Here is a 71,392-nt window from a genome sequence, read left to right on the forward strand (position 1 = left end):
ACAGCGGTAATTAACTGCCCTAACCAAAGCAGCTTCCTCAAAGGTGCCCACATTCCTGTGAGAGCTGTAGGTTGCCGTACCCACACACGCAGGCAGCATCCTTTCATCATTCTGCACACAAACTGAGTACTTCCTCTGCTGATCTTTACAGCTGTTCTCTGAATGCCATCCACAATTAATGAAATATTCCTGTGGCTTCACCCCATCCTACAAAAAACGTTGTCCAACCTTTTTATATGCTAGGAGGTTAATAATATTTATTGTACCTTGATGAATTTTGGCTCAGTCCTTCTTCCTGCTACAGGAAAGAAAATAGTCTTGAACATTGTTGATTTTCCCTTGAAGACAGAGGTGGAACCTCAGAAGTGAAAGTTACCCTGCGCATCCCTATGTCTTCTCTTCTGCTTTCACAGAGCTCAAGATGACATTTATAATCCCACCGATTTCCATTTAAAAATTGATTGCTCTGTTAGGCTATTTTATGGCAGATACCAGGGCTCTGCTCCAGAATCATTCCTCCCTGGTGCTTCAGGAGGAAGGAATAATGGGGTGGGTTCAGCAGAAGCCGCCCCCACCCTCTACTGAGATGCACCAGCACATCTCCCTGTGTGCTCCTGCACTGATGTTGGCCTGGAGCAGCTGCACTGAGCTGCTCTAACACATGGGAAATCAATAGCAGTTGGGGTGGGAGGAATTAAAGCACGATCCTGGTAATTGTGCAAATGCAAATTTATTACTCCAGAGTCTTCTCTAATATAAATCCAGAGAGGTCAATGGAGTTAAAGCAAAACTGGCCATTCTGCTTTTTCTGTTCTGCTACTCTACATCTAATGATGGATTGTAGCTATTGAGAGAAAGGAAATTTCAATGCCTGGAATTACACTAACGGGGGAAATGAACTGCAAGGATGCCAGGAATCATTCTTTGTGCAGATGGGTGTTCTACCTGACAACAGAGCTGGACAATGCCAGAACTTCCACCAGTACGAACTGCTGCAACTCCGTTAGTACAGGAGCAGAGTCCTGCCCCTTGGTTACAATATGCCAGCTTGTTATGGAGGAATTCCCAGTCTAGGGAAGCAGAGCAATTTCTGTACATCCATAGCCTTGCTAACCTGCAGGTACCCCATCCATACACAGCGTAGGGTTTTCTGCGGATTTTGAGCTTGCTGTTGCTTGTGTAACCTTTCTTGGTGTTACACACAAGTGTTGTTTTCCTTAAGAAATCCTTTATTTATGCACAGATAAACTGAAAGTCTAAAGGTTAATGTTGCTTCATCGCTGTTAAAGTGAAATCAAAGATTTGAAAGGCAATTCTGCAGAATGATGTTGCGTTTCTAGGGGAAAAAAATAAACTGTTATTGATTATAATAATATGCTTTTGGAATGTGCTAATGGATTTTTTCATTCCCCATATGATGTTCTCTTTTTTTTTTTTCCATAAGCATTGCAGTTCATTATGGGAAAGCTACTCAGAAAAGCTGGGTTTTGTTCAGAGAGAAAAAAAAAGGTTACTGAAAGAACTAATAGAACATCAAAACACCTATATAAGCATATGTGAAAACAGGAAGAGGTTTTGCAACTAAAACGTGATGTCTGAAGGCTTTTCCTTCTTTCGTATGTTCTTTGAAATTGACTCAGGGAAAATATTGCATTACTTCAGTGTCTTTTCCCTTTGTGTTGGTCCAGAGCAGCTCTGTCAGTGAGCCATCAGACAGAGGAGCGTGGTGTCTGGAAACAACTCCAGAGACCACTCAGTGTAGAAATATCCAGTGATAGGAAACTGGCCAGACAGCCAAGACTGTACTCAGACTATCTGGCTTTATTAATCTGCTGGCAGCCCACTGCTTCCTGCTGGTACCTGTGAGCAAGCAAGGTGAGCTGCAGCTAATTAATGGCAGGGCTAGGGACTTTTCAAAGGCTGATTGAGACAGATGCTGCTCTGTGAAATACCCACCAAGCCTGCTGAAGGGTCCCTACAAATGCCATGGTTTGACAATTTATGCCAATGGGGGGTGTTTGAATGTGCTGCGTGGATGGATGTTCATGCATCCTAAACCCAAACTGTGTCCTGGTGTGTAGGCATGGGTCAGATACCTGCCAAACACATTGAAACCTTTGGCAGGATGAGGAGATAATCTCCATTGCTGATTTGAAGTTCTTTAGTTTGTATGAAACACAGACTCACAGGAGTGGAAAATCTCTCTGGCCTTAGGCAGTATCAAAACATTTGTGACAGAAATTTGAATGGACTTAGGTGCAAGTCATGTAAGGTCAAGTTTCCTTTTGTGAACTGTTTGCGTTAGCAGTGCTCCCACCGTGGCAACACGGGGGAAGAGATGCTAATGACATTTAGCACATGAGCATGGACAACAGCTATTTGCTACATCCCCAGGAATAAATGGAGATGAACTCACAACGAAGCCGTGCTTCCAACCCCTCCTCACTCTTCAAGGCTATTGCAGAGGCTCACACAGTGTGCTTCGCTGGGAAGCAAGGCAGTTTGAGATCTGGTTTGGACACGGCCAACATGGCAAATAACACATGGGATGTGTTAGTGAAGGCAATCTGACTCAAACAGTTGCAGCTTGTTGCGCATTTCAGCAAGGGAGAAGCACTCACCTGTCTGAAAGCCACGTGTGTCTGCATGACCAGCACAGGCTCCTCATTGGAAAATGCTCCCAGCACAATATATGCATCCCTTGCACGTGTGTGCGGGTGAACTCCGCTTCCTCGACGGAAGCAGATGGGCAGCCCATGTGCTGCTATGCTAGCAGTGTCTGTCATTCTCTGGTTCTTCTCTGTCCTGTATCTCAGGTTATCAGGCGTGCTCTTCTCAACGCCATTTAAAATGTAGGTGTAAAACACAGAAGGCACGTTCATTTATAACTACACAGACTATAATTATATGTAGTCTAGGGCTTGTTTCCTGAACTGGGAAGGAGGAAAAATGGGTTAGGTGGGTGTGAGTAAAGTAGCAAGCGCGAACATGTCTTTTAGAGGTTATGAAACTGCCTTGGTCTCCCAGTATCAGAAATGCTGGCTAAGAACAAACGAATCAGAAAGCTTTATGCAGGCTGGGAGTTGGGGCAAACATGAGAGAACTGGGAGCTGACAGGAGAATAGTAACAAGTTTCTGGTCTAGCCGGGGAACTTATCGCTGGAAGCACGAATGGAGGAGAAATAAGAGGCCACTTCCACAGTTTAGTTAGGGAAAGATAAATGCAATCTTAGGATGAACAGGTGGGAAATTTCAGTGAGAAATGGGGAATTCAATGTCATTGTATAAAGGCATCAGTGAGACCTCCTCCTGCTTAATGCTGTAACTGCTTCAGGTCATCCATATGCACTTCAAGATTAATTTAAACCAGACCAGATTCAGAAAAGAGGTCCAAGGTGAATGGAGAGTCATTTAGGAAAGAAGATTGAAAAACCAGTCCTGAGGAGCTTGGAGAAAAAGGAGCCAAGAATGGTATCTATAAAAATCCTGGAGCGAGGAGCCGTGAGCGGAACAGCTTCTGAAATGGGAGCCAGTGCTTGTGCCAGAACACAAGGGAACAAACCAGTGATGGAAACGATGAGAAGGCTTCTGACCACCAGGGACACGGGCAGGACAAGCAACAGGCAGAAAACACAACCTGTTTTTAAGTTAGAGCATGGTCCTTCCCTCAAAGGGACTGCATGCCACTGTGTCTGATGTGACAGAGAAATAGGCTGCGTGATCCAGGCTTCTTGTGTGTTTCTAGCTCTAAATTGGCTAACAGGAATAGCAGCAAACAGAACAGCAGCAAACCATAGCCAATTTTGGCCAATTGCCACTGAAGTTCTGTGGAATATTTTCCCTGCAGTTGCAATGCCAGCAGTTTCAATGTCTTGGCTCAACACAACACATCCAGCACATCCTCTGCTATTTAAGCCCCCTGCTGTGGTTTCACCTAATAATGCTACTCTTTGCTCCCTGCCCCAAAATTGTAGCACAATGCTGCTTTATTTTTGTGCTCAAAAATGTTTTCTATTTACTGAATTGCTCTTCAGACTGTAGTATAGTTCACTCTGGGGTGTAACTGTGTTGCATTTTAACCTGCACAGAAATAGCATGCACAAACATAGAGAAATGCTGGGAGAAAAACAGCAATACAAAAATAATCCTTATGACAGCACTGAGCCCAAGTGAGCAATATTACCCTCAATCTACAGTAGGGAATTGCTATATATATATATATTTTAAATCTATATGGAATAAGAGTCTGAACCATTTCTTATGAAAACACAATAAGCAGGTGTGATTTGGGGCTTTGCTATCAGATGTAGCCTTAAAATAATATCTGGAAATTTGGCTTTGAACTCATGATCTGTTCAAGGGTATCTGATGTTGAATTCTAGCTTTCCATCAGCATCCAGGGAAATTGATGACATTGAGGTAAAAACCCTATTTGCATTGATGGAGCGAGGCTAGGATTTTGGAGTGGTGTGAATTTCTTAGGGTGTATGTGCAAGTGGCTGCTAACCTGCATTACTAGTATTGCAACAGTGCTTGGATCTTCCCAAATGAGAGTAATAACATGTCCTATCCCAGATCTGTATCTACGGATGGAATATGTTGCACTGAAGAAGGTAGCATTATTATTATTATTATTATTTAATTCTTCCAGAAACCACCAGAGCAGCTGAGTTACTCCCACATCTGCATTAAAAATCACGACTAAAATATGCAATCCTTTTGTTATTTCATCTTCTGTGAGAAAAGTGGACTGTCTTGTTTCAACAAAAGATTTTAGGCATGTATTTCTCTGGAAGAACACTGGAAAATGTGGCTCAAAAAATGTGCCTGGCTATTCCAGTTTTGTCTAAATTCAGTAATGCAGCTGAGTGTATGGATACTTAAAGTAGCTGTGGGGAGGATAGCATGGATTCTGGAGCTGTGCAGGTAGCATGGAGAAAAACATGGGCTGATCTGCTGAAAGTGGGGTACATCAGTCTGCACAGAGCTCTGCCTTGTGATCTTGGGATGGCTTTGGGTGAGAGATGGCTTGAGTAGAGCTGACTCTAAGCAAAAGCCAAGTAGGCAGTTTTTCAAGGGCGTTCACCACTGGGACAAGCAAGCTGCTGAGACAAGAAACATTCTGCCTAATCTTGCTGTGCCAGAGGCCTGGAAAGCAAAGGGTAGAAAGGTGCAGGAGGAAGAACCGCTTCTTCACACACAGCCACTGATCCTCAGGGTGTGGAAAATAAGGGTGGTAAGTGGGGTGGGCTGAGGATCAGTCCCCTCTTTCACAGAGGCAGTGTGCATGCAGTGATCCCTCTTTGGCCTCAACACAGGGAACACAGGGATGTCCATGCCACGCTGCAAGAGGTGGCCAAACCCTGCTCCCCAGCACAGGATTCTGCAGGGAAGCTTCTATGGGTAGAATGAAATGTGGTCTTCTGGATATTCTGGAGCCATGTCCTGGGGATAATGACCGAAGTCTTGAATTCAGTCTTACCTGGAAGCAATGCTACAGCGAAGAGTGCTAAAAGTGCTGCAGCTTTTTGATGGGATTGAAGTTTCCCCAGCACCAAAGGCTTCGTGTCCAGACATACTGTTCTACTGTCAGGCTGCCAAGAGGTGACAGAAGCATGAACACAGCCAGGTCACCCCCTGGCAGGATGGGAGAGTGTCCTGGCGAGCCAGAGAGGAAGGAGATCTCTCCTCCCTGCACTACCACTGAAAGATGTGACAATGAACGCACACCCAAATACCTTCTGGAACAGAAGGCTGATGCTGCTTTAGTGGTTAATGATAAAAATTATCTACCCTGAAGACACCTTGTGACAAATACTTTGTTCCACATTTTCCAGGCCAAGCACCTGGCCCAGCATCACCAGCTGCTCTGCTCTGCATTATGCAGCCTTGCCTCAAGCACCGGGTGCAGTGTTGGGCACTGCAGTGTAAGGAGGACATAAAACTAGTAGAGAACACCAAAGGAAGGCTGTGACACTGGGGAATGGTCTGGAAGGAAAGGTAGAAGAGGAGTGGTTGAGGTCCCTTGGTTTGTCTAGCCCAGAGAAGTGCAGACTGAGGGGTGACATCATGGCAGCCTGCAGCTCCTCACAGGGAACCCTGCTGTCTGGTGACGGTGACAAACGCGGGGCCAGAGGGAATGGCATGGAGCTGAGTGAGGGGAAGGTTGGGGGATGTTAAGGAAAGGTTCTTTTCCAGAGGGCGGTGGGTACGGAATGTGCAGCACAGGGCAGTGACACAGCCCCGAACTGCTAGAGTTCATTTGCACAATGCTCTCAGATCCATGGCTTGGATTTTGAATGGAGCTGCGTGGAGACTGCGGTTGGACTCGATGGTCTGCGTGAATCCCTTACAGCTCGGGATGTCCCGCGATTCTGCGATTACCGCACCGTCCAGCAAAACGCGCCGCGTGTCGGCGGGGGGGCTGCACATCACCCCACGGCAGCCCCTTATCCTCACCGCGCCCGGCCCGCGCGCCCCTCTCTGCCTCCCGCTGAGCGGAACTGCGAGCAGCTCGGGCCAGGAGAGGGAGCCATGCCCAAAGCGCGACCGCGTCCCCCGCCTCCTCCTCCCGGCAGCGGGACCCCGCGAGCGGCGAGAGGGACGGGGCGGGGCCGGGCCGTGGGGCCGGGGGCCGCGGGGGAGGACGAAGGGGAGAGCGCGACGCGCGGAACGTGGCGGTGCGAGCCCTCCGCGTGCCCAGGTGAGACGCGGTGCTCGCATGGGGGGGGAACAGCGGGTGGGGAAGAGTGGCCCGGTCCGGCTCGACCCAACTTGCCCCACTCGAAGGGAAAGTTTTGGGGCTGAGGAGGCGGCTGTCGCTGCACGGCGTTGGGCATGAGATCGCGGTCGTTGCTATCCATCCGCTGCCAGCTTAGCAGGGTAATAACAAAATATGAAAATAAGAAAGGATAAGAAAAAAAAAAAAAAAAAGCGGAAATATTCGGCTGCGGTGGGGAAGCCGAGGTGCTGCTTCGCTGAGAGCCGTCCCCGCGCGGTGAGAGCTGCGGAAGGGGAGGAGAGGAGAGGGGAGGGAAGGGGGTCTCGGTGCGCGCTGCCCCCGGCTAAGCGCGGCCGGAGCTGAGGCTGCGGGAGCGCCGCGGTGCCCCGGCGGCTGCTGCTGCTGCGGCCGCTGCCCGGAGCGGTGCTGAAGTGGCCGCCTTTGGAACCGGGGAGATTTGGGCATTCCGACCGCTACGCGCGCTGATGGGTGCAACTTTAATTTTCGTCTGCATTTCAAATGCGTGAACCTGATGCTAGAATACAAGTAGGGAGAGGAAAGGGCACGGATTGAAGCCGTAGCGGGGGAAATAAAGTGCAAGAGACGCTTCCAGGAGAGCGGTGTGAGAGTGCCGGCAGCAGGCGTGCTTGCGGTCAGCTGTGCCCTGAGCGAGGCGTTCTGCGAGGCTGTGGAAACGGCTCAGAAAGGATCCACGAGGGCTCCAGCGTGTGCTGTGTCGGTGCCACGTCCCTCGGTACGTTGCTGGGCTCATTGCTTGGGCTGTGTGCAGTGCTCAGCACCACAGGATCCTGAGCACAGGGCCTTGTGCTGAAAACCGGATAATAAATGCGCGCATCGTTCTGTCTCACCCTCTGCTTTGTGAATAGCTGGTTATAATGCACAGATAAAAAAAAAAAATGCTCTGCTTTCTTTTGTGGATCTTCTTATTAAGTGCATTTAGTTTTGTTGTCATAGGAAGGGCTTTTTATTTCTCGATTTGGGAGATTGCAGCAACCTCCTTATCTTTATTATTATTATTACTATGATTATTATTTAATATTTGCTATATCATTTAAAAGTTTTTTTTTTTTTTTTTTTTTTTTTTTTTTCCTGGCAGTCCATCTTTTGACTGTGCCCTCTCTTGGATAAGCAGAACTGTCACTGAACTTACAATTCCATACACAGAGATCAGAGTATTATTTATTAACCGTGCTGTGGAGAGTCCATATCTCACAATGTAGAAGGCCATTTATTACAGGTTGCTTTTGGCAGCTCCAGAAGATTTACGTGCTAAATTGTGTTCTGTGCAGGAGACGCTTTTCCTGCTTGCATGGGGAGAGCATCACTGCAGCCCAAAGACTTTGGTGCTGGGATGTGCCCTGATTTCTGCTCCCATTGTCTGGTGAGCAGGGAAGGGGAGCTGAGGGTAAGATTGAGACCCAAATGTTCTGCTCACCTGGAAACAGATGTGGAGTTGTTCCTGTTGCTCGCAGCTCGTTCTCCATAAGAGCCTTCACTCTGTTTCTGAAGGGTGGTAGGGTGCAGGATAATGGTGGGCTTGGAGAATGGGGCTGTGAGGACTTGGGGTGATGGAAGCATTAAGTGTGAAGATGGGAGCTGCTGCATGAAGGTAGAGCAGATTATGTTGCTGACACAGTGCCGCTGTGCAAGCAGAGAGCAGGTGTCTATGCATGCAGCCCTGTGAATTTCTGTCAGTGTTACTGGATGTAGCTTGTTCTCCAAGTGTCTGCATCTCAAGTGGGAAGAGCAGTGCTTACTCAGGTCTGTCATGCCTAATCCCTCCAAGAGCCTGTGCAAGAAAGCTTGTGTCTGAACACCTCTGGGCTCTCTCCTTGCAGATCTCAGTGCAGGTGCCCTGCATGTGAGCACTGCCCAGTGTGCAGTGGGGATGATCCCTAAGCAGGGCTGGGTTGGAGCAGTGCCTTGGGTCAGGTCAACCTGCTCTGAAGTGCCTGAAGGAATGTGTAGTTAAGAGAGGCTTAGGAGGTGGAATGGAGCCTAGAAATGTGGAGGGATGGAGAATGCCTCCATGGTGCAGTAGTGAGCTCTGAAATCTTTGTGTAGGAAGGAGGAGGCAGAGGGAGCTTTTCCCAGCCCTGTACCTTCAGAGCCAGCATGTGCCAGATGCCAGCAACAGGGATGAAGCGTTTTGCTCCTTCAGAACAAGAGACAAGACCGTGTTCTTTTATGCCTTCCTCTCGCTTATTTTGTTTGGATTTTATATTGGCTATTTTGGCAGGCACTTGTTTCATATGTCTTCTCCCATCTGTCTCGGGTTCCCCACTGTTGTTGAATGTCCTCCCTGTACAGCAGGACTCTGACTTGCTAAAACTTGTGTCAGAGATGGCTGCTGCAGCTGGCAGCATGGCTGAGGGGTTCCCAGCTTGGCTCTCCTGCATCAGCAAGGTAGGCAGAAGATTGTAACCAGCGTGTGAGTGCACTCAGACCGTTCACAGCATCCTTGCTGTCTGTCCCATCTTTCTTTTCATCATACAGCAACAGGGAATAAAAATAGAGGTACAGAAAAGCCGATATAAGCTGAAATCTGTGAGCAGCACTGCGTTATCTTGGAACTGAAACACTTTCTGCAGTGGAGCTCACAGTTCAGACATTGCTCTCCTTCCTCACACCACAGCCCCTGGATGGTTGGCATACCCAGGAGCAGCACTCTGTACCCAGTGGGTGAGGCCTGGTGCTCCTCCAGCTGCAGGGCAGGAGGGAAGCAGAGCTTAGAGCTGTTTTCTACACTTGTGGGTGGGGGGTTTCCTTTTTTCTGCAGTTTGTGATGCTGTGTTCTGCTCTGCTGTCAGTAGAACGGATGGCTGAGATTGGGTCACTGCAAGACTGAGATTGGGTCACTGCAAAGCTTGAACAGAACTACTTCTTGTTTGGGAGGTATTTCAGGATTTCTCCTCCCTCCCTCTCTGATGCATTTGCAAAGCAGAAGGCTCATCTCACGTTTCTCAGCCATCGTTTTGGGATGTGAAATGTACAAGCATTTTATAGAATCATAGAAACAGAATATCCCAAGTTGGAAGGGGCCCATAAAGATCACTGAGGAGTCCAACTCATTGTAGGGTTCCTTAAAAATAGTTGCTGGTAAAATAAGATTTCTACTATGAGCAAAGAATCACATCTGTAGTCAGCCCCTTGTTAATTCAGCAGCTCTCAACTTCATCAAATAGGGGCTATCTCCCCAGGAATTCCTCTTGACAAAGGGTTTCCCTGGAGCCTGCAGGATTATCCAATTACAGTTTTAAGAAAATTGCAGCATGGATAGCTGGCTAAAGATAGAAGTCTGAGAGAGAGTGAGAGAAAGAGAAGGGATGTGTGAGAGAGCCTGAGCTTCACTTTCTTCTCATACCACTGAAGTGGGAAAAATCATGTCTGTCCTTAACGTCTGATGTGGAAATATGTATGAAGGTAAGGTGTGCAATTGAATTCCCCCATGTGGAAAAAATGGCACTCATTGACATTCATCAGCACTTGCTGAACGTGTATGGAGACCAACCAGTGAAAGTTTGACCCAGTGGGCAACATTTTCCTAGCAACTATGCTGACATAGCAGCCGGGGCACAGTGGGTCACCTCCACTGAAGCAGATTTTCACTAGTGCACACGCAGGCTCATGTTCAGGGCTGGCAAAAATGCCCAGCTCTCGGTGGTAACTGTGTTGCAAAACAGTTTTGTAGCTGAGCATGTGCTCTATCTAACAGGGTTCTTTGTAGCTGTTGAAGTTTCCACTGAAATAAGTGGGAGGCATTACTTTCGGGGCAAAATTTGTACTTTTCAGACTCCTCATTTGTATGAAAATCAGCACAGCCATACGCTTGCACCAGCACTCCAGAAGTCTCTTCAGCTTGAATAAGCAGAGGTGTTAGAAGAATTAGAAGAGGACTTAGGAAGTTTTAATACTCATCTCTAACCAGGAAAGCTGCTGTGTGGGTTGCTTGCTTCTCTTTGTTTTTCCTTCCTCCCGGTTTTGCTTAATCCCTTGCATTACTGGCATACAATTGTAATGGAATACCTCACCTCTCTTAGGCCTGATCCTGTCTCCTCCTGTGATATTTTCAGCTGTTCAGAGAATGATTCTCATCTGCTCAGCTAACGTTTGTGTAAGAGCTTGCAAAGCTGTGACCCAAATGTTTATCCTTAGAGCTGACAGGATGCTGCAGAGCCATTTAGCTATATATTGATAACAATTATGTCGCTTGCTGAGAAAGACATGATGTTTTCTTCTTGGAAGGAGTTTTTACTTTTTTTTTTTTTTTACTTTTTCTGCCTATTGTTTGTGGTTGCAATTGCCTTCCTTTCTCATTTTACCTTTTGTCCTATGTGTAAATAATGAGCTATTTACAGTTAATCTGAGCGCAGGGGGATGAGACTTCTGGAGGGTGAAGAAGCTCCCATCTGTTTGATCTGCAGTAGCATTTTGGGGTTTGCCTTCCACTTGGAGAGAAGCCAGAACTTATCTCGCTCAATTTCATCTTTTCCTTGCAATATTTAAACTGGATTTTTTAATCATTTAAAAACAAACAGAAATGGAAATGGCTTTTCAAATGCCGCTTTGCCCTGTTCTTATCACAGCGTTTGATAAACCTGAACAGCTCTGTTGTGTTCCTACGAAATGAGTTGAAATCTCACTACCAAATTCTATAAAAACAGGTGGGGCTTTATTCTGTAAAGGGATCTATTTTCCATGGTGGTATATTGCGTTTCTGTATATTCTGCCTGTGGGGCTCCCAGCCAAAGATGAGTTCTTCGAAGGGAACTGCTGCTTAACTACTTATTATTTAAGACAGACTCAAACTCAAGATTTCTGTGGTGGGTACTTGGTACATTTATCCCTATCAGCTCCGGTGGCTTCTGAGCTTGGGGAGTTAATCATTACTTTGCACTCAAGTCATCTTTCATCTCAGCATCTCTAAGCTTTTTAGGGACATTAAGATGCACAACTGTGGCGCAGGCAGGGGAGAAGCTGTTATAAATGTGGCTGGGGAAACGGAGGCACGGATTTCGGGAGCCTCTGCTAATGTGTTTGGTTCAGGGGACAGTCATTTGTATGCTGTCTGTGCCTGGTTATCAGGGAGGCTCTGCAGTTTTTCACATACTTCAGCTGGTGATGGATGCCTCTGTAGGTTCCGTGTAGATTAACCAGAAACTCATATTGGTGCACTAAACTAATAGACTGCTTAAAACACTTAAGCCATGGGGACAAAGAGGAGCACAGTTCCTGGGTCAGGAACCCCAAATTCTGGTTATATTTTTTCTCCGCAGCAAGCTGTTACAAAAAGCAAACCTAACCAAAAAACAGAAGGAAAATAACCTCACCTCCATCCCAGCACAGTAACATCCAGGGCCCCACTGCACAAACTTGTTGATTCAAACTCTGGTAATCTGTACAAAATATTTACTCTGAAAGAGAGAGCTGTACAAATGCACTAATACAAATAGATGTACCGGTTGTGTTGAGAAATAACTTTTCCTCCCCCTTCTCTGAGCACAGCCACCTCCCAGCCCTTACTAACCAGGAGGATCCAGATAATGGGAGGAAGAGCCTCCCTGGCAAGTTGGTTCCATTGAGTGGACCAGGTTGTGGATACTTCTGGGGTTGTTTGCCCCTTTGTAAGCCTTTTTTTCCTTACCTACCAGGTGCGCCCAGGGAGGTGGTGGAGTCACCATCTCTGGAGGCATTCAAGAAATGTGGAGGTGTGGCACTGAGGGACACGGTTAGTGGGCATGGTGTGATGGTTGGGCTACATGATCTTAGTGGTCTTTTCCAACCTCAGTGACTCTAATGATTTTATGACTGTAATGTCAACAAGTGTCAAAGAGTGAGAGGAAAACCCAACCCAGCTTTCCAAGGGCACTCAGCAATCACTTCCTTGCAGAGATGATCCAGCCCAGGACGGGTCAGTACAGCTCTGAGACTTTCAGGGCACCAAGAATATGTTGGAAAATTCTCAGATTCTTGTCCCTTTGCAGCAGAGTTCTAACATATAGAGGTATTTCCTCTTGTTGCTGCTCCTTTGTAGCCTTTAGAAATGTCAGCAGTGCATATATTGCCTTTTGTTTGTCACACAGCTGGAATTTGCTGCCCCTCATGAGATCCATCACACTCTCCACAAATAATTAATACTGATGACACCTGCAGCTTCCTGCTGCCCTCAGATCCCTTGCAGCCTTCCTGCTGTGTGGGCGCTGTGGGTCACAGAGCACACCTCGGAGGAGGCTTGTGGATGTGGAAATGCACCATGCTGTTGTTTGAAGGTTGAACAGAGAACTGTGTCCAAGGGAATCTGTGCAGGCAGAACCCAAGCAAGACTCCTGCAGAGGAGCACGTTCTTGTTTGTAGAAACTGCAGTTAGAGGCCTAAGCTGCAAACGTGATACATGGGAAATGAGGAGGGTTGTCCCATTCTGTTTCTCTTCTGCTCCTTTGTTTCTGCCTGTATGAGGTTTGTTTCATTGCTTTGCAGAACGCAGCAATGCAGGAATGGAGAAGCAAGCTGCTCTGCTCATTGCCAGGAGGACAAGTGGGTGGTGGGAAGGCGGAGGCCTGGGGGGGGGCTGTAAGTGGGGTGCTACCAAGTTTTCAGTTCCTTTGCTGTTCATTTTTCTGTTGCTTTAAGGTCTGCTGCAGACTGATGTATCAAGCACACTCCTGACCAGCCTGTATGAGCTGGGGAGGGAATTAAGGATCTTCATTCTTCTTGTTTGTGGCTTTGTTTTGTTTTGTTTTTTTTTTTTCCCTTATAAGGCTAAATGTGATTAAATTAACCTGATTAATAGAAATGCCAGGTGTGGAAATAATGCGTGGCCTCAATTTGTAAAAGAAAAGCTCAGCTGGCTTGCTTTTACCCTTGAACATCTTGCTCATCCCTAGATAACTGGGGTCACCTGAGGAAAGCCTTTCCTAGTGCTGTAGGTAGAGATCAGATCTTTTTTCTGGCAGCAGCATGGGTAAGCCTGCCTGCAGTGTTGAGGCATTGCAAACTGCAAGGGAGTTATGCAGTGATTGCCCAATAAAAGGGCACTTGGGAAGGGAAGTGAGGCAGTGTGATGCTGTGCTGTAAGGTGCTGGGGCCTTTGTTTGCTGTGTGTGGCAATGAGATGCAAAGGAGGCTGGAGCAGAACAGCCATCCCAGATTAATGAGCGATATAGGAGAATAAGACAAAGTGAAAGCCAATACGTGTTTAGCAGTAAGTGCTTGAACTTAGGGAGAGAGCATTTTTTTTTTATATTGAGAGTTTGATGCAGTAAGTGCTCAGTAGAGTCTGTGCAGTGCCTGTTGTGGAGGGGCTGTGTGGAAGCACTTACTGTGCTTAGGACATGGTCTGCCTGGGAAAGCTGCTTTGAGTCCAGGAGACCTAGCCTGTTCCTATGGCAGGCAGTCAGTCCAGATGCTGACCCTGCCCAAGTCTGGGCTGTGCTCTGGGTTTTGAACTGGATGAGCTTGGGATTCTTATAGTGCACTCTGTTACGTGATGTGGTTGTGCTGCTGTATCTATGTGGAGAGAGGGATATCCTCTTAGGAAAGGCAGTGGAGCTGCCTACATCTAAAAGCCATTAAAAAAGTGAAAGGGAAGAATGTATAAACTTAACGTTAATTCTCAGATTTCTCCAGATCCTATTTGAGAGCCTGTGAGGGCCTTTCCAGTGAGGGATGAAATTCACTCTGGATTCCATAAGCTCCTTCAGGTCTGTAAGCCATGTTGGTTGAAGTTTACTGTTTTTATTCTATACAAAGACTTTTTTGCTGGTTTATTTTCTGCTGGGGCAGTCCAAGGGTATTTCTCAGCACTCTTCTTTCACAGTAATACTGCCATCCAAAATAGAAGCATTGTGTCTGGCTTCATGGAAGGTCTCAGCTCTCTTTGAAGCTCTGTTGGAAGCTTTTTCATTCCCTGGCTTTTTAGACTTTAAAAAATAGAATATCTTGGCTGGATACCTCTTGCTCGAGCACAGAAGTGCTCTTGTATGTTGGTGTTTGAACTGTTCCATTGCCTGCATGCGTGCACTAGTAATGTGTGCTGTTTGATTTCATAGCCATGGCTCTGCTTGTCCATCTTCGGCTTCCTGCACGTATTTCTGGGTGACAGTCACAGCTGTTTGCCTTGTCCAGGTGTGCATGTATTTCAGAGAGGTGACGGGTTGTTGAGCTGGTTTATTTTAAATGTATGAGGTATGGTGTGCTCTGCCTGCTAAGCAGCTGCCAGAGTCTGATTGGTAGCAGCCTGAGCTCCAGCAGAGCAGCGTGCAGAATCTGCAACATTTCTGCTTTACTGAGCCCTGAGAGGACTCTGTGAGGACTGAAAAGAGGGCTCACTGCCTTTCCTCAGATGGACCTTCAAGCCCCTTCCGCTCCACTTCTGTAGGTCGCTTTCTTTTCCCTTTTTTCTCTTAAGGGAGGAAAAATAGCCACTTCCTCAGAATTGTGCCTGTTGACTTTAACTCTCTTGAGCCAAAAGGACTCCAGGTAGCTATATGTCAATAAGAGTTCACAGGTTCTCTGGTCATTCTCCATCCTTCTGTGACCCTTAGAGTCATGCACCCCTGTTTTCCATTTAATCCCTAGGCAAGTGTGTTTATCGTCAGTAAAAGCAGAAGCTTTCTTCTCTTTAGACACTTCCTGAGGCTACATCTTTCTTCAAGGGTTATACTTAAAAGCAAGCTGAAACTCTGAAAGGTCTGTGTCTCCTCAGACAGAAGGGCATGAGGATGATGTGCAGGAGAAAACAAAACCTGACCTTCCCCTTGGATGCCTCCCACTTGGCTTTTGGCAGGAAGCTCCAGCTTAGAACTGCGGAATCCTAAGATTCTCTAAGACCATTCTCTAAGATCTCTAAGACCATCTAGTCCAATTGCCAACCCATGCTCACCATACCCACTGACCACATCCCTCAGTGCCACATCTCCACACTTCTTGAACGCCTCCAGGCACAGTGACTCCACCACCTCCCTGGGCAGCCTGTGCTTGACCATTCTTTCTGGGAAGAAATTCTTCCTAGTGTCTCTAATAATTCACCATTGTGCTGGCTGCCCTGCACTGCAGCCCCACGACGTCACTGGAGGAAGTCACATGAGGCTCCTGTGAGTAACAGCACAGCATGATTTATGAGGATGTGGCTATGTGGAATCCCAGGTGGGATATCAGCAGCAGGTGTCTGACAGACCTGCTGGTCATCACCTTGATGTAGTGTTCCCAGCTGGGGCTGGAAGCTGGCTGAAGTTCAGTGCCATGTTGCATTCTTGGGAGGAATTTCCACAAGGATTGGCAGACCCACAGCAGGGGAAGCTTTGCTCTGGGCAGGGACAGAGGTGCAGCAAAAGTGATGCTCAGTGCCCCAGTAGCCCCAGGAGGAGTGCTGGGGGCAGCGGGAGCTGTGTGAGTCTCAGCTAAGTGGCACCAAGATTTATGCTACAGTAATTCCTCCTATTATTTGACTTGGTTCTGCATGGTCTGAAAAGCAAGAGTGTTTCCTGGAAGGCTGAAGGGCCTTTTCCCACTTAGTGGTTGTTTCTTTTTTTTTTTCCCTCATTGCTTTTCTCTGACTGCCCTTTGTCTGCCTTTGGGATTCTTTAAATATGCTTTGGCGATGCATTATCTCCCTCAGCAAGTGTGTCAAGCTGCCTTTTCCAGCACAGTGTGGGGATGCAGCGACCGAGAGCACATGGTACCAAGGAACAGAGGAGCTGTGCCTCTCACCTGTGTACTGCCTGGTTTTGCAGCAAATCACTGCACACTCAACTTGCCTGCTAGCAGAGTAAGCAGAGCTCTTGCTGTGCATGCTTTGAAGCCCTGGTAGCATCTGACCAGAATCTTTCCTGTCCCTTGCGTATGTAGTTCAGAAGCAAAGCGTCTCCAAAGTCAGTGTCAGCCAGTGTCTTCCTGTGTCAGCATCTGTTTTCTTAGAGCCAGCCCTGTGCTCTCGAATCCCTCTGACTTAGAGGGGCTTAACAAAAAATTTCCTGCAGAAAATAATATATAACCCCATTCAAATAGCCAGAGCAGGCTTTATGCTTTCCTCTTCCTGCGACTGCTTTATTTTAAATGCCCTTTCAGCCAGAGCACTTAGTGACGACGTTTTGAAGGGCGCCTTTGTTCTGCATGCAGAAATGTGACTCTGGTGAGCAGCGGAAAACCTGTCAGAGCTCTCCAGGTGCCCGTGGTTTGAAGGGACAAAGGCAGTTTCTTGTGAATTGTGACATTGTTCTGTAGGATTAGTACGGTTGTCTTTGAGAATGGGTGTACAGTGGCTGCTTTGAGAGCAGCTCTCTTAATTAATTGTTTGATACCGATCTTGTTTCTTTTGTAATTTCTTGGAAAGCACTGAGGTTTTACCGAGTCCATGCTGCTAAGGGTAATAGGAAGGTTATTTGAACCAAAGATTCCTTGTATGGAAATAGCCATGTTTTCTGCGTCAGCAGGCCTGTTCTTAGCCAGTATCTAAAGCAATCTAAATCTTTCCACCACCTCAACCATTGGGAACAGGAGACCTTGCCATGTCTGCGTTCCACTCACTCCTTTCTTTGCTCTCTGGTAAATGCGAGGTGAAAGTTGGATGAAGAAAGTGATCAGAGACAAAAAGAAAACAAACCCAAAACAAAATGAAAACATCAAGTAAGTTCCTTAAGAGCTCTATTAATGGCAGTGATGACTTGTTTTCCCTAATTGCTCTATGAATTATTATTAAAATGTTAATTTATGGAGGCATTAAGAACACTTCAGAGTGTATTGGTCTCCTGAGAAACTCCTGGATCGCTGGCGATGTATCTGAGCTCTCCAGCCTTCTCCTGGCAGCTCTGATTACCTGCTGTCTGCTTGTGTGTGATCTCTGAGCCATGTGCTCCTCTGCTCACTGAATTTTTCCTGGCTGTGTTTGGCATTTGCTTTGTGTGTGGTTTCTCTGCTGACTGGGGGAGAGTCTGTGGCCTCGATAGGTAGATGTGGGGAGCCCTTCCTATGCAGGTTGGGCTTTGCTCTCTCCAGCCTCTGACTCCTCCGATTGCAGCCAGAGATGACGATGTTGCAGCCAGTTAACTGGGCAGCGATTGTGTCATGTACTGGCAGAACTACAACATGTTCTCTGGTGTCATGAAACAAAAAAGCAGGTTGCTGGAAAAGGCAGAGAAAAGTCTCTTCTGTTCCCGGTAAGAGCGGGTGAGTTATTGTGCTGTGGCATCATGTTCTTCCAGTGTTACAAAACCCACCTCCATCTGCAACAGAATGGCTGCAATGTTCTTTTTTCTGGTGATGCTGACGGAGTCGCATCCTTCTGGGGAAATGTGACCACAGGACTGTCCTGGGAACACGTTTTTGGGGCAAATCACAGATTTTTGGCCTATCTGTATTGCAGCATCACAGTGCTGGTGGTATTGAGGGATCTCAGCCCCTTCTGCTGCCCTTCCCACCCTTGAGAGCTGTCAGAGAAGCCAAGGAGCCCCTTCCACTAATAGGGGAACCACTGTGATCTGACAGGCTCTATATTTCTCCTCACTGAGACGATCTGCTCTGGAGAGGCTGGACTGAACCAGAAGTAAATCCTGATGTTTATAGCTGGATAGAGCGAGAACCAAGAATTGCCCCCACAACGTGGGGATTTTAGGTATCTTGCCTGGGGGAATGAAGCCCCAGTGGTTCTGAGACTGCTGAAAGGAGTGTACTCTTTGGAGCAGTTAATGGAGGTAAATATTAGCTCACCACAGAGCTTGGGTATCACTGAGTGAAATGGAGTTTATTTTGGCCTCAGGCCACGTGAATGGCCTTGATGTAAATGAGAGGAACTCCAAAGCCAGGGCTGAGTTCAGACACATTTGTACAAAAAGAAGGATGGAAAAAGTGGGAAAGAAGGTTAAGTTAGGACACACTGTTCATTAATCTAATGGCAAATGGAGAATGAACCATGAGATATCTATTAAGGAAATGATTTCCCCTCCCCTCCCAGTCTTTACTGCCTCTGTTTCAGCATCTCAATTCCCAAAAGTTACTGAAATACCACCAAAGGTGCAGCACACTGGTTCTTTCTCCCCAGTCTGACGACAGAAAGATGTTTTATCTTTTCTAGAGTCTTCCAAAGGATGGATGCCCTTCATCTTCATTCCTCCCTATGGATGCTTCCTATGTGTTGGTGGTTATAGGTGGCAGCAGTGAAGGCCACTTGAGTTTGAATGAAGGAAGAAGAGGATGACCAGCTCCCAGCTGCTTCCATCCCTGCTACCTATAGAGTTCAAGTGCAGCCTGCTGAGTGGGGAAATGTAGGCTTGCTTCAGATTCCCTTTGTCTCTTAGAGATGAGCCCAACCCAGGGGAAAATTGTACAAATGATTTTTTTAATTCGTTGGAAAGGAAGGATGAAATAACTGCTGCTGAGCTTTGAGTGGTCTACACACTCCATTCTTGTTAGTACGAGCAATCTGTGCGATCTTAGCTGCTCTCTGCCTCTGCTTGAGGTCCTTCTCCATAATGTGTGTGGTATACAGAGGCTTGTGAGGAACGTGTTTAAGGGTGGCTTCACACCTTGCAGCTGGTTCCCTGTCAGGAGCATGATTCTGTCAGTGGTACTGTGCTCATTACTGCACTGCCTGACTGAGCTTAGCTGTTTCAGGTTCATCCTTTTAACCATGTACTGTCCCTTTGTAATCCAATGGTACTTTGCTCCACTAATGAGAGCATCTAGTACGTCAACTTTCATGAGTAGCAGCTTAAGTTGCATCTCTAGAAACGCAGGGAAGCTTTAATTCTAATGAGTGAGCAGCTCCGAGAGCTGAATGCCAAATTCCAGAGCACGTGGCAAGTGAAATTGGCAGCGTACGTTTATCTCAAATTACAGGGAACTGTTCTCTGCAGCAGGAGCTGGAAAGCTGGGGATTTTCTGCTTGCCTTTGGGTGCTGCACTACAAGCACAAATGTTGGTTCAGATCACTGCTGAACCGCATGTTGAGTCTGGGACTCATTGCTCGTACCCAGGAAGCATTGGATGGGGAATGATGTGCAGCCTCATCCTGGGGGCTCCCTGCAGGGCTGGGGCCGTGCAGCTGGTATGGTGTAGGCGTTGGTTGCATAGAGCTGTGTTTGGTGCAAACGTACTTCAGCACTTCCTGTGCTTTCTCTGAACAGTGAGCATGTGCACTGGCAGAATGAGGTCTCAGCATAGGACCTCTGTTTTTGGAGTCAAAGCTTAAGATTTATACCCTGCTGTGTGTATCAGGCAACAGCAAACTTACGGCTCGTGCTCTGTTCCAGTGACTTGAATTAGTGAGCTTGGAGTCCTCTTCTGAACTGTCACCTCCTGGGCTGCCTGCAGGCAGGACAACACTGCTATGAATTTCTTAACGAAATATAGAAAAACAAACATGAACAACAAAAAGTACAAGAACTAAAAGATCTATGAGTGGGTGGAAGAATAAACACACATGCTCAGATTTTTTTTTTTTTTTTTTTTTTTTTAAATGCCTGCAGAGTTGAAATGTTGTGAAATAACCAGAGCCCTTGGTGTGCTTTGCAGGATGAAGATGGTCGGTGCTGTGCTGCTGGTGACGCTGTGGCTGTGTGCGGTGCCCCTGGGCAGCGGCTCCGGTGAGTGCTCACATGGCTTGTGTGCAGGGCTGAGGGTGGTGTAGGAAAGCTGGCTGCAGCCCTTTGGAGTGTTTGTGTGGTTCCTAGGTGAAATGGCTGTGTGTAGAGTGCTTTGGCAAAGTGCACATACACATGGGTTGGCTGCAGGGGTTGTGTAAGGCTCACACGCAGTGGCTGTGAGTGCAGCATAAATGGGTACGTAAGCAAACAGCAGCCAGCCCAGCCTCCGAGTAACGGTGCTTTGCAAATCTGAGCCCTCTGCTTGGTCAGCATTGTCATTCCCAGTCTGGAAGGGACAAAACCAGGCATGTGACAGCACTTTGTCACCGAGATACAGGCAGGACCTGGGTTCGAACCTAAAATTCGCTGTTCCTGCGTGGCTCTGGAGGGGGCTGAAGTTCTGGCTCTCAGCTTCTGACTCATGCCTCAGCAACGTGAGGGGAAAGGGGAACTTCTTGGGTAAGAGGAGCTCTTGCAGCCGTCTCACTGAGTCACTTTCCTGACAGGAAATATGCTGTCATGCTCGCGGCTCCCCTGGCACGCAGTCAGCCGGGCGCTGGTGAAGAGGCAGATTGTGTGTGCCTCAGCTCTGGGCTTCCTCCTCGGGGGAGGAAGGAGACAGCACGATCTGCAGAAGGCAAGGGGGAGGAAGGGGAGAAGGAACAAGCCGTGGCTTTGAGGGAACAAGGTTCAGAAAGAACCCTGGGGTTTTAACGGGTCTCCTGGGAGCGCTTGTCCCACTGCAGCACTGGCAAAGGAGCAGATAAAACACCCCGAGCTGATAAACAGTTATTGGATGATTATAATCTTGTACATTCCTGAATGATTAGGGATGATTTCATAGTAGGTACTGCCGTGCAGAGGCTGAAGGCTTTTCTCTCTGGCTTGCCTTAGGACTACAGGCCTGGGTCAGCTGCAGTCATCAGTAGGGTTAGAGCCCTTGTAGAGTGTTACAAGGACGTAAGCATCAAAGGGTGATGCATGGGACATGTCCAGTTAAAGCACATTCCTTCAGCAAATCCACCATAGTGTTCATGTTTAATTTTCTGGAGGTCTGTGAATGGTGCAGAGTCCCCTTCTTCTTTGCATGTGTCTTAAAGCACTTTGGGCTGTCAAAATGTGCACTGCTTCTGCTATTGGGCTTGCAGGACTCACTGTTTGGATGGAGGGCAGCCCTCTGTTATGCTGTGTGGCTTGAGGCTGAAGCCCATTTCACCCTTGCAAAGCCACAAATAGTCTGTGGGAAGCTGGATGTACTCTGATAACAGTACAGCATTTGAGCTGTTTTATTCTTGGGGCCAGAGTAGTAGAATTTCAAGAGGGAACATGAGCTGGTATCCAAGCACTGCATAGCTGCAGGTGGGGCACTCATCCCATGGCACTGCCTTCCTGGAATACTTAAGGTACATTCTGCTGAAGCTTTTCAGGTACTGTGGTGCCCATCTTCAGGATGCTGTAGTGAATAGGAGCTGTCTCTGTGTGTATGGGTATGAACCATGCCTTGGCACCTCTGCAGGCTCAATTAGCATGGAGCTGAGCCCCAGCTAATGATGTGGATTAGGTTTGTTCCAGGGCGTGATCTGCTTGGGAAGAATGGAAGGTAGGGAAGGTAATGACACAGTCTGGGTTAGAAACATCCTGAGAAGAGAAGGAAAGGTTTTATTGCTTCAGCTGGATGCCCAAGCCTGCTGCTTGCTCATGATGGGCGCATCTCTTCTGGTCTTTAAAGTATGTATGGTATGCAATGCCTGGGTTTGAATTCCTTAAATGTGATCTTTGGGACGCTTTGCAATACTATTCAGGGTCTTCTGCTTTTCTTGTATTAGATCTCTGTGCTTGTGTTGCAGGATGCTTAATGACCCAGGTGTTTTGATAGCCAAAGAAAGGATGGGAAAACCCAGTAAACCAAATTTCAGTTTTGTAATGACTTCTTTGACATCATCATTGTGATGCAGATACACATTGGTTTTACATCTCTTTTTAAGCCAGTTGAAAAGCAAAACAGCCAGCATGAATATAAAATAATGTTACCCCTTTGTTCTCCTACACAGCTGGCCCATGTTAGATACTGACTTAACAGATAACTGGAGTGCATCTTTAATCCTTCAGTGCCAGGAAGCAACCCCTTGCATAGGAAATTCCTCCAAAAGCTGCTCTAGGGTTGTCAGGCAGGCTGCATGGCAGGGTGAGCCCAGCATGGGGTCAAATCCTGCATAGGCTGTGACACCTGCAGCCATGGCTTTGAGCAGCCAGCATCCTTGTTCTGGCTTGGGAGGTCGATGCTGCCTCCTGCTCCCCTGCTGCACCAGCTCTTGAGCTCCCATTTGTGCACTGAGCAGTTACTAGTGGCCAGGGGAAATTTGCAGATTAATAAATTACTGTCTGTAAAACACTTTGAAGATGGAAAGCGCTGTGCAGCTCCTCAGGATTATTACTATATCGCTCTTATTCTACTGATGAGGTTCCAGTGGCCTTATTTTCCTTATGATTTGTGACAGCCCCAGAAGCTGAGGAGCTTATTTTAGTGTGTAGAGTCAAAAGAAAAATAGATTAAACTGCATTATTGTCTTCTAAAGAGACTAAATCCCTCTCCCACCATCTTCTCCTGGGATTTCCTGACTTCCTCCTACTCTTCCATCTCAGCTTCTAGCTGTCCTAATTCAGGAGGTGATTTTATAACCATGCATACCAGTTTGAGTTACTGCAGTTATGGATTTTTATGGTACCTGTGTGCATGAAGTGGTGTGATGCTGAGGTTGCATGGCCCTGAAGTGGAGACAAATGCTGTGAAACAGAGGTGTGCAGGGTAAGGGCACATAGCATCAGCCTTCATCCTCCTTCTGCACAGCCTGAGCCATGTCAGGAGAGTGAAGAAAAGCTTGCTTCTGCTTGGCTGCAGGGGGTGGTGAGGGGCAAATCTTGTGCAAATGGCTCACTTTACATTCTGCACGATGTGCAAAATGTGTGGAAGAAAAGAGGGGACTCATTTGGGGAGTGTCACTGGGATGGTGTTCAGTAGTCACTTTTGCACTGATGGCGTGGTATCTTTTACCCTGGCTCAATGCTATAATGAGGCTGCACAGCTTTAATTCCTTAAGTCCATGGTAGAGCTAGGAGCTGGGCCTGGACCTGAAGTCCCAGGCATGTGGAAGAGCCCCTACCAGCTCAGATCCAGCTTTGTCATGGCACTAAACATGCAGACACCTCTTTGTGCTGCTTTTCCTATGGATACCTTTGCAACAGACTGTCCTGTTTCCTCTCTCTCTTCCTCTGCTTTACGCAGCAATTCCCTGAATGAAGTGAGATGGAAAGTAGCTATTTGCCTCTCCTTCAGGCTTTGAAGCAGTTCATACCCTACCTTCATTGTTTTGATCTCGTGGGTTTCCTCCAGGAAAACATGTCAAGCTTGCTAGAGAAAGCCAAATGCTTTGTTTTTTTTGTGTTCAGTTGCTGGAGGTAACCAAAATACTCTGCCACGTTCAGTAAGCACAGCTTTAATCACAGGTAGGGCAGGCATAGAGCTGCTGTGCAGGAGATTTAAGACAAACAACAGCCACTCCTCTGTGTTACAGACTGTGCATGGCTGGGTCAGGATGCTCCTAGTCAGGAGCAGTGGGCTCCATTATGGGTTGATCACTTCTCTTTGAGCTAGGCTTTCAGAATCTAAAGTGAAACATGCTGTGTAAATGCTTTTGGACAAGTTGAATCGTATATTCCAAGGAGTTCTTTTTTTTTATTTATTTTATTTCCTTTTTCCTTTCTTGTCTGTTCTGCCTATTGAAATGATAACCATTCGGAGAAAGATGCTGCTCCATCCACAGCACCCTCTGGAGATGCTTCCATGAGGGCACCACAGCAGTGCCAGATGAGCACTGGGAGATGTGGTTAACGTGAGCCCTTCCAATTCCCACTGATTTCAGTGTGCTTGGATCTGCCTGGGGAGATCAGTCGTTTGCTGTGCTCTGCGCCACCCTCCCTCCGCTGCGTTGCACCATCAGGTGGGGTACGAGCCAAGTGGGAATCGCTTTCCTGCTATGCCACTGTGTTTCTCAGCTGCGGAACCACCCTCTATAGCAGAGAGTGCTGCTGTGCGATGCTCTTGTGCAGGATGCGTGTGTGAAAGCAGAACTGCAGACCCAGTGGAGATGTGGGTGCTCCTGGCATGGGTGTGCATAGAAAGAGCTCCCACGCGTGGCAGCTGGCCACAGCTGGCACCGCCAGTGCTCTCAGAGTAGCTCCTCCATTCAGCCTGACTTCCTCTGCTTCCCACTCACTGCAAACTGCTGTGTGCCTGAAAGAGGGTGGGGGAGGCTTTTTTTTTTTTTTTTTTTAAGGTGGCAATGATTAATTCTCAGTTAATTGCTTTCCTGGACCAGCTTTCTGCCTCATTGATGCTGACGCTTGTGTCAAGCTAACCGCTGGTTTGGCTGCCCTCCATGCGCAGAGGTGAGAATGGATCAGCTTTGCCTAAAGATAGTACTGCAGAAGAAGGCAGAAAGCTGTGAGGTGCTGCAGCCCCATCCTTTATTCCTGTGAGGGGAAGAGCATCTCTTAAGTGGCAGCCCTGCTCTGCACGTTGTCTGGCCCCCTCCTGCAGATTAGAGACTGATTTGGCAAGTGGCAGAGTAATTAGTGCGGGCATGATGGATGCCCTGTCATCAGGGTGGCTCTTTACAACTTCTGTGAAGAAATAACTAGTGGAAGCCTTTTGTTCATAGCCCCAGGGAAGGGGAAGGGAGAGATGGGGTGGAGGTGGTGTGAAGCTGGTAAAGTTCATTGCTGGAGAATTTTCCTTTAAATGGAGGTGCTGTGAGTATACTTGAAATGACTGCGTGGAACTGCTGAACAGGGAAAAGGAATAGCACTTCTTGGTGTGTTTTTATCCACATGTTCAGTAGTCTGTGTCACCTTGAAAATCCAAATAATTGCACTGATTTTGTGTTCTAATAGGTGCTGCAGATGCATCTCAGAAGGGAGCATTTCAGATGGGTGTATTCAGTTCCGTTCCCAAGGAGTGAATGGCTGCAGTAAATTAAGGGATGGAAAGGTTTCCAAAAGTGTGCTCACTTCTGTGCAGCCAAGCAACATCATTAGTTTTCTCTCCTTTCATTTTCTACTTTGCATCTGGAGAAGCTGCTTTCTTTGGCTTCTGGAGATGAGTCTGTTTTGGGATGCCTGATGTTTAAGCAGCAGATTCAGAAATGGGACAGCTCAGTTTCTCTAACAGGAGAAGCTGCTGTACAGCAGTAGATGAATCCCATGAGCATGAGCTGAAACACAGCCCAAGCAAGGAAGATATTTGGAGCTAACTTCTCATTCACCTGCAAGTGCACCCATCACTTTGCTGGGTTTCCATTTGTCAAGTGAAGCTCTGAAGTCAGCGTGAGTGCTGCTCCCACTTGATTTAATCAGGAGCTGCTCTTAACCCCAGCAGTTTAGTATAGTGTAGGAAATGTTTTAAGAGAGAAGAAACTCGTTTCCTAGATCTAGCTAGTAAGGATAAGTGTGAATGGGTGCAAAATGACAGAGCAGTGTTCAAGTTTAGGCTGCTTCCAATAACTAGAGCTGAGTTCTTGTGTATTTCCTGCATGTTCTTTTCATGATGCCCTCTTGAATACCATTACTGGAGTCAGGATCTATCAGTATATGTATGTGTATGTATCAGTGTATGAATGTACGTTTATCAGTAAGAGCTGAGGTACAGTGTGATGTCCTGACATTTTGAGCTGCCTCCAGTGTTGACTGACCTCCAAGCATCTGCATACTGTATAAGCAGCAAACAGGTTCTGAATCTCCATTGTGGGTTAAACAGTGGATAGGGTGCAGAACATTATGGTGCCCCAAAATGGAAATGCCAGTACTACTGACAGCATGGCACAGGGAGGAGGGAAGTTGTGTGGAGCACCACAACTTGTAGCCTTGGTCTGCATGTGAAGGAGGTCTCACTCAGCCTGTGCTGTTTGACATTGCTGTGGTGAGCAATGCGTGATGGCACTGCTCTGTGAGGGCTGTGCTGCAGGGCACACCTAAACATGACCTGCGTGGTGTGATGGCATCCCTGAGGTCACTTGAATTGGCCAAAAATCCCTTTGTGCCACTCTTACAGTAAAGGACAACAGACTTTTTCCTCCCTCAACTCAAAAAAACAAGGCCCATACAATGATGTATTTTTTTCTTCCCCTGCATTACTCAAAAGCAATGTATTTTATTTTCATTTACTCATTCAGTTAGAACGGGTAAGTAGCTTTACAATGCTGATTTATGAACTCTTGCAAAACATAAGAGCTGGTCACGATTGCAAAATTCATTGATCTTTACTCCACGAATTTCAGTACTGTAATTTTTTATATAGTTTCCTTCCTCTCCAGCCTTGCCATTTGAAGTAATGAGGACAATTTTCCATTTTGCAGCCCGTGAGGACACTGCAAAGTCAGGTGCAGGAAAGAGAACCCCGTGACCTGATGTACAGCCCCAGGTCTGCAGGGAGACCTCGTTCCTTTTGAAGGGAGAGGCTTTTTGTATGAAAACAAATGTGAATGGTAATGAAAGCTTTGTCCTGCAATTAGCAGACAGTCAGTGGCAGGCTCATTTGTCTTGTTTACTGCTCCGTGGAAGCTTGACCTAAAACAGCAGCTTAACCAGCGAGATCCAGCGTACTGGTTCCAGTTGGTTTCCAGGTTGTTTTCTACTGTGGTGGAGATGGGTGACCATGCATGGTCTAAGGCTTCCAATGCTCATTTTGGTCTCTCAAAATGAGTCTTGCCTCTGGCTGCAATAGCTGCGATCCTGCCTGGTGTTTAGTTTTGAAAGAAGTACCTGTGTGTTTGAGGTGCTGGGTTATGGCATTCTCCAGTGCTTGGGGTTTGGGTTTCCTGGGCTGTCGTTCGTCTCACCACCTCCTGCCAGCCCGTTTTGTTCTTTGTCCAGATACCCCTGGAGGAGCAGTGCAGTTTGCATTTACATGATGTATGAAACAGCCAGAAAACATTTCTATTCTTATTGGCCCAGATTTTGCCTCCCCATGACTAACCATCACTGAGCCACGAGTTAGCGGAGCTGCCTTAAAGCGCTGTGGGGCTGTCTTCTCAAAGGTTCCTCTCTTTGCTTTTTTTTTTTTTTAATTAACTATGAATTTGGGGCCAAGCTACATCCCACTGTCTATTTAAGGAAGATAAAATGCCAGAAATCCTGCTTTGGGCCTGTGAAGTCAGTTCAGAAGAATTGGGCTCAAAGAGCATATTGTATTCTGTTTTTTCCTCTCTGTCCATGTTCCTCTAATATCTGTGAACTAGAGAAGCTTTGCAGTGCTGACTCTGAGGTGGATGCTGTGTGCTGCAATGCCTTTCCTAGGGCAGCTGCAGGCAGCACCCCTATCTGTTGGACTCATTTAGGACTCTTGAGATGTCAGGCTGCCCTGACATCTAATGCTTCCTGGCTGCTGCAGGGAGTGCGAGGGCAGCACGCTGTGCATCCTCTGCCCTGGTAGCATGGACAGTGAAGACTGCTCTCAGGTTAGCTGGCGCCTTGTTTTGCTTGCTCTGTGTCTCTTTGTGACAGGGCATCCTTCTAGGTGGGAGGAATATGGTGAAAAGGAGCTTATGGAGGATAAATGGATGGTGAGTGTGCTGTTTGTCCTGATCCTGTTCACTGGAAGCAATAAATAAAAAAACCCTAAGAAAAAAATCACTTTAGAGCTGCTTTTTATTGCTGCTTAATTTCTGTCAGTCTGAGTCTGCCTGGAGCTGTGCTGATCCTTGTGGATGGCACTTGGGGGATGCACCGGGAGCTGTTTTGTGATCCCCAAGTGAACCTCCTGCTGTCTCCTCAACGCTGGCTCCCCAGCCCCTTCACCCTCCCTTCCTAGACTTTGCAATAGTCACTGTGTGTCACTTGGTAGTGTTTGTACTCGGCATAGCATGCAAAGGGGTCACACAAATCCACAACAGAAAAGACTGTCCTCATTCCTAGCTGCCCTAGTCCAGGTCAATGGTCCCTATCTCTACGGACAGGATTAACATCTGCAGTGTTCAGTTTTCTCTAGTTCAGGCACCTCTGTTCAAACAGACACCTCTGGGATTGTTTTCACCCACAGCTTATCTTCCCATTGCAGTAATGTTTAAGGTTGAGCTTTCCTGGAGCTCTCCGGGAAGCCTGGTAACAACAGTATCCTGCCATATCTATCTGCCATCAGGACAATACATGGTGAGAATCAGGAAAGTATAGGAAATGTATGAAGGAAGGTAGATGTTTACAACTTCTCAAGAGCTGAACACTATATTCTTGATGTGCTTTGTGAAAGCCAAGTTTGTTTTCACCTGAAAAAAATGGATTTTTCTGCCTCTCATTTTGGTGGAGGACCAAGGATGTAGGGAGTGGGTGCAGAACTGCAGAACAGTTTTTCTTCTGTAGCTTTGCAAGCTGAGGCACTTTGTTCTTTGTGGTTGTAGAACGTTGTGATGACTGGGGTGTGGATACCATGAAACAGATCCAGATTTACGATGGGGAACCCGCCAAGATCAAATGCCCACTTTTTGAGACCTTCTTGAAGTACAACTACAGCACAGCTCATTCTGCTGGCTTAACCCTGATCTGGTACAGGATTGGGCAGGACCGAGATCTGGAGGAGCCTATTAACTTTCGTCTCCCGGATAACCGCATCAGTAAGGAGAAAGACACCCTTTGGTTCTGGCCCGCTCTCCTCAATGACACTGGGAATTACACGTGCATGCTCAGGTAGGTTGTGTGGCACAGCCTCTGTAATCGCAGGACTTTTGTGGGAGCACGGGGGCCGTGCTGTTAGTGGTGGATCTTTCTGTAGAGAGAAGAGTGTTTACATAAGCATTAATGGGAAAAGAACGTTACGATTATAAGGCCACTCAGCACTGAGCCAATTTACATTGTAATAATGCTTGGAGCCTTGCAAGCATTAATGAACGTGCCTCTTCTTACTAACTACAAGTGTCCCTGAAAGTATTATTGCTGAGCCCATGGCAAAATCCATAGGCACTCACCATTAAGAAGTGATCTGTATGTCTAGAGTAAAAATAGCTTCAGATGCAAGGGTGATGTTTTGACTGCATGATAATTTGGCAAAGATTCATGAGATCCAGACTTCTAGGAAATTAGAAGTGTCTCTAAGTGTGGTACAAAATGAACACAGCAGCTGCTTTGCACTGAGCACAGGGGCTCTTTCTGATCTTCCTTGTGTTATCTCATGTTCATTCTGTCTTTGATGCTATTATCTGCTCTATGAGCAGGAGAGTGTATGTTGCTTATTAGTCATGTTTATGGGCTTTTCTGAGGTGGTGTGGCCATCTCTGGAGCTTCCTTTCGCATATGTACATGAGTCAACTAAGGCTGTATATGCTTCATCAAAATGGTGCATCCAATAATGATTGCAGATGTGATCTTTATTTCATTACCCTGCTATAGGAGGAAGCTAGTCTTGTCTAATCAGCCCTCTCCTCCTCTGTCCTTAGAAACACAACTTACTGCAGCAAAGTTGCCTTTCCTTTGGAGGTTGTTCCGAAAGACCAAGGCTCTTGTGTGAGTCATTCAATAAAACCTGTTGAGCAGATGTTCTACCTGGAGTATGCTAATGAAAAGATCGTATGTCCAGACATTGATGGGTTTTACCCTGCTAGTGTAACACCAACTATCAAGTGGTACCAGGTGAGAAGCACTTTTGTCGTTATTTGGGCAGAGGGGGGACTTGGTGTTGTATCTGAAAAAGCAGTGTCTGAGGTGAGAACCACGGAGCTGTATTTCAGTCTGTCCAGTGATTGAACTGTTAATGTTACTAAAGCTACAGTTAGAGCTTTGTTTGCATTGAGTTCAAGGGTAAAACTGTCTTTGGATACGAGAACAAACACTGATATTATATATGTATATGTGTGTGTATATATATGTATATTTTGATTTGTGTGTATATATGGAGAAGACTCAAGTAAGGGATTTGGGAACTTCAGCTGGTACTATGCCTGACCTACATGGCAGGCAAATTGCTATTCCTGTAAACAAAATCATGACTTTGTTCCCTTTTTACTAAAATAAGGATAAAAAACATTTTGTAAGCTAAGGAGAAAAACCTCTCCTCCAAAAATCTCATGAGGTCAGGGAATGAAGTTGTAGAGTGGGGCTCTTCAAGGACCACAGATGCTATTTGCCACAAATTGGCAAACCTCTTTTCTAAAGATGGAGACATCCCTATCCCATTCCATTCTGATAGTCAGGCTGTTTCCAGCCATCCTCAGGCTCATGCCTACATAACTACTGCTAAATTGTATTAAATTTTTACTTCAGTATTTTTCCTTAGATGGATGTCTTTAGTCAAGAGAGAGTAAGGAATTCTCAGGGGATGCTTAGCCAGGGGGCTGTGCTACTGAATTCTTTAACAGCTTGTAAAGCACTTCCAAATTTCAAGGTAGAAGGCGCTACATGAGTGAATTTAATAGTAAAGAAAGTTGGCAACGGATATCTTCTGTTTAAAAGAAAAAATTAAAAATTTAAAGAATATCCAGCTCTGAAATCCTTCAGGAAAAGCTTGCTTTTGTGGCCAAGAGGAACAGTTTCATTCTGATAGTTGAAATGTCTTACTTGTACTGCTCATTGAAATTCACATTTCAACAATCAATTAGGAGGATGAAACACAAAGCCCCATGGAAATCATTCTTCAGGCAGCAAGTCATCCCATGCCTAATAAAAAACACTAAAAATGGTATATGACCCCTGTCTTAAATTGCCCCATTAGGATCTATCTCATTGGGAAATGCACCATTCAGAAATAATCTCTTTAAAAATGTGCATATCTTTGGGTTTTATGATAATGAAGATATCATCTGCTTAACTGCTTCCTGAAAAGGGCTCTCTAGGTTGGTACTTGGCTGAGGTTTCCTGCCTCACCTGGCAGAGAGAGAAGAGTTACTAAAGTTTTTGTATTATAGATTCACGTTTGCCATTTGCCAATTCTGGGGCCTCATCGACAATTGATGTCAGTCAGGGTAGCATGATTAGTCCTGAAAGCGTTAGAGATGCTGACATCAACTGGGGGACATGTCCTTTACTCTTGGTATCCGTTTGTGAATACATCATCGTTTTTCTCCTTGTCTGTTTTTACTTCACTTTGCAGAGGTGTTCACCTTGATTGCAAATGCACTTCTAGATCAGAGCTATATATGTCTTTGAAATTGTTTGTATTTGAGGTGGGATAAAGTTATTAGGATCATCTGCTTCATCACCTCTTTTTCGAGGTTAATAAACCAGTTGGCATTCCAGTATTTTCAGGGTTCGTGGCATTTAGGCCTGAGCTGCATCAGATACCCAAGTCTCGCATCATGTTTATAGTTTCAAAACAAATATTTGTAGTGGGATTTAAACCAAGAACTTTCTGGGTCCCAAAACACAAGTGCTTTTTCTGCCTGACTCTAGTCTTGCAGGTTAGTGGATGGCTTCAATGAACGACATCCTCAAGGGTCCAAGCTTGTCATTGGCGTTGTCCGCAGCGCATATGAAGGGAACTACACCTGCATTGTGACATTCAAGGACCATGGAAGAACATATAATCTCACCAGAACCATAAAGATGAAGGTGGTAGGTAAGAATGACTTCAAAAAGTATAAGCTGCAGGTGGATAACAACGGAAGTGGTGAAAACCGCTCAAGTCTGTCACGGGATCTGTTTGTGGTTGTGTTCAGTCTGTGTTACCCAGCTGACTTGTTACTGCTGTATTTTGGCTTGCTGGGGTCAGCCTTCCCTGACTGTCCAGGGCATGCTGTGCTGGAAGCGCCACTCACTGCCATGTCAAATACCCCCAAAGGAACACCAAGGGTAACCAGGCTTTGACTGGTGAGATACAGCCCATGAGGTGGTCAGGGGTACCCTCTGCTGGCACATGAGTGCATAACCCTGACACTCATTTTTGTCTCCAGTGCCCTTTGCTCATCATTATTTATGGGATTGTCCAATCATAGCCTGCTTGTTCCAATCCCCCTGCAATCTCAAAGCCTTTGTGCTGAGCTAGAATGATTTTTCATGGATGGGATTTCAGCTATCCATGCCAGTGCATGGGCAAGTCTGCACTTACAGGCAAGTGTTTGGCCAACCTGCCAGTGAGTTGTAGATGGAGCTTAAAAACCAAGTGAGCATCATAGAGCAAATTCTGAGTGCAAAGACAATGACAGCTTTAAGTGCATGATTAAATGCCTATGATGAGAGTTGATGTTGACATCTTATTTTTTTTTTAGGAATAGAAATAAAAAAAATTTCTGGCATAGGTTGTACTTCATGGAAGATGCTGAGTCTCAGGGGACATGGAGCTCTTCAGATATGGGGGGGCTTGAACCTTGAATCTAGACATATCTAAACTTCGAAGGAGCCTCAAAATCTGCATCTGGCACTGTTTGGGGACTAGGACTAGATTTCCCTTTGCTTGAAATTCTGCATTACGATCACATCACAAATTAGATAGCACCATATGTACCAGGGCAGGGGGGCATTGTGAGTAAAGCTGCAGGGGCTTCTCTGTTCTCTCCCACAGGATCTCCAAACAAGGCCTTGCCACCGCAGTTCACCTCCCCAAATGAAAAAGTTGTCTACGAACTGGAAGCAGGTAAATGGCAATGCCTACCATCCCTAGGGGACAGGGATGCACGGCCAGCCAGGCAGAGACTCTCCTCTCCCTCTGCTTTCCCAGTGCTTCCCTTCACTGAGCAGAGCAGCTGCCACAAGCTGTCTGGCAGATGGTTAGGGGTGCTAGTTCTCCATGGCAGAATAGGAGGGCATAGCTTTAAAGTTAATTTGTGCACACAGATTTTATTTTATTTTTTAATATTCAGGCATGGAGATAGAGGACTCCAGCTAACTGGAGCAGCTGCAGAAACAGATGAAATGAGAGCTCTTAGTTACTTAGAGCAATTCCTGTAGGACTTTGTGTCAGTCCTGACCCTGGCAGTGGTTTGTTCCAACCCTCCCTCATTCAGTGCCTTTGTGGCTTCTGCCTTCTGGCCACTTCTTTGCTCATCTCCTCTCCCTCTGGTTACTTCCTAATTAATGACAGCTCTCCATTTGCTGGCCTTACAGTATTGTGTAGTGGGATATTACACCACTTCCTCTACTCCATCTGTTTAGACTGATAGCTCTTTGGAGCAGTTCCCTATGCTGAATGGATTGTGTCCCATTACACTGCTGTAATAAATGTCATGCCAATGGTGATGATTACCAGCAGTCTTCACTCTAAAGCACTACTGAGCTCAGAAGATCAGGCTTCTGCCACACTCTGTGAGACTTGTGGGCAGACCATAACAATATTCAGGCTTCCAAGCCTGATCTGGAAGGGAAGTGGAGTGCCTGAAGGATTGTTTCCGCACCAAAATTCTTCTCTTTAGGGTCACTGTCCCCTGTGCAGTTGGAATGCTTAACACTGCCAAGGTTTCCAAGAAGTGGTTGGTGTGGAGCAGCTCTGTTTCAGTCACTTGGTGCAGTCAGGGAATTTCTGGAGTATTTAGGAAAGCAGGATTTTTTTTTCCTGTTTATTCATGTCACAAGTCAACATGTCCAGGGTATTAAACAGACATCAAATGTCTGAAAGTATGTGTTTATCTTTTTGCTTCCTAAAGGGAGGCAGAGTTTAGTCTGATAGGGCCACTGGAAAGCTCAGTGTGGTGCTACCTGTGCTTTGTAATACTTCACTGTGGCCATTTCTTCCCAGGAGATGATCTTGTTTTGCCCTGTGAGGTCTTTTTCACCTTTCTGAAGGACTCTCGGACTGAGGTATGGTGGACGGTAGATGGAAAGAACACAGATGACATCATGGATGCCAAAGTCACACAAAGGTAACACTTGGTTTGTCTAACTCTGACCTGGGTCCTGCAAAGGGGTACGGGTGCAGGTGGCAGTACCATAGCCCTGCTAGAAATGTCTGTAGCATATCTGTGGCTTTTTCAATCACGAGGGAAGTCTGTAGGCAGATGGTTCAAGGCAAGAAGTGTCAGATCTCCTAAGATCCCATTGCTCTTACATTTCTACTGCAGATACTGGGGCCAAATACAAGTCTAATTTTTCTCTTGCAAGGAAAGGAGTGTGGATCTCCACCTTCCCCCTCGGTCAGGAAGCTGTGTGTCTGCTCTGTGCTGCAGTGAGCTCCAGGGAGAAGTCATTTAAGCATGTACCTTGCTTTATAGAAAGGACTGTGGGAGCTTTGTCTCCCATTTCTCATCATCACCCATTCAGATTCTACTACCAGTATAAACAGCTGATGGTACTGTGAGATTTCAGAAACAGGCAGACACAGATTTGTTTAGAGGAATGCTGTGAAATATCTTAAATGACAAAATGTTTCAAGAGACAGAGGCTGAAAACAAATGATAGTGTTATGCGTAGTATTGATTAGGAGGAGTGCAGAGAGATTCAATTATGTGAAGAATCCAAATGAGGCTCAGAGACTTGTTTACTGGGTGCTGAATTAGATATAGAAGGCTACCTGATTGGTTTGCAAACCATTGTAGAAGATAGAAAGGCAAAAGGAAATAGCTGCAAAATGAGAATAACAGTAAGTTCAGGCAGAGAGAGACTTCAAAGTGACTTATCCAGGGTTGCACAGGGAAAGTGGAGTGGAGTTGGAATCCTGAGTTCATGGAATCTATTGCTTTGTAGACAAGCATTTTTTTTTTTTTTTTTTTTTTCCTAACATAAATCAACACATCTGCAGTGGGGAAAAATGAGTGAGTGACTGAATGGCAGAACTCAGAGGGCTGTGATCAGCTGGTGGTCTAGATGGCCTGCAGATAGCAGTGTCCTCCAGGGATCAGTACTGGGTTCAGTCTTCTGCAATTTACGCATCAGTGACCTGGATGAAGGTCTAAGTGTTCAAGTATGTAATGCTCTAGTTTTCCTCTTGCAGCGAAATTCCTAGAAGTTTTGAAGACAAAACTATCATAAGGACTCTAACAGTTGCAAAAGCCACACCAGAGGACTTGAAACGCAATTACACTTGCTATGCCAGAAATGCCAGAGGGGAAGGCCATAGCCAGGCCATAGTGCGCATGAAAGGTAAAGTACTTGCAGAGCTTGGTGATGAATTGAGGTACATTCACACTGGGCTGTCCATCCTGCCTTAAGCCTTGCCCTGCAAAACAGTAGGGGAACGATTATTTCATTCAGGCTTTTTTTTTTTTTTTCAACACACACTACTCTTTATGCATAGATGTATTATAGCTGCTGATATTACATTTGGTGGTGGAGATCAAAATATGCATGTCTCATATGCCTGTGCCATGGTCTACTGGCTGGTGAGAAAGAGAGGGGTAGAACCTTTCTCACACCATCCGTGTACTACAGCTGATGTATACTCAAGCTGATGCAAACTGGGTGGTTTGAAATGTTTTCAGATTAATTTTTTGTATGAGACTTACTGCCTGCTGGCATCCTGCAGAAGGGGCACTGCACTCTGACGTTACATGAGAAGTGAGGTGATCTGACCACGATGCTCTGTGATTTTACTCTTTGTTGTGATAATGCTCCAATCTGGATACAACCACCTCACTGTTATAGGCATGGATTGTTCAAGCTTTATTCAGAGTGCATTTTTTTCCTACATCTTTTTTCTTCAAAGGTATTTCTTCCTATTTCACAGACCCACCTTTCAGAAATAAGTACTGCGCCTTTAGTATAGGTATATAAGTTTTCATGAGTAAGTGGATATTCTGCTGCTTTATCAACCTCATCTAGAGCTTCAGTACAGCTTGCTGTAGAACAGACCCTCACCTCCCTTCTCTCTATGAGATTCTGGTCTGCCTTGTGGAGATCATGCTAGACACGTTCTTCCTCCCATTTTTCCCTGTTAGGATGAGAAAGCTCACAGAGATCTATTCTAGAAGAGTTCTTTCTCTTCTTTCTTAGTCTCTGTCCTCTTTCATTTTTAGTCCCATTCATTTGAAATGAACCTTTTCTGGATCACTAGGAAGGAACAATAGACTAAACAGAACTGAAAGACTGAGGCCATCTGCTAGTGCATTTACCCTGCATAATTCTTCTGTGATGATAATGATTGTATATGTAGCAGCCTTCAAATTCTTTCCCCAGACAGCAGTGCCTAAGTGCTGTATCTAGTGAACTGGTCTGCTCTATCCTCTTCCTCCCACGTTTGCTCCTGCAGCAGTTGAGTGGGTTTGCTCTGAGCAGATTTGGTTACTCACAACCCCTCCTTTCTGCTCTGTTCCACAGAAACTTGCAAGATTCGGCCTCAAGCACTGCTGGCAGAACAACCTTGAACTAAGCTCACTGCAGACCATTCTACTGGGCATAGGAATACCAGGCATCCTAGAACCTAACCCCTTTCCACTTACCTTCCAGTTTTTAGCAAGTAGTTGTATACGTTGGCTGCAGCTATTTCATTACGTTAGGTTATATAAATTTCCTGGTTTTTTTTCTGGATGCTTTCCCTTCTTTTCCTTGTACTTCTGCTGCTCATCACCTAATGAAACTTGTTAAATTCCTTGCGTTTTCTCTTTGGTAATTAAGTTTCCAATAAAATTTAATAGATCTTGAAATTTGGTGATGCTTCCATTCACTACTCATATCATGCAGTTTGCCAGCATGCATATGAGCTGCCACATGAGTCACTATTTAAAAAAAAAAAAAAAAAGTTGTCCAGGATTGCAGCTTTTTCTGCCCATAACACAAAGAAGCAGCAGCATCATGACAGATACCATATGAATTGGAAGGGAGGCTGTGATCTTTTTTTGTTGCTCACAGGGTTGTCTTTGTAAACGCTTCAGCTTTTCTGATATGAACTGATTCTTCCTTTGTGATAGGAAACGGTCAGGTCAAGGCTAGTTATATCCTTTTTGTCATTCTGGGCTGCGATATGAGAACTGTGGGTGTGTGATGGGGAGGGAAAGCAGTGGCCTTTATGTTGTTGCAGGTGAGCTTTGGCTGACTCTTCTAGAAGTATGTGTTGCCCAAAGAGGTTGCATATCCTGGCTTTGGGCTATGCAAGTGATTTCCATCTATGGGTCTGCTGTCACGTGTCCCGCCAGACAAGCTTTGGTTTGGCCACTTTTGTCTGAAGGGCCAGCTTGGCTCTTGGCTTTTATTTCCCGGTGTTCCTCTGCATCATTTGACTACATATAGCACATGTTTGATCCTGCTTAGCTGAAGTTGCAGCCCGTTTGGTAAACCTGGCCTCTTGTTCTTTTTTGCATCCAGTTGCAGCACCGAAGTACACTGTGGAGCTGGCCTGTGGACTGGGAGCAACCATCCTGCTCGTCGTGGTGCTGATTGTCATCTATCATGTTTATTGGCTTGAAATGGTCCTCTTCTATCGAGCTCATTTTGGAACAGATGAAACCATTTTAGGTAAAGAGTTAAAAGGCTTGTTTTATAAGTAAATGCCTGGCTTCTCTGATTCTATGCAGGGATTCTCAAATCAGGAGCTATTTGCTTTAAAATGTGGGAAGGCATCCAAAAGGATGAGATGATTAAGCATCCTTCTTCCTCAGTGTGACCACATCTCCCCTGTGTTACTGGGAATTTCTCTTTGTGGTGATGTTGCTGCAGTCTTTTGTCTGCAGCAGCCCAATGGTGTCTGGGTACCTTCACATTCAGCCTGGGCAATCAGAGGCAGCATTGCTGCCTTAGAGTTATGGTAATTGATGTCTTGACCTGGGCTCCAATTGATATATATATCAACTATACAATTTATATTTACTTTCCCCTTAAGAAAATCAAAGACTCAGCATGCGCAGTATCACAAGTGTTTCTTCTGCTGTTTGTGTTTCTCTGCACTCTCTCAATGCTCAGATGGGAAGGAGTACGATGTGTATGTCTCCTATGCACGCAACGCGGAGGAGGAAGAATTTGTGCTGCTGACACTGCGAGGAGTCCTGGAAAATGAGTTTGGGTACAAGCTGTGTATCTTCGACAGAGACAGCCTCCCTGGGGGAAGTGAGTACTTCACAGGGGCCTGTGAAGCTCCTCTTCTTTCTTGGTTCTTTGAGGTACTGATCATAAACTCATAGAATGAGTGGCTTGGGTTGGAGGGGACCTTAAAGATCAAGTTCCAGTCCCCCTGCAGGGGTAACTGATAAGAGCTGGTCATTCCAGACTAGCTATTATCCTTCCCCTCTCCAAGAACAATCTTTTGTTGGTATCTTCTAATGTTTTTGCTGCATGTGACAATGTCACGGATGTCCACAGAAGATTTTCTGATGGCCTGGAACAAGCAGTGGCTGTGGTCATTTCACTTGCTTTCTCCAAGAGTGATGTATGGGAGTAGTTGATTTATCAGCAGAGGAAACATCCACTGACATTCACACAACCTCTGAGCTGCTTTAGGAAAGGGGGATAAAGTCAAGGCTTTAAAAAATAAGTAAATAGAGAAGTGTGATGCTGGACTGGGCTGCTAGCTCACATAGGGCATTAGTGAATGCCTGGAAGAACCAGCAGTGCCTGCTTCAGGGAGATGTGGAGTGTGCCCTACCAGCATCTCTGAGATGAAAACATGCCCTCCCAGGAGGCCTGCTACTCACCTTCATGAATTAGAAAATCTATGTCTAACATAGCATAAAAATTAGTTGTTATGGTTAAGAATATCTTGTTGCATATAGGATGCAGAAAGTCACCCAGAATGGAAGTTTGTGAAACTGGCACTGACAGAGCATCTTCCACCTCTCAGCTGCCTAAGATTGCTGTGGGCCAGAAGCATACTCACCAACTTCATGTCACTCTTTCCTCTGGAGAGTTTCGTTTTCTTTTCAGCACAGCAGTCCTGAGCTCCCTTGCCCTTCGCCATCACTAAAAGGTGCTCCTATCCCAGCTCACTGCCACTACCAGCCTCAATCCAGCGAGCTCTGAGGACCAGCCCAGCTGAGGTCTATCTTGCTGGCTCGTGGCTGCAATTAGCAATGCTGCTGGATCCTCCCCACTGCTTCTGAGCTAGGATTTGACTTATCTTCTTGAGGAAGCACAGCAGACCAGGAAATAGCTTGTGGCAGCTGGTGCCATGCCTCTGGAGTGTACATCTGTGTTGCTGGGAGACTTAGTTGTCCTTGGTGAAGGAACAGTAGGAGATTGATTATCCTATGACTTTGCTGACAGGAACTAATCAAATGTGCTTGACAGCTAAATGAAGTTGCCTGTCAGTGTTATTTTATTCTCCATTGTGTTTTCTGACCACTCAAGAACATTCTGTTGACAGTGCAGTGTGGGAGACCCTGCAGCAGAGAGAGCAAGCACTGGGATTTGTGCTTACAGGGGATTTTCACATTAATTACAGAAAGGTGGCTAAGGACAATCTACGTGCAGGTTTAGAAAATCAAAGATGATCCACAGTTACCATGATATTTGTCATTTTTGGACGCATCACTAAAAGTCCTCTGAATAGTTTACATGTCACTTTTAGCAACACTGAGATCTACTTTCATCAATGGTAGCAACAGGAACAACTAGTGTAAAGTCTGTTGATATAACATATTTCCAAAGTACATGAACCCACAAGAAACATAGAGGTTCCTCTATTGGACCATGCGCTAGGAGTTCTTGCAGAGCTTGAGAATCACCAGCATGGTCTTTGGAAAGGGCATCTGAAGTATTTCATCGTCCCCTTCTAAAAGCTATGTGGAATCAGATGAGCAGCTCAGCAGCCTGTTCTCAGCCATCACTAACCACCCTGATGTTTCTTTCTCCCAGTTGTCACAGACGAAACCCTGAGCTTCATCCAGAAAAGCCAACGTCTGCTTGTTGTCCTGAGCCCCAACTACGTCATGCAGGGGACACAGGCCCTGCTGGAGCTCAAGGCTGGTCTAGAGAATATGGCCTCCAAGGGCAACATCAAAGTTATTCTAGTGCAGTACAAAGTCATCAAGAAGAGCAAAGTGAAGGAGCTGAAGCAAGCCAAGGCAGCCTTGACTATCATTAAGTGGAAAGGAGAGAAATCGAAGTTCCCAAAGGGCAGGTTCTGGAAAGAGCTACAGCTGGAATTGCCAGTAAAAAAAATTATCAGGAGTTCAAGCCTTGATCGGCAAGAGCCATCATATGTCTCCCTAAGAAATGTTTGATGCCATTAGCAAAACAAACAAACAAAAAAATCACAATCCAGAGCCCACCCACAGAACAGAAAAACCCACAAAAAATATAGAAGTTAGGCCAGGGACTGGGAGGAGCTCAGGCTGGGTCTATGTCCCATGTGTTTCAGAGGACAGTTGTGCCTCCCTACAGCTTTTCTACTGTCCTGGCACCAGAAAGACCAAAGATACATATGCTTTTCTCTGTGATTGCATGGCCTTGTAATGAACCACAGAAGTCCTGATCTCAGGGTCTATGTCTGGGGTCTTCAGATGGGGTGCAGCCAGCACCTTGTCATAATGCGGCCTTTGTACATGCCAGTTCTCCTTGATCCAGTTCCTATGGGACATTTCCTAGATTCCAAGACAGGGCTTCTTTCCTCTTCTCCATTCACTCCCTCCTGATTGTTGGTCCCTGTAACACAGGCTTGGATTCAATTTGAATGGAACATAGAGCCTTTCATTTTGACCTGGGCAGCAATAAACCAGATGAGGTTTAAAAAAAGAAAATGTAGAATTTTGCACCTGGGAAGGAGTAACTGTGAGTATCTATACAGATTGGAGGATAACCTGCTGGAGAGGAGCTTTGGGGAGAAGGACCTGGGGGTCCTGGTGGATAACAGGTTGGAGATGATCCAGCAGTGTGTCCTGGGGTGCATTAAAAGGAGCATGGTCAGCAGGTCAAGGGAGGTTGATCCTCCCCCTCTACTCTGTCCTGGACAGGCCTCACCTGGAGTACTGTATCTAGTTCTGGGTACAAAAAAGATGGGGATCTCCTCAAGAGGGGCCAGCAGAAGGCCACAGAGATGATAAAGTGCCTGGAGCATCTCTCCTATGAGGAAAGGCTGAGTGAAGTGGGTCTGTTCAGCCTTGACAAAAGAAGACTCAGAAGTGATCTTATTAAGGTTTATAAGTATCTTAAGTGTGGGAGTCGAAGAGACATGGCCAACCTCTTTTCAGCAGTCCATAAGGATAGGACAAAGGGAAACAGCCATAAACTTGAGTACAGGAAATTTTGCACCAGTATGCAAGGGAACTTCTTCACAGTGAGGGTGATGGAGCACTGTACCAGGCTGCCAAGGAGGTTGTGGATTCTTCTTTTCTGGAGGTATTCAAGACCTACCTGAATGCCTACCTGTGTAGCGTGCTGTAGGGGGCCTGCTTTGCAGGGGGGTTGGACTCGATGATCTCTGGAGATCCCTTCCAACCCCTACAATGCTGTGATCAGTGTCCCAGCCCTGCAATCCTGATTGCTATGGGACTGCACATTTCTGCATTGATGGGGGAAGCATAAACTCTTGAAGCTCCTCATCTTCTCTGTGTACATTTCTATAGAAGCAGTTGCAGATAATTTAGCAATGTGGAATTGCTGTTACAGAAGCAGTGTACATATACGTTTTTTTAAACATGCTCTTCTAGGTGCTATTTGTATTGTAGCATTTCTACTAATAAGAGGTCTGTCTCTAGGACTCTCCAATCTTCTGAACATCTTAAATCCTTCAGGACTATAATGTTTGTAATCTAGGGAATAGCTCTCACTAGCACAGGTCATCTCTGAGAGGTTCTTCTTTGAAGAGTAAGCTCAGGGATTTCACAAGCACTGCAAAGAACCCTAGTATACTACTGATCCCACCTGCTGTCTCTGTGCTGCTGTCTGGGGAAAGCATTGTGCATGGTGCTGCTGGAGGCTTTGAGAGAACAGTGGTTGTATGCCCAACTCTCCAGGGAATCCAGCAAAAGTACTTGAGCTCATTGAAAGCTCTATCCAGCTGGGTAAGACTTGGTGTACTCTGCCTGGGTCTGAATAACATAGCTGTTTGTCATTTGGGGCTGAGGTTTAAACTGGCCTTGGTTTTACACAGCAAACTTTCACCCCTCTTGTTTCTAATTGCTGAACTGGGAGGTGTATTTCAGGTTCTGCAATTTTTGCACAAAATGGAAGTATGAAACCCACTGAGTACAAGCCCTTGCTTCAATAGAAGGCAAGAGGCGTAGGAAAATACCTTGTGGATTAACCCCCAGCACACGAGACTTTCAGCACAGTAATGGGGGCTGTAGGACAGACCAAAGCACAGCAGGACGCTGGCATTAATTGGTGCTGTTATTCATAACGTTTTTACATAATACTATAAGCTCCAGGGGTGTCTGTTCTCCTGCAGCTCCCCTCACAAGGGCCTTCTAACTTAATTGTGGTATTCAGTACTACACATACTAAGTGCATGCTTATTTTTTTTGTAGATAATGGGTGCTCCTGAGTCACTTCTGACTCATGGTTTCTCTCTATTGGTGTTCAATGGGTGAAGCATAGCTATTGATAATGGCATTAAAAAAGCATTATGAGGTGGTGTCTACGCACTATTCACTCAGCTGGCAGTGAGGTTTGAAGGTATTCTGGGGATCAGCCCATTCCAGCCTTGAAGCTGAATCCTAGAGTCAGCAAAGGCCTTGCTTGTAGCCTTTTGTGCTTAATAGTGTTGTGGCAGGGCAGCAGGCAACCCCAGCCACCTGCATCATTGAGGCAAGTACTGTACCAACGTGGAACATATAGCAATTCCTTTTTTCCCACCTCCTTTTCCATCCCTTACCCACTCTCCCCCTCACTCACAAAGCAAGTAAATTTTGCTTTAAGCACGTGAAAAATTGCAGTCAGCTTCACTGAAGGTCATGGAGCTCCTCATCTGCTCAGGATATGTAAAAGCTTTGCTGTTGCTGAACCTTGTTTCCACGGCGGTTGGTGTAGAGGCAAAGCTGCTTCCCACACTCCAGCAAGCTTCATTGGCAGGAGGTAGCAACCAAGGCTATGCTAAGCTTCTTGAACCCATTGTAACTGCATCATTTTGCCCAGCTTTCCATTTTTGTTAGAGATTTCGGCATCAGTGTGATCAGCTGCAAGATATTCAGGCAAAGGGAAGGCCACGAGGCCAAAGCAAGACTGTGTTAGAGTCTAATGTGATTGTTAAAAATTTGACTTGAAAATATACATCACCATGGGCCTTATGGGGATCTTCCAGGCCAGGGGTGGTCCCCAGTCCCTGCTGCCTTGTCAACCTGAGAACTGCTCTGGTACACCTACCATTTCATCTGGTGCTCCATCTGGTTTCCGTGATGGCTTCTGTCACAACGTCTGTCCAGTTCCCTTGATTCTTTTATGTCTCCGTGCCTTAACCTAACATTTATCAACATGCAGCTCATACAGAGTTCCTCGTTGTTATTTCCTAGAGAAACAGCCTTGCACGAATTGGAAATAATATTTCTTTCCTTATACTGTTTGATGTCACGTAGCGGTTACAGAGTTTCCCCTTCTCTTTTCTGTATATTTTTGCCTTCATGTTATTTGACCTGTGAAGCGTCAGTATTATTTTATTTTGCTTTTCAATAAAACATTTTCACCTTTGCATTTCAGTCCTTGTGCATTTGTCATGAGTATCATTTTCCTCCCCATTACATCTACAAAAGGGTGTTAAAGAAAGATGTATGTCTAAATATCAGGATTGTTTGGGGATGCTGTTTTAGAGGGGGGGGTGGCTGTTTCATGATGTGCCTGCGCAAATCACATGTCACCCAGAAGTGAATATGCACACACAGAAAGCTTCTAACCCATAGAGCTATCACAGGACAGAAAAATGTGAAGGAAACACCATCCTTTAGGTTGAGAGGCTGAGCAGTGAGCTGGAGTTCTGGAAATGTGTCTGCCTTATGCAGAGAAATCAGACTTAGGCTGCTTTGCCCATCACCTTCAGTTAGCTGGACTAAAAAAGTTTGTCAGTGTTTTTTTTTTTTCCTTCTTTTTCTCATCTGAGCTACTTTCTTAACTTTTTCCTTTGTATGGTAGCAGGTAAGTTCAGAGAGAGCCCAAGACTTCATGACCAATAGTGAAACAAATGGAACCATAGAATCTTTTGAGTTGGAAGGGACCCTTAAAGATCATGTAGTCCAACTCCCCTGAAGTGAACAAGGAAACACTTGTGATGATCTCACATGTCTTCATCAGCCAAGTCCAAAGGCATCCCATTCTCAGGAATAAAACACATCTTCAGGAATTTGAACATCTTGCCTGTGAAAAAAAAAAAGAGTCTCAAAATGTTGCATATTTAAAATGGATAAAAGAAAACCATCGCTGTCAGCTCAGTGAAAACACTTTATTTCAGCAGTTTTGGAATCATTCACATTAGTTGAACCTGTTCTTTGTGTGCAGGCGGGTGGAACAGGTGACCTGCCAGGGGCTGCTTCTGCCTACATTTCTCTGTGATTCTGTGATTCCACTTTCAAAAAGAAAGACCTTTCAAGCCAGCAAAGGAGCTTTTTCTTTCAGAAGATGTTGAAGCTTGGCTGATTTCAAAATAGATCTCAGTTAGTTATAGAAAGGTTTGAATGAGGCCTGGACTCAGTCAATTAGGAGATTGGTGCAGATTTTTTATGCCTTTGAAATAGAGTGGTTAGAGCACTCTGCAGCGTTAAGTGACAATTCTGACAGAGCTAGCTTTATCATCTACTTCTGGTTTCAATGAATCAGTGTTTTCCTGTATATGGGGGGGGATCCCCATAAAACTTTTGTACAAGTTCAATTCAAATTCCATTGTTAAAGAACAAAACAAAGTGCCCTACTTCCTCCAATAGGATATTAAGGTTTAATTGTTCAATCATTTTTCCCATCCTGAGTCCCCAGTCCCTAAATAATGTGGTTACAGCTAGTCATGTCTTTGAAGAAGCATTTATTTTTATGGTCTTAAAATAAGACGCATTCAGGTGCACCACAGTGCACCTACTGCTGTGAGATAAGGAAATGTTCGAGAAAGCCAAGGATTGCAAGAATAACGGCATGACCATCATGTGGAAGGAGTGGTATTGTTATTTATATGAACCTCAGCTGACAGAAGGGAGCTTGACACTGCTGCCATTCCTCTGCGGGGCAAAGACCTGGCCCCTCTGCAGGCTTGAAGCTGAGCTCTCCTCACTGCCACAACCCTTCACATACCAGGAGGCTTTTCTTGCTGCTTACCAGTGCTCCTGTCCTGCTCAAACACTCTATGTCCTCAGATACCCCCACTGTCAGCACCAGCATGCAGGAAGTTAGTGGCCTTATACTTTTTTTTTTTTTTTAAGTTTCATGGTTCTGTTAGTCAGCTGGAATTAATTGCTAAGTGCCACAGCCCTATTAATTCCTATCCTTTCTGCTGCTCACCCGTTAGCCATGACACCTTCAATATGCTTACCGCATCCCAAACCATAGATAGAACTTCAAGGACATCCTTTAGGTTTGCTGTTTTTCAGTGCTCGTGATGAAAGAGATGCTGCCCTTGTCTGGCGCCGTTCCAACCGAGCATCTTGCTGAGCTGTACAAGCTCCAATCAACCCCAAGAAAAGCTTTGAAGGACAGTATTTTCATCCCCCCACATTGCAGAGAAGGGATTTGACGGGGATGTTTAAGGCTGACATTTTTTGCTTTCTAAGTTTGAAGGCTTCCATTTTGGGATGAGCAGCGTGAGAGGGAGGGAAGCGGGCCTTAGCCTTGGTGGCATGGTGGGGCAATTGGTTCCCCTTGGTGCAAGGGGCTACCTGAGCTGCAGGCAGGTGACCCCAGTCAAGACCTTTGTTTTACAAAACTGCCCTGGCAGCAGCGATGCCATGCAGTGCTGAATCAGAGTATGGTCCCAGATTGTCCTGTTGTTCTGGCCACTCATTTACCACTTCAGCTTTCTCAAAAGCCAAATGCAAAGCAAAAATGCTGATGTTGCTCCTGCAGGGCCAGCTGGCAGGAGCATAGGTCACCAAGTAGAAATTCACTGGGCTTGTGCCAGGCCTTCGGTGGGGAGGGGGAAATTTGTGCAGGTTTGCCATCAAACAGCAGATGGTGTTCTGGCTTTTCTCTCCCTGCACCCCAACCCTTGTGCACCCCAACTCCTCTCCCTTACGCTCTTAGATACCACCGAAGCGGTGTTTGACTTCATCCAGAGGAGCCGCAGGATGATCGTGGTGCTGAGCCCTGATTACCTGACGGAGAAGAGCATCAGCCTGCTGGAGTTCAAGCTGGGCATCATGTGCCAGAACACCATCGCCACCAAGCTCATCGTGGTGGAGTACAGGCCGCTGCAGTGCACCCACCCCAGCATCCTCCAGCTGAAGGAGTCCGTCTCCTTCGTCACCTGGAAGGGAGAGAAGTCCAAGCGCTCGGGCTCGCACTTCTGGAAGGCCTTGCGTCTTGCGCTGCCACTGCGCAGCCTGAGTGCTGGCTCTGGCTGGAACGAGAGCTGCTCCTCCCAGTCTGACATCAGCCCCGATCCCGTCCAGAGGAGAAAGAGCCGGTTGAAAGGTCGGCCTGAGCCGCAGGGAGCCCTCACGCTCCCAGCCTCCACACCAAAGGCCAAGCACCGGGCCTCACGCTTCTTGATCTGCCAGTGCTGCGGGACCTACTGCCATGGCGGCAGCAGACTGAAGCGCAAGCGGCGGGCAGTGGCTGAGCCCAGGTGGGACACCCCCCTCTGCAGGGGTGGGGGGGGGGGGGGGCCCGGCCGGCCCCCCCCCCCCCCCCCGCCTGCACAGGGCCCAGCTCTCGCCCTCTGCCATTACAGCGATCTATCAAACAACAATGACTTCTACGTCCTCTAGCTGAGAGACGGAGCTTGGTGGCACTACAGGTGCTGGGCCCATGGAAGACATTCACCGGAGCCTCTGATGTGACATTTATGCAGTATCAGAAGCAGACCCGGTGTCTTTCTACACTGCCTCACTCTCTGTCAGGCACAAAGGACTGCAGCAACATCCCAGCTGTCTCGCTGCTGCTGGTCTGAGCCAGGGACCTGCAATGGCACGCAGAGCAGCAGTCAGGGCTGCCTATGTTGGCGAGCCCTTCTCCTTAACTACATCGCCAAGTGGAGCTGAGCATGCCTGAGCATCTCCTCAGCATTTCTTGTGGAAGGGCAGGTCCTGCTGGCAGGGTGGGATGGATGCAGGGATGCAGGAAGGGAGGCAGAAGCCGGTGCATATGGGGGGAACACCCAGGGAAGGAGAAGGAGAAGGGTTTGGCAAACAACACTTTGCTAATGAGCTCAATGGGAGCCCAGCCATGCAGGAGTGCACCATGCAGCACGGTGCTTTATCCACTGTGGTTTAAAAGAACTTGGTCAAACGTTTTAAATCCCTTCTCTCTGAATAAAAGTGAGTTCTTTAACCTGCTGTTGTTACCTGTGGTCTCAGGAAATGGTAAGTGCTGGAGCCTTGCTCACCAGGCAGCACCTGTGAGGTGATTTGCCCACTCTGATGGAGGACACCCTGGTCCCAGCACACCAAGTCTCTTGCTGGACTTGGTCCCTTCCTGGCTTCTCCAGTGATGAATTTGTTCTGCAGCTGTATGGTTGGTTCTGGTCAGTCTGACTTTTCTCTCTTGGGTTTCCAAGGATGTTCCTATATTTTTCCTGCCTTGGAAATGTGACCAGAACCCCCAGGGTACACAGAGTGTGTGGCTGCCAGAACAGACCCCAATTTGATGTCCTCAGATGCAACACTGATAAAATTGCTTGAGCAATTGAGGAGCCACATTTCACCCATGTTGATACTGCTGAAATCATTATGATTCATACACCATTTTCCTTCTCTCACCAGCACCTCTTTCCCAGCAGTGCCCCATCTTTTTTTAACCCTTTATTTCGGATATCAAGCAAAACTGATAGCTTTCCCGTTACAAGGCACTGTAATCTTACCAGCCCTGCTGCAGCAGACCAAGAAAATGGAAACCAAAGCACGGGTGCTGAGTAGACTAAGTAAAATAAAGGCAAAAATACCCAACCAGCTCATGAGAGATAGAATATTAGACTCTAAAGACTGTCCAGGCACAGGTTCCTTGGTAATCTCAGGCTGATGCATTTTAAATGGCTCAGATGTTTTGTCCATATGTGGTCATTCTGAATGACGAAATAGGATGGGGATGAATGAGATATTTAGAAAGTGAGTTGATAAACTGCAAAATGCTTTGTGAGAAGTTATCAAAATAATATTAATTGGTTAAATGGTTCCAGTTGCCCTGAAATAGTCTGTCAGTGAGTCTGGCGGAGCTGAAAACAGGAGCGACAGAATTCAAATAGCTTGCAATCAATCAACCTCCGGAGCCAATCTTTGCTATTTGTTGACATATAAACAGCCTTTATTTACCATGGCTGCTCCAAAAGTAATGCCACCTATTTTATGATATTGTTGGATGATGTCAGAAGCAGATATTGATGGCATGGAAGTGGAGATTGATCCTTCCCACCAATACTCTATTACATTTTGTTGCCATGTGACAGATGACAACAGAGGAACAGTCTGACAAAGTGGAATCTGACATGGAAGTGTGTATGAAGCAAAGGTGTGTTACTGAATTCCTCCATGCAGAAAAAATTGCACTTACTGACATTCATTGACAATTGCTGAATGGTGGATGTTGGCACAGTGAGGCAACAGGTAAGGACACTGCTGCTCTTGTTGCTTCAACAGGGCTAGTGCAAATTTACTGCTCTTTCTACTACTCATCAACTGTCCCAAGGTATTGGTTGCTCAGAAACAAATGTTGAGAGAACACTGGATTGCAGTGCAGAACTGTAAGCCTTTGCCTCTGAGGCCAAGCTCACAGAGCCTGAAGCTGTGCTGGCTGGTTTGTTTCTGCAGGGACAAAGGCATGAAACACTGGAACACACTTCAGTTGTGTTTGTCTCTCTTCCTAAGCATATTGCTTAGAAATACTCCCAAGCACCTGAACAAAGTCCTGTTTAAGACCAGAATAGACTTCTTTTCTCATGGTTTGACTTCTGCTTCGTGAAAATCAGATACCTCTGTTCATATCTCATCTGACAGTGACTGGTGCAGATGGACTGTAGCCGCTGTCCTCTTTGATACACGTGCATTAGTTAATTGTATACAAAAATGCAATTACTTCTGCAGTTACCTGTCCCCACAGTACTATTATCCCTGCCCTTCTACACAGTTATCTCAAGAGATAACTAGATTTGTATCATAATTTCCACTATCTCTAATACATTCAGTTAATACTCATATAACCTGGTATATCCTACCTGTGGTGTGCAGTGGTACACGGATACTAGGTCATAATGTGCAGAGCCTTCTGTGCAATATTTCAGCTGCTACTGAGATGTTTTTAATCTGTGGAAGGCTGGTGATGAAGACCAGTACTGAACAGAGCTGGCTAGGAAGCTCAGGAGCATGATCTCCCTGATCATCAATCTCCACTTTAGTAACTGCAAGGCTGAGTACCCAGGAGGTCTCCTCTTCGTAAATTCTGTGTCTATAATATGCTGCCCCGCACATCTTCAGTCCCAACATCAACAACAATTCTGTTACTGACTGTTAGACCAAATGCTGATCTTGAAGCATCTGATCTAAGAGTATTTATAGCAGAAATTTTCCCAAATGATGACAAGACTGTGAAGGAACTCACACAAGCCAGAAATAAGGAAAAAATATATAGGAGGCAAGGTTTGTCACGAGCACATGGGTGTTGGTGATTCCTACTGCTACTGATTATGCTGCAGAGAGGCTGCAGCTCTAAAAAGACACTAAAAACACCACCCAGGTCCCTCTGTAAAGACACATAAATGTTGCAGAATGGTTTTTAGAAGAATATGACTTTAATTCCTCATAACGTTGGACACAGCAACTGTCAGACATGCAGGATGCAACATTTACACCAGCATGCCTGTAATCACTGTGGTGATTTGTACCTTGCTAAAATATATTTGCCACAAGGTCATTTGATTGCCATCAAAGAGTTTTCCAACTCATCAGCAGTTTGTTCAAGTGAATAATCTACCTTATCCTTAAAATGATGCTTGATCTTTGTGTTGCCTGCTTTTGCTTCCAGACAAGGTTCTTGTTGCACTTTCCTTTGCTGCGGCAAAGAGACTTCTCAGGGATTTTTCTATCTTTTGAAGGTATTTGCACACTGTTGACAAATCATCTGGCAACCTATTTCTCATGAGAGGTTTCTTCTCAAGTTTTACAACACATTTGCTTCCTTTTCTTTGCTATTTAATTTTTCAGTGCCATTTTCAGAATGCGGGGCTCCTCTTTCTTTGCCTTTGCAAGGAGATGAAGTCCCTGATCCACAGTTATTCACTGCCTTCTGCTGCTCCTTCCTTTGTTCCACCACAGCTCAGTAGGAAACCAGACTTCATTGCTCATCCACTCCAACACCTTTTCCAAGGAGGTGTTATGGCTGAGATGTCCCCCCTCGCTCTGCCGGCATGATCTTAGATGAATTTTTTGTTATGCTGCTCTGTATTTGCTTGGGGCCAGTGCATCAGGCAATCCGGATCACGTTGCATGCTTGGTGAAGCGGGAAATAGTGATGACAGGCAATCTCTGTGCCATCTGCCACAGTTATTAGCAAACGATGTTTTATTTATCTGCAGATGAGCCATGAAGACACTGACTCCCATTGGAAACATGTTCAATGATAGGTTCTCATCTTTTGAGATCTACAGGTTAATGGATGAAGAACCAAAATCCACCATTAAGGCACACAGAGTTATGCTTAACAGAAGACTCCCGTGTCTACGCACCTACAGTTAGCAGCCATGCTGGAAATACTATTGATGTGAAAAGGCCATTTGAGAGGCTGTATTCCCATAAAACCATGTTTGTTGGCTACTAATCAGTTATGCTGACACCATGAAATTCAATATGTGGGCAATTCCATTCTTATCTTTCCAATACTTTGATCCATTCTAGCAATGATCCTGCAGTTGTCCATTGAGATTCACAAAAAATCAGTTTCCTATTCATAGGAATTTTTGCTGTTTTGGTTATTTTTCCTCTTCTGTTGTTAAAACAGAGCAGAAATAGCACAAGATGACATCAAAATTATCCATGACTAAAATGTTTTCTTAACGATCTACATGCATAGCAAAAGCAAAATATCTAATTCCCAATTTAACTTCTATTTTCTTTAACATAAACAGATAAAACGTGCTATGCCAAGAGTGTAAAAAATATGTCAGTATTACATCTCTGGATTTTATTTTGTGTTTTGTTAAGCATGCTTTGTTGAAATCAGTCCATTTGCAAACGCTTCAACTTCAGTGAAAACAGCATTTTCCTCTGAAAAATTTCTCCCAGTATAAATATGCCATCAAGTCTGCTTTTGTCATCACACCAGCCTTTTTCTACTGGCCTAGCATTCTCAGTTTCCAGTGTTTGAGGTTTCCCAGTATTTTAAGATTTATTAAAGAATTAAGTCAATGATGCCATACGCTCCTCAACCAACACTCCAGCAACTGAAAAGGCTCTGACTGTATTCTTACAGCTAGTTGGAATAAATCAACATGTTTGCATATCAGATCATATCAGCTCCTCAAATCTCACTGTGTTTGTGTGTCAGGTCCAAGAACTTGGCTGTGGGTAATGTCTTACTACCTCTTTCCTCTCATGTATTGCCAACACAAATGGAGTTGTCTCAGAAGACTGTAATCCGTGCCTTCTGCTTTGCTCACACTCTTTCAGTGCACAGTTGCCAATGAAAGAAAATCCTGCTCCTTTCATGCCTAAATTTTAATTGCATGCTCCTTTCTGTAGGCAGACGAAAGTCAAATCTATCGTTTTGTTTCACATCTCTGTCTCAAATGCATCTGCACCGCTGGTGGTGATGCACTAGAGAACAGCTGTTTGCTCCCATCCAGCATCAGGCTCGCTGACATATGCTCATTTACCAGCATTTAACATCCTGATAGAGATGAACAGCATTCCAGACTCACTCACTACACCATTCAGATTTGCATGCATTCAAAAAACAGGAACACTGGCTAGTTTCATCTGCTCCAAAAGTACAAGTCAGAATTCTAGCTCATCTGAATAGTAAATGTTCAGTTGGTCTACTCTTGCCCAATATTTGACACAAAGATGGGCCTGAATGAAGAAAATAGAGGGCATCTGGGCTAAGCCACAAACACCCACACCTTGCATCTTTGCTTTGTTTTGTTCCTAGAATTGAGCCAGACCTCTTCCACACTCCTCCTCTTACCCCTGCCAGGCTCCCACGCACAGACATCCTTGGGAAGATGCCCAGAGCTCACTCCATACTTCAGTGCAGCTCAATTTCTTGCAATTCTTACAAGAATTTTAGCCTCAGAGGAACCCACAAGCATTACTTTTTTAAGTAGATCAAAATCCTTCCTGTCCCTGGAGACAGGGGAATGGGACTCTGAGCATGTGATGGAGCTGTAGGTGTCCCTGTTCATTGCAGGCAGTTGGACCAGATGGCCCTTAAGGGTCCCTTCCAACTCAAAACATTTTTGATTCTATGAAAACTATTTATCTCCCCATGCTTGCTGCTAAATTACCTGCCCCTCTTTCTTGCTTGTTTGCATCTCAGGCTTCCCGTTAGCCATTGTAATGCATATAACCAGCATTCAAATCCTGTCGGTTGCTCTGCACAGCAGAGCAGGCTGGATGTTAGAGGGAGGCAGACTCAGCAGGTGGCTGGGGTTCATTGCCTGGATGTGTTCCAGCCTGTCTTCTTCCTTTTTTCCCTTTTCTCCTTCTTCTCTCAAATACAGCGGCTTGTACCCTGCCTTTACACCTCTTTCTTGTAGAAGTGTCTGGGCAATTCACAGTCTCTATCATATTCCTCCTTTCCGTCCTCCTCCACAGGTAAGAATGTATCTGCTGCACAGGTAACAGGAGACACTTTCTACCGTAAAGATTCTCTGCTCCAATTTTGAGCAATTCCAGCTGTACAGAGCCTGACAGCCCAGGCTGCTGGAGGTACACCAAGCCTCCCCAGACCGGCCCAGCACACTACAACAACAAAGAGCTCAGCACAGCAGATGTTTTTGAACAGTACCTTCACCAGCAGTCTGCATGCAGACACCTGTTTGCCAGTTACCAGCAACATGCTGGAGCATCCAGATCTGAACAGCCTGCGGTGTCACCTCCTGTCACCAGTTGTTTCAGCTTGGTGGACAGCTTGTATTTAGTAGGTGATGTTATCAGAGGAGATGGAAGAAGTAAAGATGTGACAGAGAAAATAGATCATATTGTTCCCATTAAAATAAATATTCATCTTGGCATTTTCAGCTGTACTCTTATTTACGGCAGAGTGACTTTAGTGACTTTCATTCCTTTTTCATTTTTTTCCCCCCAGAAACAGCACTATGCAGGCAAATAGCATCTCTCCATTACAGTACTACAAAGTGAAATGCTGGCCACTCATTTCACAGACCAAAGCTAAGTCTTATTATCCCCAGTTTCGCCAGTGCTTTTATTGAAACACTAAAATAAGAGTAACTTGCCCAAAAGCACTCTCTAGGACTATTGTTGAGAATTCACAGCTGCCTGGCTTGAACCTTAACAGCATTCTGCATTAGCTGCAGTCACCTTTATAACTCAACTGGAATACCTACTACATTGTTTGATTTTCATTCCCTCTCAGGCTGGCATTTGGCCTTTCTTTTTAAATACCATGTGCTGTAACCTCCCTCCCCTTGCAACCAGGGACAGTTAGAAGCTCTTGCTGCCTCTTGCCCAGCTGTAAGAGCAGAGCAGGTAGGACTAATAATGGACAGCAGCTACATCAGTATTATCCTTTTATTTTTTTCTCCTAAAATAAAGGAAAAAGAAAAAGAAAAAAAAAAAGAAAGACTACAAAGCTCTGTTCTGAGATACTTAGAACCAGCTGTTTTCTATCATCAAATAACACTGATGATGGGGAATATCCTTACAAGCCCCACTTTCATTGCTTCAAGCAACTCATTTAAGCATTCCCCCATTAACACATTAGTCAGTGCTTGCTGGCTACATCATCTGTGCCTGAGGAATATGGTAAAGTAAGCAACCTTCATGCCACACCTGAGAAGCAGGGTTGGATTGGAGTTGCTGTGTATTTGCTTTGAAAGCAGAGGTTGATGCGATGGTCACTGGGGATAACTTGTCCTATGGATTGTATGGTACAGTACTGATTACTACTCCCCTTAAGAAAATAACACGGCAGTCTAGATATATGAGTGTTTTTCAGAAAATGTATTATAGGTAATTGCTCTTGGTTAGACAGAGACATCATTGCAGAGCAGAGACAAATTTTGAATCTTTTTGGCTTAGGTTTTTCAGGTGCAGTACAGCTTCTGTATTTTCTTTACAAAAATAGAAGACAATTTTGCTGGTGCTTTTCCCTACTGTTTTCAAAATGACCTCCTTTGATTTTTGAGGTTCCTAGTGCTTGCACAGGTGACTAGACAAGACTACTCTCTTCTCTGTGTCTTCACACTCTCTTAGCACCAAATGGATTCTTTAATTGATGAGCTCAATGCTGCTCAGTGTTCATCTCCCACTCCAGGAGATGGTTAACACTTTTTATCAATCTGCCCTACAGTAGCTATTGGAATATGCAGCCCAATCTGGACAATCTCAGTCATGAAAAAAACAAAAAGCATTTTCCATTGTGGGACTTTGTTTTATTTTTTCCATAATTGTTTGTTGAATTTTTTTTTTCCTCTGACTATCTGTCTACAACTCCTTATCTGGATTTTGGTCAGGGATGCACACAGGGTCTTGCAAAAATGCATTCAAGTCCTTCACTGCACAGAAACTGGATAATCAGCAATGATAAACACATGTGAAATCCATAAGCACTTTGCACTTTTCCCCACTGTGCCATCAGGTGTAGCTAGTACAGGCTCATTAACACACTGGGAGTATCACACCCTTCTGAAGTGCCTGGAAGGTGGGAGATGTGAGAAGATTATTTTGTCCTGTTCTGCTTTTTGAGAGATGTCTACCCCAGGACCTTGGCACTCTGATCAGGCAGTTCTTTTGAAATGCCTTGCTTGCTCGGGACACTTCTGCATAGAGGCGTCATCTCTTATTGCATTAATGTGCATAGCAGGAGCACTGCAGTATTTACTCTGCGCTCAGGATGGGAGCTCTTCCAGCCTCCCCCACCTACTTCACACACTTTTCAAGCTGCCCAGTGTATCTCAAGAGAGAGGAAAGTGGTTGCTAAAAATAATGATGTAGAAGTTATTTATGGCCTGGCCCGCATTGACCCTGCGGCAGCCATTACACAATGAGGTACAACGAAGCCCTTATCTGGAGGAGCACAGCCTGTCATACAGCCCACAAGTTACCAAGGGGCAACCCTGGCTTTTCAATCAATTCTTAGGAATGTGAGGCCTGGACATCCCACTTAGATGCCAAATCTTGTTGAGCAGGATCTGCCAAGCTGCTTTCTTACACCTTCTAATTTGGATGAAGCTCTGGTAGAAGCCATCAGAAGGAGCTGCACTACTCAGCAGTGTGGTCCCTCTCTTCCAAAAAACTGAAGGCAGCCAAAGCAGGTCTTTCAAGCTAGAATTTAGTTCAAGATAATTATTTTTTTTCTCTCCTTTCTTCAAGGATTTGCAGTAACCCAAGGAAGGGAAAGGAGACCTTGGCTGATGTTGAGTTTCGGGCATAGTAATTGGATTTAGTTCACAAATGCATATTTGCTCTGGGTAGCTTTTTCAAATCCTGGTGAAGCCAGAGGAAATTCAGAAAACCTTTGTTTTTATCTATAACTAGGTCTGAAGAATTGAAATGACTCAAAACACGGTGCAAGAAATACCCAGCCTTTTCTTCTGAACTTTCTCCAATGTCAGCTTTTGGTTACGCTCATTTCTTCACTGGCCTTATGGTTGCTGATCTGCAAAGGTCTGTACTAAAATTTCTGCTTTCTCTTGTTACCATGAGATTGTGAGAAACAAGCTTATGAAGGTAAGAAAGTAGAAGATTCTTTTGATATAGCAGGTGATGTGGTGAGTGGCAGCCCTGTCTGCAGCAGGGGGTTGGAGCTCAATGATCTTTAGGGGTCCCTTTCAATCGGAGCCATTCTATGTGTAGTGGCACAGATGGCATGCAAATAGAAGTTACAGGAATAGTAGTACTTCCTTGCCTGCTCACTCAGTAACGCAGTGCCCATGAGTCAGAGGTGGTTGGAGCATAGCTTCTTAGTCTGCTTATGGGATGGCAGAGGAAAGAGCAGTGGAAGCCTCACCACAGCCAATCTGGGACTCCACACAGTCTTCCCTTCCCCACTAGATCACTTATCACCTCAAGGAAAACATTCGCTCTCATCAAATCCCTGGTGGAGATCCTCATCATGTTATTTTTTTGGTACTAATGATGGGATGCTCAGTAATCACTTGCATGTCCTGGCTCCTGGAAAGACTGATCCCCAGAGCCCCTCTTTCCTTCTCTTCTGAGGATCATTGCACTTGTCCTTCTTCTCTCTTTTGGGACCTATACTGTAATCCTTGCCTTCTCAAATGCAATCACTAATGATTCAGAGGTTTAGTTCAGCTAATTCTTTAAGCACTCTAGGGAGAATTTCAACAGCCTTTGCCAGCTTGAGCACATGGCTTTTCTTTAAGCCTGAATATTTCTTTAACTCGTTCTTCCACTAAGCTGCTTCAGAGAAATCTGTTCCCTTGCAATAATTAGGCATGCTAATTGCCTGGTTATAATTGACTTGTTTATTAAAAATAGGACAAAGTAATTCTGAGTATTTCAGCTTTGATGTGCTTTCCTCTACTGGCTCCTTTTCCTCTCTGAGAAGTGTAAGGTCCTTTTATCACAACCCATTCCTCTCCTGCTTGCACCTGTGCCTCCCTTATTGAAGATGCCAGGTCACAGCGCTCCCCCCTTAGAGCTGCCCAGCAATAATCAGAGCTTTGCCATTGGAAATGCATCTCTGCGCAACACAGATGTAAAGCCATCCTATGTCAGGATGCATCTGGGAACAAGGAGGAGAACTGCTTCTGGTTAACCCTTCCTATTGCTTGCTAGCATTCCTGAGTTGCTCTCTTATTGGATGATTCTCAGCTTCTTCAGAATGCATTTGGAAAAGAGCACCAGGTTTACATTCCTGATGCTTTTCTACGTCTTCTAAGTGTCAAGAAGAGCAAAGGAACACCAACTATGAAAGTCAACTGACTAATTTCTTGTTTTCCAAGTTTAGGTAAGTTGCTGACTACTAAGGTGAGTAGTAAACTAACTTGTGTGTGATTACTGTAGATCTGCTGCTGTTGTTTTCCTTCCTGTGATGCACTTGGTTATTACCTGGTCTTGACTTGGGTTGTAGAACAGTCAGTCCTGTAATTCTGAAGAGTTAAAAAACAAACAAACAAAAAAACAAACAGGAAGAAAGTTGTAAAAGCTGTCTTAATTATTTTCAGGCTGATCTGCTTTTGGAAGGACTGTTGGTACAGTCCCCAGTGTGGTAAAGCTAAGCATGGATTGGCACCTGCATGCACTGTAACCAACAGTGAATGCAGGCAAAAAAAATGCAGATATAAAAGCAGCCCATATAGGCATATCCTTTCGGTTGTATCTACCCATTTTTAAAATTAACTTTAGGAAGAGAAGGGCCATCACCAAAGTTGAGCCATCACCGGACTCATCTTGCTTAATGCCATCTAGTGGCAGCTGGGAGATGGGAGCTCTCAAAAGAGCACAGCTTTTGGAGAATACCTCATCTTTTGGGAAAGTGGCAAAGCAACCAACAGTTGTTCTCAGTGCTGCAAAAATAAAATCAGATGAAGCTGCTCTCAATAGTATTCTGGCATGAATATACCACCAGATCCATAGCAGAGCCCAACACAGACGTCAGGACTGGCATGGCTGTCATCTAGAAAAGCCCCAGTAAGAAACAATGAGTAAATGTGAATTATTTAGTAGGAGAGAACTAAAACTAACAAGAAGAAAAAACAAACAAACAAAAAACACCTTCAAAACAAACAAAAAAGAACAACTTCTTAAAAACAAAACAAAACAACATCAAATGTGTACCTCTGGGTCTCCAGCACGGACATGGAGCCAGTGCCAAAGGTATTTTGCCACAGTCGTCATGCAAGTATACTGCAGTTTCTTCCAAATCCTCCTACAGCAGGCCTAAATGCTTTAACAACAGGAGCCAAAATTTTTCTCTCCTACCAACAGTATCGCAGCTGTCAGTGGTGATTTGCAGCAAATCCCAGTTAAGACCGGGTGCAATTGTAGGTAATAACAAGATAAAGCATACTTTTTTTGTTTATGCCGTTGAAATTTACAACTGGGCATTTCACCTCATAAAGCCTTTCCTCTCTTATTCACTGGTTAGTCCAGGCAGACTTTGATTTCTACTGAGTCCAATGAGTGGTTTGAGACAATGTCTTCCGGCTTGCCTGGAATGCTCTTTTTGATAGACATTTGCATAAATACTCAGGACTTTTTCTGGGCTCAGATTTTCCATCAAAACTCATTTATAGTCTCAGATGTTGGTTGGTTCATTTTTGGCTTAGTGACACTAGAATACAGTGTGATTTATTTTTAATGTTCTTGCTTGAGTATTTGAGAAAATACTAATATTTACAATTGGTCTAAGCAGATACAGTTTGAGCTTCTGTAGAATTCTTTATTTATATACAAAAACATGAAAATGGATGTTTTCCATCACATGATTGCTTTGCATTCTGATTCTAAGAATTGACTGTATGAGAATTGCCAAAGAGAAATTTTATTTTATTTTTTTCCCAATTTCTGTGGTGCTAAGAAATACAGTTCCATTTGCTTTCTTGGATTATCTATAGTAAAAGCTTTTCTAATTTAGCAAAGATGGACTAACATTTAAAAAAATTAAAATATTTAGTATTTCCCTTTATAGGAATAAATACTGTCTCTGTACAGTATTTTCAGACAACTTGCTTTCCATATAGCTCAGCTATGCCAGCTATCTAGATATGGTCTGTAATCCCTATCTTCCCTGCTACTGCTTGAACAAAGATCAGTTATTACTTTCCCAACTAAAAGCTCTTTTAACATTCACATACACAGAGCATAGATCATAAAGTCTATGGCCTGATAGATCACAAATTATGAGCTCATGTGCTGATGAATTGGCAATTGTTTCCAAGGGGTTTGTAAGCAACACAGTTCTGGAAAGGAATGTAGAGCCACTATTTTTTCTTCCATTATTCATCCATTCCTTTTTCCCAACAAATAGCCTCCTTTCAGTTCCAGTGCATGTGCAGACTAGAAATAACATCAGCCCTGGAGGATTTTCCTTTAACACTCACTGAGACATTCATTCCCCAATTTAGGGTGTCTGTTCTCAACTTTTCAGAACAGCTTCTCTTGCTCCGCACTTCATGCAGTGCCCAGACTGCTCTGGAAGAGTGATATTCTCAATGAAGCCAAACAAAGTCAGAACAACTCCTTCACTTGTCCACTGCCCTGCAGACATAGCAGGGATCTGATTTAATAAATCAGAATAGATGGTGCAGAAACCCTGTTTTCTGCTTTATAGTCACTAGAGGGCAAAGCAGGTCTCTGCAAGGTAACCCGGCACCCCTAAAGGACATGCCTGGTTCAGCATCTGCAGTTTTGGCAGACCATCAGTAGCCAGGAAATTACTGGGGTTACCCAGGTTAAACTCAGACATGGTCAAGTTTGCCCAGAGACAGCGATTCTCATGGGTTTCTGGGTTTGGGGCACAGCATTGATCTTGTTTTGCTTTTATGCTCTATGAGACCAAAGGGCAGACCTGGAATCACTCCCTTAAGTCAATGAAGGTCACTCCCTTAGTCAGTGAAGCTAACCAGGAAAGCAGAGGAGGACAATGTGAGAGTGAAACCTGGATATTGTAACTCCAGAACAACAGGGTATTTTCGCAGCATGGCTATGTCTTCAGTTTATGGAGAAAATGTATCTAAGCCAGGATAATGAACAGTGTCAAAGAAACCTTGCTTCAGTAGGAAGGGACCTTTAAAGCTCATCTGGTCCAGCTCCATGCAGTGAACAGGGACATCTACAGCTCTATTAGATGTTCAGAGCCCTGTCCAGCCTCACCTTGAGTTTCTCCAAGGACGGGGCATACACCACCACTCTGGGCAACTTGGAGCTTTTTTTTTTTCTCTTCCACAGGAAGGGTTTTTCAGTCCACAGGGCTTTGCTCCAAATAGGAGTCAGATTGTAAATTGCACCTCATGTGAGTTGGTACACCTGACCATGAGCCAAAACCAACAAAGCCTGTGCGTGGGCCTTGCTCCGGTGAAATAATTACTTTTGGAGTTGTGCAAATGCCCCACGTAGAGCCATTCAGTTGAGATCTTCTATTAACTTGAAATGCCTGAAATGAACAGGGTGCATGCAATGGTCAGCAAAGTTTATGGCAGCACAAAGGAGCCTGGAAAAGCCAAGGCTTCCAGTGAACGGATCATGGGTTGGCACTCTCCAGTGGGTGATTTTGGAAAAGAAGAACTCTTCCCATCTCGCACTGAACTGATTCTGGCTGGTTGGCCCTAACTTTGGAAAGATCAGCGCTATATGGCCTTGTGACAGTGTAAGGAGGTGAGGGAAGGGCTTACATTAACCTTTAATGTAGTGTAGGATCTTTTAGAGGGCTAGAGGTTGTGAATTGGCAAAGTAGTTACCATCAAGTGCAGGAAGTAATCAAAAACAATGAGATGTGGGGGACTGACCTTTATTTTCTGAAGGGATTTCATGAGCAAGACAGATTCCCATGACAGCCAGTAGGAGGACGTATTTCTCTCTGATGCATCTGCATGTGAACTTACTGTAGGAAAGAAAGATCTAAAGCTGCTTTTTTTGCTTTTATTTTATTTATTTATTTATTTATTTAGCCCATTTAAAATAAGACATCTGAATGCCTAGTTGGACTAAGAAGCCCCAGCTCACACTGAGCATAGGGATAATTGCAAGTTCTCATTGCTTCTGGAAAATGGGACATTAAATAGGTCATTACATGTAGTATCAGCAGTCTCATTTTGGCCAAAGCTGAAGAACTTTGTTGAAAGGCAAACAGAGGCTTGCATTTGCACTGGGTGCAGATAGGCTGACCATTCCTACAACATACATGGCACTGCAACAGTGCAGGCAACCTGGGAGCCTTCATGCACATGTGTGTGTTTAACAATCTGCCTCTTCTAGGGGATCACACCATTTCTGAAACCACGTTCCCAGAACACAGAGAAGATTCATGCCATGGGCAGACCTCTGAAAATGGCAATCAATTTTATGTTTTTAGGTCATCAGCCCAAGCCTGGTTCAGGATGGAAAGCCATTCAAACAGTGGCTCCAGAGGTCTGTTTATCCTGATATGCTGTTTCCAGCAGTGACAAAAGCAGCACATAGGAAAATAGATAAGGACTAGACAGGGAAATAAGAGTCTCCCAACTCTAAACTATTTGATGCTCAGGAAATCCCAGATCTGAAAGGAGGTTCTATGTCATTAGTAATTCTCAATGTTTTCCTCTATCTGTAAGTTACTCTGCTTTCCTCGATCTCACTTAGACTCATAGCATCTCCTGCATGCTTATATGGGGACAGGTTAAATGAAGTTGAGGAGAGAATAGAAGATAATGGATACAAGAAACAATGGGAAGCAGCATGAGAAAGCAAGATTCTCTACTGGCCCTATTTCTCCTTTATGCAATTACAAAGAGGCCTTTTCCCAACATTCTGGATCTTTGGATGTGTTGAAATAATTTGTGAAGAATTAGGAAAATACACAAACGCACAAAGTAGTAGGTATTTAGCACAAATGTGAGCAAACAAACCAACTGTGGGACGATGGGATGACCCCACCCAAACCCACATGTGTTCTATAGGTCCCGGAAACAAAACTGAGGTCTCAAATAGCATCATTGTACTACAGTGAGCTCTCTTTTTTTGAAACATTAAATGATAAATGTTTAAACAGCTGCCCTCACAGGATTCGGGGAAGGAGAGCAGTAAGGCATTGTCTTGTATTAAAGCCACAACTGGAGCTTGGCCAGAATTGAGGAATTTGTAGGTGACCTGAGTACATTTTTCATGCATTTTGCTGAATCCCCTGCATGGCGTAACTCTCTGTGGGAGATTTAGCCAAACAGTTCGAAGAAAAGAAAGAAATGTGGACAAACCAGCTTCTGTGATTTATTGCCTCAAAGCCATTCACTAGAAATTGTCCCAGCTGGTCATAAACTACATATTTCCTACTTCAGTGGAGGAGAAGAAGGGTTCTGGATGCACATTTTACTGAGATAGAGATCTCTATTCTTTAATTTATCTCATACACTTAGGACAAATAAATGGCGGTGTTGATCTTATCCTCTGCTTAATTTCTTGTTCGTTTTCCTTTGCTCTGCTCTCCAACCCCCCTGCCACCTATTCCCCCAAGGTCAGGTGAGACTTACAGAAAGAGAAATAGGCCCATCTCTAATGGAACAAGACGGGAAGGTTCTTGCATTAGTTTTATATTTGGCTGGAGGATTGATAAAGCTCATAAATCAGTAACCTTGAAGTTCAAGACAGAGTAATCTCCTTAGTAACCACAATGCCTCACCAGACATGATCCTAGAGAATACAAATACTCAGGGAAAAGAGTCTTTAGTCTGCTGATTGTGATTTTCTTCCAAAACGCAGGCTGAGATTATAGGTCCGTTAATTAAAAACACTGTGAAGGCCTGAGTGTGGATCCACACTGGTGTTTGTGTTCAGATCAGGAGCTCACTTTAGAGGTAGATTGTTTTGCATTGTGGTGCCATCCTATGAGTGCTTGAATTAGTGTTCTTTTGCAGGAAGCTTACCTGGCAGACGTGATGTGCTCTTCTAGTCACTATTTGGCAATCAGTTCCTGGGACCAGACTATGGATAGCATGAACCAAAAATACTTCTACTACTAATGGAACCTGACTACGAAATACATTTACTGTGAATGTCAGGTCCTCAACAAAAAATGTCCTGGTCCATGGCTCCTGTTAATCCACACTACTTGCTAACGCAGAATACAGTCTTACAGAATGCATAGATGATCCTCAGTTAATTTGAAGTCTTCATGGCTGAGCAATTCCAATAAACCACAAAATAACAATAGGAAATTAAGTGTGCCAGAGGCAAGGTGACGTGCAGCCCTTCATCTTGTGTGTCATCAATCTGCCCACGAGACATGTGAAGAACAACTAACCATTTTCTGTTGTGACAGATTGGAGTTGTTTAAAATAAGTGTGGTCTTGTCCTGCAGCCTTGGGGCCCTGCAGCCAGAGATCCTCCAGAAGTGAGCCGGGGGTCATTTTGTTCAAGTGTTGGCAACCTCTCTGAGTTTCTAGTGGCAGATTGTGAAAGGTTTCTCAGTTTCTTGCTCGGGGCTTTCCGTAAAACGACTGAATGCAAGCGTCTTTCTCTCCCTCTCTCTGAGACACATGCAGGTGCTAACACCCCACCTTATGTCAACCACCATCTCAATAATAAGAGAATTGCTTTACCCTCAGTTTTTTACCCAGATCCAGTCACCATCGATGGTTAAAAGGAAGTTCACAGTGGTGCTGCAAATCAGAACTGTGATGTCTGGCTCTGCTATACAATTTTTTGTTAAAATATTTTTTAATTAAAAGCACTAAAAATATTACGTATGTTCTGGAAAAGTTTAACAATTCTGATTGTTTGCCAAAAAGCGCTTTGGCTGAAAGTTTGCTTTCAATTAAGATATATTGCTTCTTCAATAACTGAAAGTTTTAAGTATTCTTTCTGCGAGACATTTAAGGAAATTACAGGCAGTTAAAATGTAAAGGATTTTTAAGAACTCTGAAAAAAAGAATATCCTACCAGGGCTCCTCTGTTTTGTTTTGCTTTTAAATCTATGAGGCCTGATGCGCTGATACCTTTACCATCAGCACCAGGGAAACCACAGTCTACCTTCTCACTGTAGACTACCTTCTCTCCTTTCTGTCAATGCATGCAAAGAACTTTGGAGTTCTATTTCTTCCCAGACATCCTCAGCCTTGCCCTCTTCTTGCTCATCCTTTGCCGCTTACATGTGACGTATTGCTTTTACAGACAACCTGGTTTATAATGATTGAAAACAGGCATACCTCTTGCAAAAAGTCCACCAGTTTCTGCAGCCTTGGTGTTTTCCAACCTGAGCACCTCATTTGTCCATTTTTTCAGCTGTGGAGAGGCTACAGCACCATGCTGGCTATGATTTCCTTTACTTAACAGGTGCTGGTGATACTGTGTTTTGCAAATGAGGCATTTCATAAACTGCGATGAAGATAAAGAACTTCTACAGGTAGGGGAGGGTGGAATAGAATGGGGGGGGGGGGGGGCCGCCAGAGAGTGACTGTGCAGATAAATCCTCCGCACTATTGAATCTTTTCTAGCAGAGAAAAAAGACAAACATCAGAGAAGTCATGCTTCAATTCCCTACCATTGCATTATCTTTTTCCTTTTCATTTGCTAGCTCAAAATAACTACAAGTGTGCTGCCCTCCTTGAAACGGCCTCCTTGAAAATTAAGTGTACATTTCAAAGACTGTGTACAATATAACTCTTTGTGTTTGGCTTGGAGAAATGTTTGTTGAGTGGAAAGAAGAAAGGAATTTAAGTAGCTGCTAGTAATCAAACGTTCCACCACTGCCCAATTAAAATGCATGGAAAGTAAGGACAGGCCTTGACCATGCTGGACAGGAGTTGCATCTTGTGACCTTACAAAAGAGTGGCGCTCTTGACAGAGCACTGAATAATCAAACCGTCAGCAGTGAAGAAGGAGAAGGATATTTTTATTATTATTCCAAACTTTGCAAATTGATATTATTATTTTCTCTTGGTTCTCCAGCTCAGTACTTCCCAAGTAGGACTTCTGGTGAGCTATCAAGAGAACCAATGCTGAACTCACCCCCAGGTGACACAATCTACCTGCTCTACACTCCCCAAGCAAATCATGCAGGACTGCTGATCTGGATCACCTTTTGTTTGCTGAGCAGTGTGCAGATAAGACCTATTAGCTCAAATAAGTGGGTAGGACTGAACTTTCTTAATATGTATTTGTTCTGTCCTCATTTCTTTTCATTTGGTCTCAGGTGCCAAAGCCTGCTAAACACGTTACCATAATGATGATTATACTGAGGCCCTGGAAAATTAGAATTAAATACGTGTATTTTTAGTAAGTTGAGACATCATATAAAAAGGAACTCTAAATCTAGTGTAAATAGCTATCAACCTACTTCTGTTTGTGTTTCAGTCCAATTGTCTACATGTGCTATTCCTCATGTTTTAAAACAATACTTCGAGCTGAGGTGATGCCAGGCTGCATCTCAAGATACCGCTAGCAGCACGTACCCCACTAAGGAGAAAAACTTGGGCTCTTAGTTCTTGTGTTGTCCTAAGCTTTGATGTATTTCTTTCCTACTGTCATAGTTCTCTGTGGGTTAGAAACTACCTAGGCATGTTTCGGAGTTAGCTTATTACATGGGGTTTTGCTTAAGCCAGAACTAAGTAAGCTTATTTGAAGCCTCACTGTTATGAACACCTTAAAGAAACTCAACTTCATACATGCATAAAAAGTACCTCCGTTAGTGCTTGAAATCTAAAAAAATGCTATTTTGGTGCAATGGCAATGCTAATTTCTTGTGACTTGTCTGACTTTTAAGCCAGAAAAGCCTGAAAGTTCTCCAGTTTTTGACTGTTATGGTCTGAAGCTGTCCCAAAGCAAAACTGAACATTCCTGGAGTAGTCATAATTATAGTGGATTTTGAATTCCAGAATGAAAACAGACGTGATTCTGCTTGAAACAAATGTTAAAAGCAATTACATAATTTCGTTCTGAAAGACTAATTTGAAATAAAAAATAAAAGCGCTCAAAAAGTATTTTGTTGTGATAGAGAAGCTTGTTTCGGGCTTTTCTTGTAGGTCCATTCCAGTCTAAGTCATTTTGTGATGCTAAAGTCTCTCTCCCAGCTTTGTTAACAGCATAGCAGGTTTCCTGCCTAGGGAATGTGCACCTTACTTGTATCCTTGAGAAATAAAAAGAGGAAGAGATGGCTCTGTTCAAAACTAATTTAAAGTTACTTATTATTATTATTTTTTATATTCCAGGTATGGTTAGGCTGAGAACTCAGCATTATTTGAATTAATTGTAGCTATGAATACCACAAGATGCATAAAATGTTATGGATTTGAGATGAACAAGCATATGCATTTCTGTGTATACACACACACACATATTACCAGAGATATCATTACACATTCTACCATATTTGCATGCAATATTCAGTCTTCTGCCACAGTGTTTGTGCCATGGAAGTGTTTAGTTCCTGATCTGTAGGTAGGATCTAAGCTCACATTGAAACTAGGAGCTGGCTTCCAACTTCAGTTGTCCACCTGTGGTGTGTGCATTAGTCCAGCTCAATTAATATAAACTGAATACCACAGCTCCAAATGAGCCAGTGCTCTTGGAGATGCAGATGAGCAAGCAAAAACCTGGCCAACCTTGTGGTTCATATTTGGGTGGAAAGCTATGGTTTGGACATGCTGGCATCCCATTTATAAAGCAACAGGTTCCTGTGGAGTCAGGTAACTGGGACCTGCCAAGGGTCACGTAAGCATGTCCATCCGAAACCAGTGAGTCAGCAGAGGGAGCAGACAGGGATCCAATAAATTCTTTGTCAGACTTGTTCTAGTCATAATTAATCAAATTCAGTAACAATTAAATCAGTCATGAGTTAAAAATTACCAAGCTAGCTGTATGTACTGAGATGGATACATTCAAGTCTGAGATAAAAATAGGCTGGCAGAAATGAGTGGCATTGAATAAAGCAAGAATCTCCTGGGACACTTCTGGAAATTGTTCAGGGTTATTTTCCAGGTCCTTATTCTCCAACTGCTTCTGGTATTGTTTTCCATTTCTGACCTAGGCTGATCATAGCTTTTCTCCTCCGCCTTTTCTCTTGTTGTAGGTGAAGAATGGAGACCATGGGTATGAACATGGTGTGGTGACTGAAGCCTCTCTGAGAAATGCAGTTTCACTCTGTTAAGAGCTCTCCATACACATAACAAAGACAAACACTGGAAAAGCCTTGGATAGATGGAAACAGACAAATCAGTAAGTACATAATATAACAAAATAGGGTCAGTCGGTCACTCTGTCAGTCAGTGGTCCCAGCATCTCCACTGTTAGCCCTCAGGCTGCTGGACAGTGAACTCAAATTTACCAATAGGAAATATACAGTGCTTTCCAGTCTCTCCTATAATTTATTTGTGTAGTTACTTCTGTTGTCTTGCCTTTTGGCCTGTGCAGATTTTTGGAGTCTGTTAGCTGTTTATGCTGCATCAAATACAACAGAGCTCTGGCTTGGCTTTTTGACAGGTGAAATGGGAGGTCAAGTGAAATTTGTCATCCTGGGCTTTATGGCACAAAAAATTCAGAGACATAAATATACTTGAGGAGCAGAGAAACTCTTTTACCAAGGGGAAACCAGAAACACCTGATCAAACATTCTCAGTGATCTTTTTATCATAACATGAAAATGAAACAATGGAAATCATGAGAGGTCAACATCTTTTCCCAGATAACAGCAATAGGACAAGAGGTAATAGCCTTAACTTGTGCTGGGGAGGTTCAGGTTGGATATCTGGAAAAATTTCTTCTCAGAAAGAGTGGCTGAGCACTGGCACAGGCTGACCGGGAAGGTGGGGGAGTAACCATCCCTGGAGGTTTTTGAGAACCATGGAGATGTGGCACTGAGGGACATGGGTTAATGGGCATGGAGGGGATGAGTTGATGGCTGGATTGAATGATCTCCATGTTTTTTCCAATTTTTATGATTCCATGATTCTACAAAACCACCTTCCGTGAGCCAGATTTTGTTTCAGACCAAGCTTGTCTTGTTTTTACCCAAACACAATTTTCACTGTTCAGCCAATATCTGACTGGAGCCTAGAGTGATTTTTGTACCCATCCTGTGTGCATCCCCACACAGCTTTTCATCAATAAATCAGAATATTTACCTCCAATCTCACTTTGAGTTGAAAAATATGAACTCCCAATATACCACCTTAGATAAATGATTTGGAAACAAAGCTAATCAGAGCTGTTTTCTGTATGTCACCAACTGAGATAGTTGAAACAGTGCTAATTATTGGGCTAAGGGGTGGTGCATGTGTAACTTCTGAAGCAGGGGCTGTGGAGAAGAAAGTAGTGACAAAATAAACCTTCACCCCAGCACGCAGATGAGCCAGGGGAATGATTTCTTCAGCTGAACGTTTCTGGTTTCCAGCACAGGAGAAGCTTATATACTATTATTTGATGATTCAAATAACAGGAAAGAAGCTTTCTATTAATTTCTTTAAGATGTTTATGTGTCATACTGAGGCTTACTTGTTCAAACAGCTGCATAGGCTTCTCTATAAAATAAATTAATATGTTAAGGGATAGGCAATAGCCAAGGGTTACAAGAACTCTTAGGACTCCTTGGTACTTCTACTTTCTCTTCTAATAGCCAGTGGAACAGTAAACACCCAATCACAACCCTTAAGGTGGAATTCTATATATGGGTTAGGACCCTGATGGCATTAATAGGCCTTAATTGCTCTGATCAGCCTCACCTGAGTCTTCTATAAACAACCCCTGCCCATTGGCTCAGCAATCTGATTTAAGCTTAGGCTGGCGTCCTTTGTACTTTTTTGAGCCATATCCTACCCTACTGGGCTGTTCTCTTTTTCAGTAGTGAGCACCACTGATTCTGGCTTAACTCTCGATGCTCTTTGCTGCTATGTGCATGCCTGGCCATCATTAGATCTGACCTGCTGCTTGTCTTCCTTATTTGGCTTTGAGCCCACTTCATCACCATTAACACGTTTATTTGCCTGGTTTCTTGGCTCAGTGTGGTTGCTTTAGCTGGACAGCTTTATTTGGATGCTGTGGAATGGGATCCTTCCTGGTAAGCTTCTGTGTTGTGAGCTCTTGAGGGTGTTTTCAGTACCTTGAATGGAGACTGTCTTTGCATGTTAGTTGAAGATCTTACCTTTTAACCATGGAACTGTGCAATTTTCAGAGTAGGAAACTGTGTTGAAGGTATGTGTTTAATTTCAATGGTTCCTTCCTGTTGTGACAAAAGAAGGGGATCTTTAATCTACTGCCCACCACTCCTGCAGACTTACATTTGAGGAGGGACAGCTACAGCAGTTTGTTTTCCACTTCTCTCTCCTTCATATGCTCTTCAGCTGAGCATAGTGCAGGTGTTCTGGCCATTGCCAGAACTCTACATTCACTGAAGCTAATCTTGGCAAAGTGTGGATCAGGTCTGTGACCTCTGGAGATGTCAGTAGCACAATAATAGGCTTAACCAAGACCCCACAGCATGCTAAGCTTGTAAGCTTGTTTTGGCAAGGACTATCTTTTTAATGCATATGGAACACCCACTGTTGTGTAGTCTTGGTCATGCTTCATGATACTGTTGTAATGTAAATATGTATTAAAGTAATATCCCAGCTATAGATGACTTTGTTATGCTTTTCATAAGCTCACATACCAGAGAGAGTTGGAATTTTGGAGTTACCAGGAAGAGATTCAGTCCTGAAGGTGATGCTGTTTCTAGCACAGAGTAGCAATGTGTAAAGATGGTTAAGTTAACAGGTAATAGAAATGGTTGCTCTTGGAGTAAAATAATTAGGATGGCTTGTTCTGCTTGTTTAAAATACTGGGCTTATTCACCATAGGAACTTGCTCTCTTCACCACTGCTAATACCTTTTAAGCCTACATCTTATTTGACTAGGTTAAGCTAACTCATGCTGGTGACAGATTAATCTACTTAGTGGTTTTTGAAAGTCTGTTTTCATGGGTGGTACTAGAGGGATGAAGGGAACTGGTGAATCTGAAGCAAATCACAGCCCAGAAAATCATTATAGGACTGTGAAAGGCAGAAAAGTAATAGTGGACAAGGCAGTCTGTGGGGATTTTATGTTCATAAGGCTCTCAAGGAACAGTGAGTGGACTCCAGTGATATCCTTTGTGTAGGGAAGCTTACCATTCTATCGTGGTTCCTGCAGACCAGTCTCAGGTTCCAGCCCCTCTGTTTTATGTGCTGGATACAGAGGATTGGAGTCACTGGCTGTGCCTTAGCTGTCATGACTCCACTCTCACTGGGACACCATCACTGATGAAGGGCTTTCAGAGAACTTGGGACTGTAGGGCCATGCTTGATCATAGACAATATTAGCACAGCCATTCAGGAGCTGCCTGTAGCCAGCGTTCGTTTCAAACTGGCACTTCTCTGTCAGCAGATCTAAGACAAGCGGTGAAGTCTCCAGATGAGTTTCTTTGCAACTTGCATTTCTCACCTCAGGCCTAGAAACTTAAATGGTGTTAAAGAAAGTTGTCTTGCTTCTTACCTCTTCCTAGTACAATTTCTTTCCAGCCCATCAATGTGGCAGACAGTCTCTTGTGGCTGTTCAATGTTAGTAATGTGTTGGTGGTGCAGCTGGAAATGGGCAGCTCTGCTATTTGAGTTTTGAAGCAGAAATCTGTTCATTGACTACTTTTCCTCCTGCTGAGGTTTTGCTCAGATCTGCTTGATTTGAAAGCAGATTTTTTTTCTTTTGTAGCAGTACAAATACCTGTATTGTTTCAGTTTTGTTAGGTGTTACGATGCAGAAGGGACTTCAGCTCTATTTACATACCTGCTGTCAAATACCTTTTTGATTTCCTAATAAGTCATCTACATAGCCATAATACATGCGTAGTTCTATCCCTGCACATTTCTATTATCATTTAAATGTTCTCCTAGTAATATAAATAGCACTGCTCAAATCAGTGTTTGCAGTTCAAATTCTATGTGTCTGCACAAGGGCAGCTCTGAAAGAAATCCTATAAAAAATAGGAGGAATTACTTTTGGAGTGACATGTACAGATATATGTGAAAGTACACATGTACAAACTTCTGCTACAAGCCTCCATCAAAAATATAGGAATTAAGAACCTCCTTTGATAAGAGCAATTCATACGGTATAAGAAAAATGAAATTCATGGCTTTAATTGCAGCTTATCGGTATTAGAACACGTGCTAGATTAATGCATGTTAAAAGTATTTCTGACTCCAAAAACTACTTTGGGACACTAAGAAACCATGCCTGGCAAGCATCCTTCCAGAAAAGCCATCACAAATGGGCTTCATGTCTTGTTTGAGGATGCTATTAGCACTTGCATTAGTTACAGTGGGAGAGTACAGTGGTGAGGTAGAAGCAGAACC

At 44.7% G+C, this 71,392-nt stretch overlaps 1 protein-coding gene across 4 annotated transcripts; it reads left to right on the top strand.

Moving 5' to 3' along the window:
- The first annotated feature begins 6,627 nt into the window (after window positions 1-6,627).
- Window positions 6,628-47,504, top strand: LOC122183934 (interleukin 1 receptor accessory protein). 4 transcript variants are annotated; one of them, XM_042878420.1, is made up of 11 exons: window positions 6,628-6,703; window positions 20,249-20,319; window positions 28,767-29,052; window positions 29,799-29,991; window positions 31,747-31,912; window positions 32,855-32,926; window positions 34,025-34,148; window positions 35,216-35,364; window positions 37,522-37,671; window positions 38,116-38,259; window positions 46,297-47,504. In XM_042878420.1, the coding sequence occupies exons 2-11, from the start codon at window positions 20,250-20,252 to the stop codon at window positions 46,980-46,982; spliced, it is 2,040 nt and encodes a 679-aa protein (XP_042734354.1). In that variant the 5' UTR covers window positions 6,628-6,703; window position 20,249; the 3' UTR covers window positions 46,983-47,504. The 4 variants fall into 4 exon arrangements, with proteins under 4 accessions (XP_042734354.1, XP_042734353.1, XP_042734355.1 ...); XM_042878419.1 differs by lacking the exon at window positions 6,628-6,703 and adding an exon at window positions 18,811-18,999; XM_042878421.1 differs by lacking the exons at window positions 6,628-6,703; window positions 46,297-47,504 and adding exons at window positions 18,856-18,999; window positions 40,003-41,018.
- Window positions 47,505-71,392: the final 23,888 nt, after the last annotated feature.

Source organism: Lagopus leucura, unplaced genomic scaffold (genome assembly GCF_019238085.1).
Source record: "Lagopus leucura isolate 7727_CA_CO unplaced genomic scaffold, USGS_WTPT01 Super-Scaffold_100021, whole genome shotgun sequence".
NCBI lineage: Eukaryota > Metazoa > Chordata > Aves > Galliformes > Phasianidae > Lagopus > Lagopus leucura.

Excerpts from the sequence above, each read along its gene's own strand:
- LOC122183934 (XM_042878419.1), top strand. The coding sequence starts at position 18,929 with ATGACCAGCTCCCAGCTGCTTCCATCCCTGCTACCTATAGAGTTCAAG. Across the intron at positions 19,000-20,248 it reads AGCCTGCTGAGTGGGGAAAT|GATGAAGATGGTCGGTGCTG; the intron begins GTAGGCTTGCTT and ends TGTGCTTTGCAG. Across the intron at positions 29,992-31,746 it reads CAACTATCAAGTGGTACCAG|TCTTGCAGGTTAGTGGATGG; the intron begins GTGAGAAGCACT and ends GCCTGACTCTAG.